Source organism: Solea senegalensis, linkage group LG1, assembly GCF_019176455.1.
Source record: "Solea senegalensis isolate Sse05_10M linkage group LG1, IFAPA_SoseM_1, whole genome shotgun sequence".
NCBI lineage: Eukaryota > Metazoa > Chordata > Actinopteri > Pleuronectiformes > Soleidae > Solea > Solea senegalensis.
The window spans coordinates 31,974,395-32,028,495 of NC_058021.1; the positions used below are offsets into that span (position 1 = coordinate 31,974,395).

General features: G+C 41.0%; 3 protein-coding genes and 1 long non-coding RNA gene across 10 annotated transcripts; all 4 read right to left on the bottom strand.

The window, feature by feature from the left end:
• Positions 1 to 3,060: 3,060 nt before the first annotated feature.
• adgrg2a (adhesion G protein-coupled receptor G2a) lies at positions 3,061 to 10,982 on the bottom strand. Of its 5 annotated transcripts, none has more exons than XM_044033864.1 (16): positions 10,874 to 10,982; positions 8,446 to 10,838; positions 8,135 to 8,253; positions 7,845 to 7,981; positions 7,573 to 7,759; positions 7,304 to 7,462; positions 6,807 to 6,929; positions 6,582 to 6,627; positions 6,378 to 6,481; positions 6,163 to 6,287; positions 5,796 to 6,064; positions 5,574 to 5,673; positions 5,060 to 5,346; positions 4,859 to 4,960; positions 4,535 to 4,645; positions 3,061 to 3,282 (listed from the first exon to the last, which is right to left on the bottom strand). In XM_044033864.1, the coding sequence occupies exons 2-16, from the start codon at positions 10,748 to 10,750 to the stop codon at positions 3,182 to 3,184; spliced, it is 4,275 nt and encodes a 1,424-aa protein (XP_043889799.1). In that variant the 5' UTR covers positions 10,751 to 10,838; positions 10,874 to 10,982; the 3' UTR covers positions 3,061 to 3,181. The 5 variants fall into 5 exon arrangements, with proteins under 5 accessions (XP_043889799.1, XP_043889532.1, XP_043889712.1 ...); XM_044033597.1 differs by lacking the exon at positions 10,874 to 10,982 and having other exon boundaries at positions 8,446 to 10,647; positions 10,708 to 10,856; XM_044033777.1 differs by lacking the exon at positions 10,874 to 10,982 and having other exon boundaries at positions 8,446 to 10,248; positions 10,348 to 10,856.
• Positions 10,983 to 12,362: 1,380 nt separating this feature from the next.
• On the bottom strand, positions 12,363 to 14,817 carry LOC122767238. The gene is made up of 4 exons (XR_006360195.1): positions 14,756 to 14,817; positions 12,798 to 12,906; positions 12,647 to 12,708; positions 12,363 to 12,548 (listed from the first exon to the last, which is right to left on the bottom strand). It is a non-coding gene; the product is annotated as an uncharacterized LOC122767238 (long non-coding RNA).
• Positions 14,818 to 15,017: 200 nt separating this feature from the next.
• LOC122778739 lies at positions 15,018 to 23,652 on the bottom strand. The gene is made up of 6 exons (XM_044040868.1): positions 23,260 to 23,652; positions 21,842 to 21,933; positions 20,524 to 20,849; positions 19,422 to 19,683; positions 15,126 to 15,206; positions 15,018 to 15,037 (listed from the first exon to the last, which is right to left on the bottom strand). Exons 1-6 carry the CDS (start codon positions 23,277 to 23,279, stop codon positions 15,018 to 15,020), a joined length of 801 nt encoding a protein of 266 aa, XP_043896803.1. The 5' UTR covers positions 23,280 to 23,652.
• A 2,231-nt stretch (positions 23,653 to 25,883) lies between these two features.
• Positions 25,884 to 49,935, bottom strand: ptchd1 (patched domain containing 1). Of its 3 annotated transcripts, XM_044021309.1 has the most exons (7): positions 49,625 to 49,935; positions 49,009 to 49,093; positions 47,029 to 47,126; positions 39,471 to 40,056; positions 32,945 to 33,668; positions 27,931 to 28,673; positions 25,884 to 27,480 (listed from the first exon to the last, which is right to left on the bottom strand). In XM_044021309.1, the coding sequence occupies exons 4-7, from the start codon at positions 39,882 to 39,884 to the stop codon at positions 26,380 to 26,382; spliced, it is 2,982 nt and encodes a 993-aa protein (XP_043877244.1). In that variant the 5' UTR covers positions 39,885 to 40,056; positions 47,029 to 47,126; positions 49,009 to 49,093; positions 49,625 to 49,935; the 3' UTR covers positions 25,884 to 26,379. The 3 variants fall into 3 exon arrangements, with proteins under 3 accessions (XP_043877244.1, XP_043877161.1, XP_043877329.1); XM_044021226.1 differs by having other exon boundaries at positions 49,009 to 49,935; XM_044021394.1 differs by lacking the exons at positions 47,029 to 47,126; positions 49,009 to 49,093; positions 49,625 to 49,935 and adding an exon at positions 42,139 to 42,682.
• Positions 49,936 to 54,101: the final 4,166 nt, after the last annotated feature.

Consider the following 54,101-nt stretch of genomic DNA (forward strand, 5'->3'; position numbering starts at 1 on the left):
TGTTAAAAAACTGAATAAATAAATAAATAAAAATAAAACGCCACTCTGTGTGACAGCTGCACTAAAAGTTAACCTTCAGATCCCATTAAAAGCTCCAGGCAAATTCAAGAGAAAAAAGCCTTCTTTCTCTTTTGACGGATGTACAATTAGTTAAGAGTAAAAAGAAAATCTGCAAAGAAATGAGTCTGACATGTTTATTCTGCATCCATGCTGCCTCTCACAAGTCTGACAGGTTCATGGCAGAGACAAATAAAGCTGTGTTATGCATAATAAATGAATAATCTGCAAGTAAATTAGCTGTTAGGGATTAGACAGGTCAGTAGTTTTTGAGGTTCTCTATTTGCATCTTTTTAAACTGTTGTTTCAAAGACACAAACTATATTAAGATTGCAGCTTCTCATTGGACAAAAATCATGATGTAAATGTTCCTGCTCCCTTTCGTGTGGGATTACACTGACATCTAGTGGCAGGTGGGTGACATTGCTGAGGTGTTTGAGCCTGAGAGTTCTCCTTGAGGCAATAACATGGAAGAAATCAAACATGATAATAAGATGTTTTAGATTCCCGCCGACACTTACTTAATCCCACCACAGGCAAAGACAGTGTAGACATAAAATGTGGACTTTTTTTATCAGATGGAGGAGGAGGGAAAAAAAAAAAAAAGGAAATTGGCATAAAATGTGGGCCAAAAAAATATTTAAAAAAAAAAACATCTATGATGAGCCAATACTTGCTGCCCTGATTTCTTAAAACTCTGGCATCTGCCAAAGAGCAAAAACATGTTGCAACGACTTATATTTGAATAAAATTTTGTAAAAATCCAGAGTGACTCATCAGGGATTTGGGAAAGTATAGGTACACATTTAGTACAATACACAGAAGGAAATTAAGAGCATTTTAATCATGTTTTATTGATCAGATTTCCACAAAAAGGAAAAATTAATATTTTTCCCGAAGCATGATCATTTATTTTTATATATTTCATATTTTTTTATGTATTTATTTAATAAACTTAAATAGAAATCTATTTCTATCAACAAAACCTGAGGGAAATTTGGGTCGAGTCTAAGCCAATTTCTCACCTCTGGATTCAGGAACTGTCTCTGTCTCTCTCGTGGTTCGATTACAGGGGGGACAAAGATCGTCCATCACAGACTTTGATTTAGTGTCCAATGAGGTTCCTGAAACAATAGGAAAATATATCAATGTGTGAATTCACTCGTTCCATACCGACTTACAAACGCGTTGTCAACATCTCCACAATTAGATCTTGTTAAAATGTCCTGCGAGTAAGTTATTTTGCCCATTTTTCCATAATAACTTTCAATATCTGGCGGTTATTTCCATTTTTAGAAACTTATGTACAGGCGTTTTTCCAACTCTCTCCTCTCTGGTGACAAAGACTCTCCAGCTTCCTGGTTCAGGGCCAGCGAAATTTCGTTGGACTTTTTCCAATAACACAAACCATCGCGTAACTACGGTAACGTGCAAAGTGTGCTTGTGCATACGTTTCACCTGTGATATACGCATGGTGTGAGACATAGTAAAAGTACATCCAAAATCAAGTCAAAGTGCTGCCTTCTGATAATTAATATAAATAAGAGGCCTTTGGTTATAAGTTTGATTATTGTAATGTAAAAAAACGTGCTCCGATGAGTTTGTTCAAATGTGTAGACTAGCCATTTTTGCTCTTCTGGGTGGGCGGAGCTAATGGAAGTACTTTAGAAATGTGTTTGGAATCATGAGAGCAACAAGTGTACCAAGTTTGGTTAAAATCGGAACAACTAGGTGCGACTTAGACATGACAGAAAAAAAAATATATATAAAATTTAGCATTTAACGCAATTTCTCTCCCATTTTCTCTCGCATCAAAAATTCCTCAAGAAACTTTGGAGAAACTCATGTATAGCTTACCTGAAAATACAGGCGCTGAATGCTTTCTCACCAAGTAACCTGAAAAAGAGAGATGACAAAAAGCAAACTGTTTTGTAGGAGATGCACTTTGCTCGCACCCGTACATCAGAAACTTTGTGGGTTCGTCCAGTCGACTTTCATTCTTACCTTCCGTTGTTCAATGGTTCAACAGCTTAGAAGTCCTTAGAAGACCTTTAATCGTCGAACACGCTGCTCAACTTCAGCATCTGTCTGTGATTGACGCAGCGTTGGGCGTTGCAACGAAACGCTCCGTTGAATGTTGTGATGCGAGGACTGTAATTGGTGGTTGTTCCCTGTTGAGCAGGTTTGACTGAAGATCTTAAAAAAAAAAGGTGTCACGGAGAAGAGAAACTCTCTGACTCAAATGAGACTCAAGTGGACGACTGATGAAATGAACGTTTTATTATCATTATCCTCCTCCTTCATGGCACACACACGTTCTTCCACAAGGACATTTGTCCTCAATAATAAAAAAAGTATTTTCCTTCTGCCTAAAAAAATATATTTCATAAAAATCTAACAAAAAAAAAACACTGTACAGTAGCAAAAATAAAACAGTATCTGATCATAAATGAGGAATAAACTGTCATATACTCATCTAAAAAGACAAAGTTTTCCTTCAATACACGGAGTTAAAGGCAGAGATTCCTCATCAAAGTGCTTAAATATCTCTAAATCTAGAGGATAAATTCTGCAAATGTAATAATGTCTGTACATGATGGCGTATATATATATACATACATATATATATATATATATATATATATATATACACAAAAAAAGCATATTCTCTTCACAAGGAAGAAACACCAACTGTTGAAAGACAGTTAAATTGTCCCACAGACAAGAACGAATGCAATGTTGAAAGCCTTGCTCTTGGAGGTCAATTAAAAAAAAGCAACGGATATTCATTAACGTGTCGACGTAAATAGCTCACACGCTAAATGTTCACGGGAATGAAATGACTCAGAAATACGAGGCGAGTCCTCCCTCGTCATTGTCTGTGTCAAGTAAAAATTTGAGCAACTTCAGTCTTCAGTCATTTCTCGGACAATCCCGCGTCCTTCGCCGATCAGCAAGGAATTCTTTGAAGCCTGCAAAGATTCACTCTTGTAATTAAAGATGTTATTTTTTTTTTTCCTCCTGGTGTCGTTGGGGTTAGAGACCTCTCGTCTCTGTGTCCTCTCGGCTCAGTGAGCGGTTGGATAATTATGGTCATTACGAGCGAAACATCTTGACACGGCCGTCACTCCTCGCTCTCCTCTGACAGAGTCCGTCTGTGGAGCTCGTTATGGACGACGTCGCTATTGGAGCCCACGGAGATGCCGCTGTCTGCAAACACTGAGCCTGAAGAACACAGAGATACTTATATACCTACATCTTTTCCCACCTTTAATGTAAAAAAAAAAAAACTAATCATACAATAAGATGGTTTCTTCATGTGCACACCCTTAAATCAATACCTTTTGATTTGATTAGAGCATTCAGTCTTCCTGGCACATCTTGATATGGTAATATTTGCCAAGTCCTGCTTGTAAAAGTGTTCCAAATCTGTCAGATTGTGAGATCATCTCTACCCCCCATATTTAGTTCTGGGCTCTGGTTGGACCACAGCTTTTGGATCATTTGTTGACTTGGACATATGCTTGGCGTCATTGTCGTGTTGAAAAGATGTAATTCCTCTTAATCTCCAGCTTTGTAACAGACGCCTGAAGGTTTCGGGCCAAATGTTCATACTTTTCATACTGTAATTCCCTCCACTTTGACTAAAGCCCCAGTTCCATCCATCCATCCATCCATCCATCTTCTACCACTTTATCCTCCACAGGAGGGTCGCGCCAATCTCAGCTGACATAGGGCGATAGGCGGGGACAGACACCCCGGACAGTTCGCCAGTCAATCGCAGGGCCACATATAGAAAACAAACCACTCAACCATTCACTCTCACCTACGGTCAATTTAGAGGGAACAATTTACCCAATCCCCATATTGCATGTTTTTGGACTGTTTTTGTTGCTTCTTGCTGCCAAGTTGTCTTCTTGCTTCAAAGGCAAGAGTGCTACCAATACACCAATAGTGTGGGCCTACACCAGACATATCTTCTGGAATCGGGGCCAAAAAGCTCAACCTTGGTCTCACCAGACCATATTCACATTTGCCCACATGCTTTTGCAAATTTTAGCTTTGTAAGAAAAAGCTTCTCGGTCTCTTTGTAGCTTCCCTTACCAGTTTTCATCTTGTCTTTCCATTCATTCAAGCAATGTCCCATTGTTATATCCATAGAACACTGCTGTTCAACCATGAGGGATCTCTCTGCAAACCAAGGCTTTTGACTGAGTTACTGTCAAGGCCAGCTGAAATTGATTTGGGCTTGATCAGAGTCTCTTTAATTGACGGCAGGTGTGAACCCAAGAAGACTGAATGTTGAAATTAAACCAAAAAGGAGCTTCAGCAAAGTATGAATTTAAGGGTGTGCAGCCAGCTTATTGTAGGTTTCTTACAGATACGGATTTGTTTGTTTATCAATGTGAATTGTACAGGTCATAGGTCACATTAAAGGTGTGTGTATAATGTACATATAAGAATGCAGCAAACGTACCACTGGAGTTGGTGGTGACGGAGGAGCTTCGAGAGGTGGAGAAAGCAGCTGAGGTGATCCCCGTGTTCAGAGACGTGTTCCTGTTGTTTTGCGTGGCCGTTCGACTCCAGTCTGCACAAAAACATTTATGAAGACGTGTTTTGTACAAAACAGACACAATCCCCCACCTTTTCATGATGGTTTTTAGTTTGTTTATTCACCACTTTATTCACGTTATACCTTGCTTGAAGATTTCAGCTTCTTATATCAGTTTATTTGCGCTTATTTTTGTTGATTGTATAAAACATATGCCGAATTAGTCAAATAGTGAGGAAAAGGTCTCACCTGAGTTTTCAGCCAATCGCAGTCTCCCACAGCAGAGGTAAGTCCTCCACTGCCTGCGCACCGTCTCCTTCATCGCACAGTGGAAGACAAAGATCAGGAAACCTGCACGGGACAAATACAAATGGTCAGAAACACACGTCATGTGGTACGAACATGAGTCACTTTTCAGATTCAAACGCAGCAGACTCATTCGCGTGTGACCTTGAAAAGAGTTGAAAATGGTGAAGAGGTAAACGAAGGCGATGTAGGCGGGTCCCCAGGCGAAGAGGGCGAAGCCCCACGTGAGGCCGAGCAGAACCACGAGGCCGGTGACGCTGCGCACGTCGGCCAGCAGACCCCGGTTCGCCGGCTGGTTGTGAGGGTTCTGCCTCTTGACTCGGTGCAACTGGACCATGACGACGACGAAGACCACGAAGCACACGACAAAGATCAGGAGGAAGTACGCCACCACGCCCACATAGAAGGCGATGTCGTTGCGCAGCCAGCAGCTACAGGAGCAGAAAGGGGACAATGTTCATATATCCAAAGACACTTTTCCTCGCACAGATTTGAAAACGTGCCAGGAGCCGTTTCGGCCCCTGCCATTCGTGGCTCGGGCCCAAATTAAAAAATTTAAATGCATTATAGTCGAGTTTCGAATGTCCAATGATAAATCATGTATATGAACATAAATCTGTATTAATATAATAGTAAATAAGATTGAAATGTCACTTACAAGTCATCTGAGGTGCCATCTGTGTATCGTCCATATGTGACCACACCGTAGTTGTCTTTATTAACGGCTATTATGATGATCACAATGAGGAGAGGAATACCTAGAAACACCAGCAGATACATCACACTATATATACATATATATATATATATGTACACACACAAACTAGCCGTATTGATTTAACACTAACTACATGACGAACAAATGGTTTTTAGCACCTACCCCAGCCCATCAGCGAGAACTTGAGCATGTATCTGCTCATGTAAGGTGTGAAGACTTGGACGATGGTCAGGTACATGTGCACCGCCTCCAGTCCCGTCCAGGTGAACGTCGTCAGCAGGAAGTAGTGCAGAAAGAAGGCGGTGCTTATGCACAGCCCGACTGCCGGGTACAGCGCCAGCCAGCCGTCCAGTAGGAAGACGAGGTTGAGGAGTAAGTGGGACATGCAGAGCTGGACCAGGATCTTGGACGGAATGTCTCGGAGCAATTTACTGGACAAGGACAGTAAATTGTTCTTACTTTCTCAATTTAAAGCACTATAACATTTTTTTCTGTGATGAAGTAATAAAAAGAGATATTTGTTTCTTACTCAAATAGAAGGTACGTCAGCAAAGTGAAGGCGAGAAAAATGGCGGAGATTCCACAACCGATGTAGGTGATGAAAGTGAGGATTTGTGCATGCTCGCGGCTAAGGATTCCTTCTCTGGGTAAATCCTGTGACACAAATTTACAAACAGTCAACACATTTTTATACAACTGTGGAAAGACATTTCAGTTAATTCAATAAACAATGTTGTAACTGACCAGCAATATTGCAAATGAAGTCAGGTGGTTGCAGCTGCAGACGGTTTCCTCCTCTGTGGCGCTGATAACAAAACACCCGGCGGCGCTCCAGCCTCCTTTGTCACCTGAACAATAAAATATTGGCCCCCGAAATTCTCAAAACGGGGATATTCATACGCAAGGCAAAACTCTGCGTTTACACAACTTCACGTGTCACGGACTCACCGTTCAGAGAGAAGTCCCAAAACACGCAGGAGGCCGAGTAGTTTTCCTGAAAAAAAAAAGTAGGTTTATTTTCAAATGGAACGGAAGAAAACTTTATATGAAGAAAAGTGTTTAAAATTTATTAAGACCAGTAAGGCTACTAAATGTCTTACTTTTTTTCCCTTTTCTGCACAAATTAATCAATTTAAAGAATAATTCAAAGTTAATTTTTAAGTGCAAACTCACCGGTACTGGGTCGATGTTCCGGATGGTAAACTGTACGTCCTCAGACAAGTTGCTTATCGACAAATTGTAGACACTGGAGCCCAGAACTGGACCGACAAGGGTCGTGTTCTCCAGCGATTCATCCTGCATGAAAAAAAAGGAAAGTTTAAAAAGAAAGGTTGAATCTCATCAGAGAAAACTTGAGGGGACACTTATTTGCCACCACACAATTCATACATACGACAATGCAAATAATTATATCAAACTGACAGCTGCTGAGACAAAAGACCTTCTTAAATCCAAAAAGTGCATTGATGGAACGGAATCATTTTTTTTGTTTTATCCTTGTTCATTTATTTCAGTAATTACTTCGATCATCAAGATTTCCATCAAAAAAGACGTGTGTAAAACGTTCTTGCAAATGTCAAAGGATCTGAATTTTCTCAAATTCTTAAGCCAACAGAGTTGATTGAGTCAAGTGCAGATCCTTAGTCTGAAATTCAACAGAAATTCCATACCTGGAAAAGGGTATTTTTGGTGTAGAAAGTGAACTGGACCCTGCTGGCCTTTTTTTGCTGCTCAGGACTAAGACCTGAGGTAAGGGTGGACGGCAAGAACACGGACCCCAGAGCAGGAGAATCTGACCTCTTTACCCGGCTCCTGCTGTGATCATGGAGCTGTAAAAACCAAAATGTTAGCAATTGGTTACTGTAATAGTTCGTTAGGTAAGGTAAGGTATCTAAATTTGAGTCTTCAGGTGTAAGATCTTGTCATATTTCTCTACTACCTGGACATTATCGGTGTCGAAGATGTCGACAGATGTTGCTGGAAAATTGGTATTGTCCACTGTCATGACGGCCAGAACCAGTGACTCTGTAGAGAGGACCACTCTGTCTCCAGATGCTCTGACTCCAGAGGCTTTGGCTCCAGACACAACCAGCTTCACACCCACAATATCCACTATTTCAATCAATCTGTCAACAGGAAACAGTAAAACCACTCCAGTTATGTGAATATACTGTGTTAAATGGATGTAGTAGGTGGCCCTGTGAACTTTACCTGTTAGCAAAGGAAGAAAGAACTGCTGGGTCTCCTTCCAATAGGTTGCTGATAATGTTGAGGACTTTTTGTCCCACTGACTGAGAGATAGTGGGGCCATCTATTAGCTTCTCCAAATCCCAAACCAAATCCGCCACCTGGAACATCCATTTAATTTCAGACCTTACCTCCAAAAATGCCATGTTTACAATTCAAAAGAACAGACAATTTCACTAAACTTTTCTGGTTTCCCAATTAACCTTAATGGGGTTTATTTCTGTATGAGATGAAGGAAATTGGTGGAGCTTTACCCGAGTGGATGTCAGCTGTGACACGTCCTGTGTTTGGTCCAGCAGCTCATCTGCTAGCGTTTCTAGTTCCTCTTGGGATAAAGTTGTCCCTGCAACTGTTGTAACAGAAGTCCCTGTGCCTTGGATGAGAGTGAGGAAATTGTAAACAAACCAAAAATAAAGCACTATCACCACAATGTCCCATTCAAATGAGTATTTCTGTACATTCTTCATTAATTGCTCAACCCTCAAACCATACAAAATTACTGATCAAACTAAAAGAAGCTTCAGTCAGATAAGATATAGTAAATACTGAAATAACATTTACATACCGATCACTGTTGTTGCTGTGGTTTTCGTAGTGATGGTAGATGTTGTGGATGCCTCAGGAGACCTGGTTGCAGTTGTCCTGGTGGTGGTAGCAGTTGTGCCAGTTGTTGTAGATGTTGCGGACACCTCAGCAGTAGTGGTGTTCATATCAGGTCCTACCATTGTAGTAGTGGTAATAGTGGTGGTTGCGGTTGTAGCAGAAGCATTAGCGGCTGTAGATGTAAAATTAACTCTCGGGTCGGTAGTCGTAAGTGTGGAGTTGGTGGATAATCTGCTTGTGGTTGTACTCTGGTTGAAGCTGACTCCAGATGTTACATTGCCACTGGCAGCTGTGGAGGCACTGGTGTCATTGTTGGTGGATGTTGTGGCACTGTGGGTCCCACTAGGAGTAGTGTGATTTGTGGTTTGGTTGTTTAGCGGGGCTGTTGTTGGTTTTGTGGTGTTGTTGCCAAAAGAAGTCATGTATGTTGTTGCATTATTTACAGTTACATTGGCCCAAGAGACAGTAGTAGTAGTAGACACAGTTGTGTTTTTGTAAAGAGCTGTTGTGTTCTGTTGTGTTGTCCTGGTGGATGCAGCAGTTACTGTAATTGTCGTATTCTCAACCATTGTGTGGTTGCTAGAAACTGTAGTTACATTGTTCACTGTTGTGTAATTGGGAGAGACTGATGTGTAGTTGTTTGTAGCTGTTGTGTAATTATTTGTGACTGTTGTGTTCCTGTTGGTGGCTGCAGTTACATTGTTCGCTGTTATGTAATTGGCTGAAGTGGCCGTGTAATTATTTGTGGCTGTTGTGTAATTACTGGTGACTGTGGGTATATTATATCCTGTTGAGTTACTGTAAGAGGGTGTTGTGTAATTGTTGGCAGCTGTAGTCACATTGTTGTTTGTTATGTAATTGGTAGATGTTGTGGTGTAATTTGTAGTGGCTGTAGTTACATTGTAATCTGTCATGTAAGTGGGAGGGGCTGTTGTGGAATTGTTTGTGGTTGTTGTGGAATTGTTGGTGACTGCAGTTGTGTTGTTCTCTGTTGTGAAATTATTGGCAGTTGTAGTCACGTTGTTGTTTGTTATGTAATTGGCAGAAGTGGCTGTGTAATTGTTGGTGACTATGGGTGTATTATATTCTGTGTAATTTTGACTGGCTGTAGTTACATTGTTTTTTGTTATGTAAGTGGGAGAGGCTGTTGTGTAATTTCTGGAGGCTGCAGTTGTGTTGTTCTCTGTTGTGTAATTGGGATAAGCTGTTGTGTAACTATTGGTGTCAGCAGTTGTGTGGTTCACTGTTGTGTAGTTGGGGGAGGCTGTTGTGTAATTGTTGGTGGCTGCAGTTGTGTTGTTCTCTGTTGTGTAATTGGGATAAGCTGTTGTGTAACTATTGGTGTCAGCAGTTGTGTGGTTCACTGTTGTGTAATTGGGAGAGGCTGTTGGGTTAATGTTGGTGGCTGCAGTTGTGTTGTTTCCACTTGTGTAATTGGGGGAGGCTGTTGTGTAATTGTTGGTGGCTGCAGTTGTGTTGTTCCCTGTTGTGAAATTGGGAGACGCTGTTGTGTAATTGTGTGTGACTGTAGTGTAGTTGTTAGTGGCAGTTGTTGTGTTGCTCCCTGTTGTGAAATAGGGAGAGGCTGATGTGTAATTGCTGGTTGCTGCAGTTGTGTTGATTCCTGTTGTGTAATTGGGAGAGGCTGTTGTATAATTGTTGATCATTGCAGTTGTGTTGTTCCCCGTTGTGTAATTGGGAGATGCTGTTGTGTAATTGCTGGTTGCTGCAGTTGTGTTGTTCCCTGTTGTGTAATTGGGAGAGGCTGTTGTGTAATTGTTGGTTGCTGCAGATGTGTTGACTCCTGTTGTGTAATTGGGAGAGTCTGTTGTGTAATTGCTTATTACTGCAGTTGTGTTGCTCCCTGTTGTGTAATTGTTTGTGGCTGTAGTGTAATTGTTGGTGGCTGCAGTGGTGTTGTTTTCTGTTGTGTAATTGGGAAAGGCTGTTGTTGAATTATTTGTGGCAATTGTGTTATTATTAGTAATTGTGGGTGCATTATATCCAGTGGTGTGATTGTTAGAAGCTGTAATTGCATTTTGTCTTGTTGTGTTCCTGTTGGAGGCTGTAGTGTAATTGTTCGTGGGTGCAGTTGTGTTATTATATGTTGTGTAATTGGGAGGGGCTGTTGTGTAATTGCTGGTGGCAGCAGTTGTGTTGTTCTCTGTTGTGTAATTGGGAAAGGCTGTTGTTGAATTGTTTGTGGCTGAATTAGTGTTGTTCCCTGTTTTGTAATTTGGAGAAGCTGTTGTATAATTGTTGGTCATTGCAGTTGTGTTGTTCCCTGTTGTGTAATTGGGAGATGCTGTTGTGTAATTGCTGGTTGCTGCAGTTGTGTTGATTCCTGTTGTGTAATTGCTGGTTGCTGCAGTTGTGTTGCTGTTGTGTAACTGGGAGAAGCTGTTGTGTAATTGCTTATTGCTGTAGTTGTGTTGCTCCCTGTTGTGTAATTGGGAGAGGCTGTTGTGTAATTGTTTGTGGCTGTTGTGTAATTGTTGGTGACTGCAGCTGTGGTGTTCCCTGTTGTGTCATTGTTAGAAGCTGTACTTACAATTTGTCTTGTTGTGTTCCTGTTAGAGGCTGTAGTGTAATTATTGCTTGCTGCAGTTGTGTTGTTCCCTGTTGTGTAATTGGGAGAGGCTGTTGTGGAATTGTTGTTGGCAGCAGTTGTGTTGTTCCCCTGTTGTGTTGGGGAGGCTGTTGTGGAATTGTTGGTGGCAGCAGTTGTGTTGTTCCCTGTTGTGTAATTGGGAGAGGCTGTTCTGGAATTGTTTGTTGCTGTTGTGTAATTATTAGTAATTGTGGGTGTATTATATCCTGTTGTGTTATTGTTAGAAGCTGTATTTGCAATTTGTCTTGTTGTGTTCCTGTTGGAGGCTGTAGAGTAATTGTTGGTGGCTGCAGTTGTGTTATTTAGTGTTGTGGAATTGGGAGAGGCTGTTGTGTAACGGTTTGTGGCTGTTGTGTTCCTGGTCGTGGCTTCAGTTAGATTGTTCTCTGTTGTGTTATTGGGTGAGGTCGTTGTGAAATTGTTGGCAGCTGTAGTAACATTGTTGTTTGTTATGTAATTGCCTGAAGTGGTCATGTGGTTGTTTGTGGCTGTTGTGTAATTGCTTGTAACTGTAGGTGTATTATATCCAGTTGTTCGATTAATAGAGGCTGTAATTGGAATCTGTCCTGTTGTGTTCCTGTTGGAGGCTGTCGTGTAATTGTTGGTCACTGCAGTTGTATTGTTCCCTGTCGTGTCATTTGGTGATGATGTAGTGAAATTGAGGGCAGCTGTAGTCACATTGTTGTTTGTTATGTAATTGGCAGATGTTGTGGTGTAATCTGGAGGGGCTATAGTTACATTGTTATTTGTTATGTAATTGGGAGATGCTGTTGTGTAACTGTTGGTGAATGTTGGCGTATTATATCCTGTTGTATGATTGTTAGAGGCATTAGAGGTTATTACAATTTGTCTTGTTGTGTTCCTGTTGGTGGCTGCGGTTACATTGTTGTCCGTCATGTAATTGGGAGAAACTGTTGTGACATTGTTTGCAGCTGTAGTCATATTGCTTGTTACATAATTGGTAGATGTTGTGGTGTAATTGTTGGTGACTGTGGGTGTATCAAATCCTGTTGTGTTATTGTTAGAAGCTGTAATTGTAATGGGTGTTGTTGTGTTACTGTTGGAAGCCGTAGTCACAATGTTGTTTGTTATGTAATTGGTAGATGCCGTGGTGTAATTGTTAGTGGCTGTAGTTACGTTGCTCCCTGTTATGTAATTGGCTGAAGTGGTTGTGTAATTGTTTGTAACTGTGGGTGCATTATACCCTATTGTGTTCCTGTTGGAGGCTGTTGTGAAATTGTTGGCAGCTGTTGTCACATTGTTGTTTGCTGTGTAGTTGGATATGTTGGCGGCTGTAGTGTAATTGTCGGTGGCTGTAGTTATATTGTTCTCTGTTATGTCACTGGGGAAGGCTATTGTGAAATCGTCGGCAGCCGTAGTCACATTGTTCTCTGTTGTGTAACTGATATTTGTGCTCACTGTTGTGCTGGCTGTTGTGACTGCACTGTTTCCACCTGAAGTGCAGACAAAAGACAGACAATGGTACAGCAGCTGAGGCAGCAGCCATGAATTCAAGAGAACAGACATGGGTGTGGGTGGTTTGAGTACTCACCACTGCACGATCCCACCGCAGTCTGTGGATCTGGCCTGCTTGAGTTGAGGTCTAAGATGGAGCTAGTTGATGTACAGTAAGATTTGATACAATAAGTATGCATGCACACCAAAGTATACAGTGAATATCGGGACAAAACCAAAATCCTCACCATTCAAACATGGAGCTTGTGTCATTCTGACAGATGTTATCCAGAGACGATGTGAAACTACACCTCACAAAGTTGTTGCCAGAATTCAGGTCCTCACACAGATTTCGACCTGTAACAAAACAAAACAACCTGCTATGAGCTAACACTGAACATGTGTTCTTGTGTTAATTTAACTTTTACTACACTAGGAAGTCACACTGTCTCAACAGTGTCAGAGCCTTCTGCACAGTAGCCAATTTATTGTTTTACTGTCTTTTATTGTTTGTACTTTTTTATTTGTCATGTCTGCATACAGCACTTGGACCAACTGTGTTGTCTCTAAAGAGCTTTATAATAAATAAAGTTGGATTGGATTGGACTGGAATTCACAGTAGGAAAATTACAGTCGTAACTTGTCAAATGAATGATGGCTGAATTCCATTTAGCCTTCTCAGTTTCACAGTGCATGCTGGTTTACTGTCACACTGTCATGACAAGAACTGAACAGAGCCATCCTTCATGTGTTCAGTTAAAGGAATACCGCACCAATTTGCATTTTGCTTTGTATTACTAGAATAGGGGTAGTATTTTTTAAAAGTTGTGCTTCCCAACCTCAGTTTCCCCCCCGAGTCGAGAAGTATTTTCATTCTTTTTTTTGTTACGTGCCCACTAGTGACACTTGGTCTGAGCCTTAGGTCCGAGGCTTGAAACTGCAACGCTAATTCCGCACTTTTTAGACCCACTCGTAGGGGGGCGGGACCTCATTCCCACAATTTAAACCGCGTCTTTGCTAACAGTTATGCTAACAGGACCAAGTGTCAAAGAAGCCAAACGTAAATGACAAATAACACGAGATAATGACAGAAAGTAGTTTTACGCAAAATAACAAAGTATCACAAACATGTTGATAATGACATTTAGAATCACATTTCAGCACCTAAGGAGGTGCATCTCATTTGGATCAGTGAGCCAATGAAAATGTAACATGTCGTTTGTATGTAAAGTCTGAAAGAGTCTACAACAATTAAGGACTTTACCTCGATGTATAATTAGAATTTTTATGTGAACACATAATATTTCATAGAATTGGTATTGGGGGAAAAAGTGTAATTCAGGAATCAGTATTAAAGTACAGATATTGATATGTATACAGAACTGAAAATTGGATGATTTCAGATTGCGCAAAAATGTACGGCGCGAGTCGAGGAAGGAGCTTGAGTGAAATTAAATGTTTGTCACATTCTGTGCTTTTGTGCTTTACAACCCTCTTGTTTGTTTTTTTTATAAAAGACCTTGACAGTGACAAATTAAATTCTAGTTAAAAGGGTGCCATCACGCACGCACACACACACACACACAGGCTTGTGCCTTCCTGCTGATGCTTTGCATATATGCACAGGTATGTTTGAATAAACGTCTGCGTCTGTTCATACTTAAATAACAGAGTCTTTGTGTTAAAGCCATATCCAGTTTTGTTGCATAATATATGCAATTTAAATGCTTTCAGTATAATAAATAAGAGTCTACAAAGCGCTTTAACAGACCGCCAAAAAAGCCAAACAAGACGACAGACAAAAAAACAAACAAAGGTAACAACAAAGAATGAAAAAAAACTATAATAATAACACTGGTAATAAAAGATTAGAATAAATAAAACTCTTAAAAAACAAAGGTTTAGAGCCGTAGGATATAACAACTAATATACGGGTCAAGAAAGGGGTCAAAAATAAATAAAAAGACATGGTGTTTTATTAAGTGATTTGTTGATTATTAACTGTTGTATTTTATTTTATAAATTGTGTTAAATCCTCTTGGAAACAAGTAATCTGTCTCCCTGGGTTTTACCCTGACAAATAAATGTGTCTAAATGTACTGCTATATGCAGTATGTGGCTGTCGCACTTGTACTTGTAATATACTTATATATATATACTATACTGTGTTCTGCACGGTGACTGACTCACTGTAACAAACACTCACCAACTCTCTTCACTGCTCCAATGATTCCTATCCTCACACTTCCAGTTTGCTGCAGTGCAGAAACTGCGTCCTGCTGCATTTCACACGCTGAGGCGGCGCGGCTGAGCTGCAGCAGCACACTGCAGGTCGTGTTCCTGGAAACATTAAGTTCACACACTCTGCTGTGAAGAGGTAAAAACTCTTACAGTGAAGAATAAAGCAAATAAATAAATGAATAAAAGAAACACGCCGACGTCGATGTTACCTTATGCTTGTTTTGACGCTACAGGAAATCTCGACGACCTGCAAAGAGGACGAGAGGAAGCGTTGCAGTTACGGGAGACATAAAAAGGTGGGATCAACGTTTCCCGTTTTCCTGAAACATACTGACCACAACGCTTTGGACTTTCTGACAGAAATCTTGCCTCTCGGATGATGTAGTTAAATTTTGGCAGCTCAATGCTTGTGACACCTGAGTGGAAAGACGGAAAGATTCAATTCAATTCAATTCATTCAGTGAAGTTTCTTTTGTCTTTCTTACGCCTCCACGTGACAAACCTGAGATTAAACTGCACAAACTGAGCTTTAACTGGAAGATATTTGCATTATTATTATTATCAGATAACAGCGTAGCCACTTCTCCACTGGCGCTGCAGTTGGAAATTCTGCACATGGTGCTTAGAAAATGTTTTAGTTTGCTGGCTGCAATACCAAACTGTTAAGAGTTCCACTCACTGCAAAGTTTCAAAATGAACACAAATGATTGGTAACTTTTGAGTTTTGCTACAAGGAAAAATATGGTGGTTTCATCAGAGCTGGTGTTGTTTTGAAGCATTCAAGTAAATTCAGTGATTGCCCTGCCCTATAATAACTTTAGCATATTTAATTCTTTAAGCCGACAGAGATTTAAAGTGGATCTCCGTGTCAGTCTAAAACATTTGCCGAGCTGAATTTCAACATATTTCTGCTGCTATTCTGCTGTGTTATTTCTGGGTATCAGCCAGGGATGGGAACTATGACGCATGTACGCAGCATCAAGGAAAAGCTCGAGTCCAACTGAAGGTTCACATGCAGTAAGAGCTCGGTTCAGTGGCGGTTACTGGTCTGTTCTGCTCTCTGTTTTATAGAAAATGCTCCGTGTTTTTGGACCTTACTCCGGTGTCATGTATATTTCTACGCTGTCAATCAAAAGGTTCCGCCTTTCATACAGTTTCTCCAGTCAACCCTGCCAGAGACGCTGAGCTTCCCTGGAAGTAATGATTGCGCCGGATTTCATCGCGGTGACAAAGAAACCTATTCTGGGCTGTCTCGTGTTCGATCAAAGCTTGAGCTTCTACCGAGTTTAATGCGCCGAATTTACGAGGAGAAAATCGTGTCCGACGATTCTGATTCGGAACAAACATTCATGTAGTTTATCGCCTTAGTTATGACATGTAAATACAGCGGTACATATTTAAGAGGAGCTTCCCTGTGCTGTCTTAAGTCGTGTTCACGCCAAGTGGAACGCTTCGTTACATGACAGTACGTATTTGTTTTGCAATAACCGACTGTTTCGGTATCCTTCCCTTGGCTTAAAATGGCACAGTCCAGTAACTCCCTTGCGACCGGTGTTTCTTCAACGCCCGTGGTCTATTGTCATTTGTTTGACACTTTGTTGTGGGATGTCCTCTATTGTTGTCTGTTGTGTTGCTGTCATCACACCGGTACAACGTCTAGCTACATATCTCACCGACGCAGCCATCAGTCTACTCAGTAAAGGTCTATGATTTATGTCATGTAACGGTACTGAATGTTTCTTTCCAAAGCCAAAGTCCTGACGTGCAAAATGAGACACAATTAACGCCGCTACTGCTCTAGATTGTGTGAGCGAGTCATTGCCATCTCTGTTGCCAGTGACACAGTAAACAACGGAAAACTTGTTAACTGCCACTATGTCATTTAATTATATTAAATTATACCAACAACACAAATGGGGACAGTCTGTGACAGCGAGGATGTGTCATCTATGTTTAGCAATTTCAATAGTTACCTGTTCAATTCAAAATTAATTCCAGGTGAATCATGGGGCTGGAATGTACCAGCATTTGAGGCAGGAATTGCAGACTGCTTTTACGAAATGTTTCCGTGCCAGAAAGACTCGTTTGTGACGGGTGGAACATTTAAAGTCATGTCAAAACAAAAGGGTGGTGAGAATTAATCAAACTTTTATTCTCACCTGGTTTTCCACTTCTGCTTCATGTACGTTCGCGCTGGTGTTGACGACGCGTATGAACATCCAAAAGAAAGCAGCTGGAGAAAGAAAGTGAACTTGACACCAATGTGAAAGATAAAAACCCATCATAATGGGACAAAGAAGTGACTATTTCTCACTGTTGTTGGAGCAGAGTTGGCTGACGTCACAGTTTATGAGGGAGGGATCTAAAGAAAAGACAACATATGAAAAGGGCAGATTCTTTTTTCACCAGCGACACAAATTCCAAATGATATTACTCAGATGCACTAAATGGCTTCTCTGTGAAGTACGGCTGGGGCGATGATACCATAACTATATATATATCGTGACAGACTTCCGCGATAGGGTTGATTTTGGGGTCACATGCATTACCCAGGACAGTTTTACAACACGTTTATGATAGAACGCCTGTAAGCAAGTCCTGGATGAGGCTTGTTGAAGAAACACAGGTACTGTACTGTATTTGGACTAAGTGTCCCCGATGTCAGACCTGTTGTTGTTTATCTAATATTTACGATCACGTGATCAGTTTCTTTCTACCCCATCAACTCCCTGTTGTTCTTGAGAGGAATGAAGCCTGACTAAATTACACTACCAACAAACTTATTTGACCGTCTTTGTCGCTCACACCCTTTTGGATTACACATGTTCAACGCGTGTAATCCAAGTGAGCGACAGTGTCGTGTGATAAAGAATCAAAAGGTTTGGTCTCATTAACATGTTCTCAGGTAGATAAGATACAAGATACACAGGAACAAGACAAATGCAAATGTTCACACATTAGCATACATGACAATGTTACCATTGTGTTGTTCACATTTTTGCCATCATTCTATTTTATGTTGGACAAAACAACCACAGGTCGCTTTCATGTAATGGTACCACAAAAAACTGCCTGAAATAATGGCTAGTTGTACTTTTCTTTTGTTATTTTGCATAATTTTCTGTCTCATGAGGACGACTGGTCCACGCAATGACAGAACTTCAGTTGTTGGTAACTCAAGGTGCTTTAAGTTCATGGAAGATAAAAGTCCTGTGAGAATCAGGAGGACTAAATACACCATTAATGTAAAGAGATGCTTACCAGGCGACGATGAGAACGATCGTCCAGATGGCGATGTGATTGCTGAAACAACACATTTAGTCAGTAAACAAAGTCTATCTTCAGAGGGGGTAAGCTCAAGAAAATTGTGTTTGTCAAAGAGTCAAGAAATCAATGTAATGGTCTGCATGCACGGGTGTGAGTCACCTGAGGTTGCAGCATTAGGATTTCCTCCAGCCGCAAAACGTCTCAATCGTCTATGTTCTACAGAGACATGAAAACATGCAACATTCAACATGCTCTACATACAGTACATGCAAAACTACTGTTAGAAAAGAAAAAGGTTGAATTTTAAGGTTTATTTATATATATTTAAGTACTAAAATGTGACATTGACTGGTTGGTCAGAGACGCGATGTCGTCATGAGCGCGAACAATGCAGAACTGTAGAAAAAATCCTGACTTAAAAATCCTGAAAACATGCGTTAATCTCCAACATTTAGCAAAGGAAATGTCTAAAATCTCAATATTTAATAGCGGAGTCTGGTGTATTCACTGCAACAGCACTGCCAAAAGCCGAAAGTGCCATAATTCTTTGTGTATGCACTCACTACAGTCTTGGAACAAAGAAAATGCTAATATGGAATATTGCGGCGCTGATCACCTCCGACAAACGTCGCTGCCAAACGTCAGATCTTAATACATAAACCACATGTTTGAATTCTAAATGACTAATTTATAGCCTCAAATGATGTTAAAACTTTGTTCCGGAACACAGAAAAATATTTATTTCAGATTTATATTTATATTATCTGCTGCTATGCTCCGCTGAAATGTATTCTGGGATACATGGCCATCCCAAGTACGCTTAAGTCACCTCCGATGCGTACTTGGTAAAAATGGGCGGAGCAAGAACACTTCCGGGTTTGAGAACCGTCCTCGCTGTTCGCTTACTTGAGAATTGGAACAGCACTTGGACTGAGGCTGATGACGTTTTAACAAGTACGGGAGTACGCAAGTACGCAAGTACGCACAAGTACACACAAGTATGGATATTGAGAAATGGCCTCAGTCACTGAGCCCCCAAGTAGTTTTACCATTGAAGGCACAAGATCTCACAGTCCACTACTATCTCATGCAGCAATTAAATTAGAAAAAAAAAATGAAAGCACAGACTGGAAGAACAGGATAAGTTACATGTTATAGAGTTTCCTTTCAGTAGAATGCAAACATGCTATTATGTTTTAGCTATAATTAGCCTTTTGCATTCATGAACTTAATAATGAAAGGATGTAAAGGTCTACCTTGCATTGTGTTTTAAATGCAGTTAAGGGCTATGCAGCTTGATTAAAGACAAAATCGCTGCATGGATGAGATCAAGATGGGGTTCATGCACGCACGGCTTTTCTCACCACACGAAAGGCTGGGATCTTTCTTCACGGCTTTGGAATTTGTCACATGCCAGTATTGAGCATTCCAGCCAATGACGGTTCCGTCCTCACAGGCGCCATGCTTGCTCGAATCTGCCCACATTCGGAAAAGGTACAGCTCCACGCTTCCGAGTTTGCCTCCCCGGGGTCTGTTTGTGGTACCACAGCCCAGCCAGAGGCGACCAGAGGGGGGTCGGAAGGCCTGAGCGATAACAGTTCTCTCTGCCACCACCGTCCCATTAACCTGGAACAGGAATGCACGTGGATCACAGATGTCAAATAAGAAGAGCAATCAAAGGTTTTTAAGGTAAGATATCCTTGAGGTTTTTGTGATTAAGCAAGCATTATTTGTACTTCCTGTAATGTAGAGACATACCACCTGTCTATTCTAAGCATGTGTACATATACATACTCAGTTCGAATGCACCATTAAACATATCATTTACAATAATGTGGAATTTTAAAGAACATTTTCAATAACTTGGATAAAATAAAAATTCTATCTCTTATTATAATTATATATATATATTTACTTTACTTTTGAGGCATTTGGTACATTGTACCATTACTTCTACATACTGTATATACTGTATTATTATTATTATTGGATGGATAGACAGACAGACAGACAGACAGATTTTATTAATCCGATTGGGAAATTGTTCAATTACTTAAGACATTTTGCATTCAAGAGGTGTTTGCGAGTACATACTTTCCTGATATTGTTACTTCAAGTACTTTAACCAGGTGCGAAGCTACGTCACTATGGAATCATAACCTTGGATCTGCAGTTGTTGCAACCTCACACACACAACACAAGTGCTAAAATGATCAAAAGAATGCACAATAGATTATCAGTGCCACATTTCCCTCACAGTGGCTTTGCTGTTTGTTGCGTGTGTAGGGCGTGGATTCCGGAGCTTTGTCTGGCTGAGTCAGAAATACCAGTTTGACCTACTTCATTGGCCCAAGTATCAAAGCGAGTCTAAAAGCACTAATCGCATTCCAAAAAGTTTAGATAACGTCATTTCAGTGCACCCACAATTGCTATTGCCATTGCTTTGTGTACTTTAAGCAATATTACCTCCAGACTGAAGGAATTGCGTGTTGCGTCCCTCCTGAGACAAACTCTGTGCCAGTCGTTTAGTGACAACTGTACAGGAAACCGATGTCGGACCTTTAGCAGCCACCCGTACAGCGCCCAGTCATCTCCCTCCAGACCCAGCTCAGGCTTGGGCGCGAAACCGGTGCTGTAAGAGAAGGCCACCCAGGCTCCAGGCTTCACCACGCGGATGTCCATGCACACGGTCATCTGTCTGAGCAATGGCTTGGCTGTCCTGTCTCGCAGGGTCCAGTGGTTGTCACAGCCATTTAACACTGCCTTGGTGTCCCCAAAAAAATAGCTAAGTGCTGGAATGACAGCAAGGAGCACAGAAGGGTGTTTAATGTTACTGCATGAATGCTCTTGAAGCTATGAAAAGTCCCAGAAAGCACAACAAATGGATCTTGAGTTCATAAGATACAGTATTTCAATCCACTAGATAGGAACAGAGTGACAGAGGGTGAGAGTGCAGAAGTGGAGCCAAGTGCAGAAAGAGATCGTGCAAGCGGACGGGGTAAGGTAAGTGCTAGGACAGAAGATGCTCTTGGAAGAGCTGGGTCTTCAAGAGCTTCTTGAAGATAGACAGGGATGCCCCGTGTTTTGGTAGCACTCGGTAGATCATTCAACCAGCGTGGAACGATGATTGAAAAGAGTCTGGATTGTCTTGTGCGGGGTGTTGGCGACAATCCTTTGATGAACGGAGTAGTCGAGAGCATTTAAGTATTTAAAGTATTTAAGCATTTTGTAGGCTAGCATCAGGGATTTGCTAAGGGTAGCCAGTGGAGCTCAGTGACCAATATCAGTTAGAAAGATCTTGTTTTGTTAAAAATGCAAGGTACAGATGAAATTACTAGCTTGTATTGTTTGTTTGAATTGATTTAATTGGTGCAGGAAAAACCCCACTACTCTTGGGCCTGTACCGCATGTTTCCTCATTGAGTTATCTTGGTGTCTTGTGTGTGAAACAATTACACTTTCATGAACTTTATGGCAGCTTTGTATGTCAATTTGTCTCTTTGGATCCAAAGAACATTTGAAATCTGGTAAGTGGTAAAAAAAAAAAAGGTGGTCACCCCATTTTGGCCACGTAAGAGTGACGTTTGTGCAGTGTCAAAACACTCCCGCTATCTCGCAAGGTTAACAAAATTATTAAATCCAGGTTAACATCAAAATTAAATAATTTCTTCCCCAGAAAACTGATCAATGTCAACCAGATAGATGCCACCAAAAACACGGCCTCCTTGGCAGAGGTGACAGAATGCCTCTTTTATAAAATAAAAATAACTTTTTATAGTAACCACCTGTGGGTGGAGCTGCTGCCAGCAGCAGGAGCCAGATGATGAGATGGAAACGGTGTGCCCATGTCCAACGTCCATCAAAGCCATACATCCTCCTGGAAACACAAGGTGATGCAAATTCAGATTGAATTCACTTTGACCGTTTGCTTTCATGTCAGTCTGTAGCAAATATTCAAATTTCACTCCATGTGTCTTTGCCAGCTTCCTCTTTCCACACTGTGTGTGACAGTCTTCCTCTTTTATGTCGTCTGCCATGGGACCACACATAACATCTCCTTTAAAGTTGGGAAACGAAAACGATCTAATTTTATCTCTGGCTTTTGTCTGGGACACAGGGATCGTCTCCAGGGCAGGGCCGGACACAAGAGCTTTGGTTACACCTAGCTTCACAAGTTACAGTTTATTGTTGTATTTTTTCGATTCACCTCATTTTACACCAATAAAGTGTAGATACAATGGAGTACAACACGATACACACAACACTCTGTCACGCAGATGCTGAAAAAAAAAACTTTTCAATTCAATTCAACACGGAACAGTACATGTTTTTGAACGTGAATAGAATGTGATGTAAGCATTCAATTGCCATGAATACTCTTCATTGTTTATCTTTTACTGATACATCTGAAACAGAAGTAAAGATGTGAGCTATGAAGACAAATGATGACATTTAAATATGCTACAATAGGCTCTGTGAGGCACTGCAGAAATGGATTATATATTTCATTGAATTTCACCCTAAAGGTATTTGTACATGTTATAAAAATGAGTCTTAAAATATGTGCAGTATGTCTCTTTTGGTTATCTACAATAATTTAAAGCAAATCATTTTCTGGAATTCACAGGGTTAATAATAATAATGTAATAATTCACAATACTGTACTTTTGTTTTACTTTTACTTTTTTTACAGTTAAATACAGAATCAGTTGGACACACAGAACTGTCTTTTTGGTTTTTTAACTTTTAACCGTAGACACATTGCAACACGACTGCTATCGACTGGTATCACTAACGTGTAGGAAAATTATTAGGAAATGATGTGGTTAATTTGTTTATTTTTATTTAAATACACAAGGCTTTACATATCTACCAAGTAAAACAGCATAAGCAGCTTTTAATTTACTTAGTTACTGGTTTACTTTACTTTGTTTACAGAGAGTTCTTAATTTTACTATTTTATCTGTCTAATTCATTATTCTGGTAATTTTTTATTGTTGAACAAGAACAATATCTATGCCTCATCAGAGTAAAGGAACACTGTCTGTCTAAACATTGTGGTGACACAGAAGCTTTGTGGCCATTTTCATTCTTCAGCATTTGTTCCCACAGTCTGACTTGATATTATATCAATGATATTATGTATTTTTTGAGTACTTGTGAGAGTTTGGGGGAAGAAAAGAAAAGTATTTCAATGACTTACCTGACGCTTTTCAAATGCATCTGTAGGGTTTAATCGTATGTGTGTATTAAGTGAGTCCTATGGAGGACTGATCATCTTCAGTCTGGACACACATTGCCCGTGTCTCACGATCATCCTGGTATTCTCATTCGCGGAGTTCCAAATTTGGCAATTTTCTTCTCTTCTCTTCTTCTCTCTGTTTTTTTGTCCCCCTTGCTGCTTCCTGGTGTCCTTTCCTTGCTTCCTTGTCCCTTTCCCCTCAGTTGCTCCACATTGTTCCCTGCTGAATCCACCTGTCCTCTTTCATAAAAGCATCGTCTGCGGCGTGTCGAGTTGCTTGTGGGGACTCGCAAATTGGGAGATGTGATTTCTGCCCGAGGTAAACAGTTAACTAAATAACAACACACCTCCACCGGGGAGTAAAAGGAAGGAGGAGTCAGGTGAATAGAGAATAAAAGTTTGGTAGTGCTGACGTATTTGAAAATTCTACATTTTTATATGTGTAGTATATAACCCCCCTCCTCTCAGTATGACAGGGGTGCAGCAGAAGACAGTTCCTGAACTATTAGACCTTTGTCTCGTGTGTGAATGTATGTTTAAACAGTTTTCAACAAAACCTACAGTTGACAAACTGGTTGAACGTCTCCTGTCCTTTCCTTTTGTGTCTTTTACACACACAGACACACAGAGTTGTGAACATGAAGAATGGCATCCACGGGGTGCACATTAATTGAAGCCAAACAAGATAGTAGAAGCGTCAGGGCGACACTTCTCTTCCCCAACACAGTGTCGTCCACTTGTCAGTAAGACCTGTGTTGGCATTACTGACCTTGTGGGGACCGGTACTCACAGCCACTTAACGGGGACACGATGCCAATCCTCATAACATACACCATTAAATATGTACAGAATGTATGGGTGTGTACTTGTGTGTACATATATATCTCTTCATAGGAACCAAATTATTCAGAAACCAAGGGAAGTGAGGACATTTTTGGCAAGTCCTCGCAACTTTTAGAGGACGTTTTAGGGTTAAGACTTTTCTTAGAAATAAAACTGAGCTGTACCCATTTATTGTTTTAGGTAAATTAGGTTTATTTGACTTGTAAGTTGTGTTTTTATCAAGTGTAGTTTTAGCAAGTTTTATCATATTTTATTGTACTGATTATTATTTATCATTTCTTTATCATTATTATTGTGTGCAATGTAGTTTAGCTTGTAGTTGTTCTGTATATGCATTTACATTTTAATGTGCTGTGTCATTTTAGCATGTAGTTCTGTGTTTTAGTGTAGTTTTAACGTGTTTGTTGTTATACTGTTCATTTAAAAGCCCAACTAGGGCCAAGAGTTGCAAATTAGCAATAGCCATAAACTCTACGTACAGCACATGAGTTGCATTATTTGGATTGGAACTATGTTAACTGTATTGTCCTTAGTTAGGTTTAGTTAAGGTGCTTAGGTTAAGGTTAGGCATTAAATTGTTATGGTTGAGGTTATGGAAAGCTGTGCAACTTATGTGTACTGTGTTTGGGGGGGCATGTTGTTGATATTTTGGGAGTTGCCCTTGTTAATGCCACAAGGGGGCAATAAAGGCTACAGTGAATTATGTTTTGTTTTTTTTCCACCGAGTCTCAAGTGTCAGCCTTTGTTCTTTTTTACTGAGGGATAACAAACAAAGTATCAGTTGGTTGTAACAGCTGCAGCATGTTACCACTCTGCCTCGGTGACGCAGCACTTTCTGATGATGTGTGTTAGTTACTGTGTATGAAGCCCCACTGACACATGCTCCTTGCCGTTTTCTTTCTTTTCTTCTTGTGCCACAAACGCCTGAAACTGGTCTGCACAGGCACAACCCCAAGATGACTAATTACCCTGACGAGAAACCCAATGTGGTTTGGAAAAATGGTTATAAGGTAAAACAAGAGTTGCTTCGATTGAGTTCACGACAGGTATGCGTGTCATGAGCCAGATTTGACCTGGATTTATTTTTCTCTCTCGTCAAATCTACCTGGATTTGACTTGGATTTATTTTTCTCTCAGGTCAAATCTAGTACAAATAGAGACTAAATGGCCACAAAGAAAGAATACAGTGACTAAGAATAAGAAAACCAAAAAAAAAAACAATTAGTTGTTTTGTTTTGTACTGTATATGGAAGCCGAATTGGGTGCTTTCACATATTTATATTTATCTGTATTCAGGGAGGATAAAGCATATTGTATATATGTATCTAGCATGTCAGTATTCAGTCAAATATTAATCAATTATTTGCTGTCATTACCTGTGTACAAAAGAGGATGAAATTAACTCAAATCTGGCGTGATGTTCTAGCAGGGAGTTGAACAATAGTCCTGGGTGGGACAAAAACCTTAGACAATTGTTAGTCAAGGCTCGAGACGAACTTAAAAACTAGATCAAATCTAAAAAAACTAAATAATTGACTCTTTGACTGTCAAAAAGGACCATATACCTTAAGGTTTTGTCCCTTGAGTTTTATGGTGAAATTCTGTAATAAGAGGTAAAATACATACTGATACATTTGCAGTGCAAATATAATTTTTTACGTTAAAAAAAACATAAGCAGCTGTTCTACCAACATCTAAAACACGTCATGACTAATCACAGCTAAAACAAAAGACCCTTCGTGTTCCCTTCGTTTAACTTTATTTTCCCAGAAATAAAGTAGAAATACTTGAGTTATACACATGATTGCCTCATGTCATCTTAGCTGTATTTGTGCGACTTGATATTGTGGATAGATAGCAGTAGCCAAACAATGTGATTGGGATATAAAGCATGTTTTAAAAACCTGAAAAGTGTGGCACTTTCTCTGTCATACGGTGACGTCCAGGTCTGATCGCGACTGATCCTCCACTGCTGATCGACAGACTCAGGAAGAAGAAAATAAAATCATCTACATGCCACACAGCAATAGCAACAAGCAACCATGGACACACTGTGCTAGAAACCCCATTACATCTCAATCATCACAATCCATACTTCTGACTACCCCATTTCCCTTTCTTCCTCTCTTCACAGGAACCTCAGTTCTTGTTTGCACCGTGTGCAGTGGCTGCTCGGTTCCCAGCCTGCAGTCTCCATGGCGACCAAAGGGCTGGAAACACCAAATTCAACCCATGCTTTCAGACAGTGGTGATCTGGTCGACCACCCTGGTGCTGTCGTTCATTTCAACACACTCCACCTCCTGTCTCTGCCCCTCTCCTCCAGGCCGGTGGCCCCGGCTTTTGGAGGGTGGCAGGAAGGTGAGGAGGGTGGGCAGGAATGCCAGCGTGTGCAGGGCTGAGCATCCGGCGGTGAGAGTGAGGCAGCGGAACAGTGTGTGTGTGAGGTTGGAGCGCACGGAGCCAACAGGCACCAGGGCAGCGCTATAGCAGATGAGCGTCTGTAGAGAGGGAACTCCGTGTCGCTCCAGTGCCACCCTCACCCACCGAGTCCTGCTCTCGCCCCGACCTGAGGCGAAGCCACAGAGGAGGGGGCCGCTGCAGTCTGCCGAGTATCCCAAAGCTGAGATCAGACACAGCACAGACATGCAATCCAGCTCCACGCCCCATAAAGTCATGAAGCCCAACACCCCGAACTGCACAGAGAGCAGGGTGAGGCCCAGCCACACGGAGACCAGCGGTTCCACCACGGCTAGCGAGGACAGACCCAGCAGGAAAAGCACCGCCAGCAGCGAGTGTCTCAGTGGGGAGCTAACCGCTGCGGCGTAGCGGTCTAGGTAGACGAACGAGGGGTTGAAGATTAGGAAGCGGACGCGCGACGTCAGCGACAGCCGCCGCAGCGTGTCCAGCAGCACCGACATCTCCTCGCGCTTGTTCTCCGTCGTCTTGGCCACGAGGAAGATCCGTGACGCGGCGACGTCGGGCTCCTCGCCCTGGCCGCGCTCAGCGAATATGATGTCGTCCGCAAAGTGGGCGAACTGCGGCTCGTGCAGGAAGAAGTGGCGGAGTGTGCGGGTGAAGTTCTCCCGCGGCTGGCTGGTGGACTGATTGCGGTCCGAAAGGTAGTTCAGGTAGGCCTCGAGCCAGCTGATTCTTTGGAAGCCTTTGGTGTATTCCAGCAGGTCCCGCTGCACTGAGGCATTCCAGTAGGGGGCACTTTCATAGATATAAAATCCAATGACAGGGGAGTACGAGCTGAAATACCGCTGCTGGGCACGAGTGTATAATACTGTTTTTGTATCCATGGCAACCAGCGCACTAGGGTCAGAACCCTGCGATACCTGTTGAACAGAACACAACATTTATTAGGGTTGTGATGGATCATTCACCAGTATAAATACTTACATGATAAGAAAATGTGGGTGTGGCTTATCTCAAAGATACAGTAAGGTCATAGGCCGTATAAAAAAGTAGAAATAGTGTTCCGGTTGAGGTTTGAAGCCTTGAGATTCACAATTTGACCATCTGGGCAACGGGCAAATATCTATTGGACGGTACTAGCTGTCAATCACACTCATATTTGCTTTTATTTTATCGTCTATTTCCCTCTAAATGGGAACATTATTTACAAAATTGACATCATGTTCCATTGAAGAGGACCTGAAACTAGCAATTGAGTCCATTAACCCCTTGGCAAAATGTTTACTGGTGTAATAAATCAGGTGATAATTGGAGGCCACAGCTAAAACGTTAAGAGGGTTTTAGGATTCATACGAGTGTGTGTGTCTCACCTGCAAAAATCCCATCAATCCAAACGAGATATAAACCAGATACAGCAGAACCACGAACGGTTTGACATAAGTGTTTGTGATCCAGTCCCCATAGCAACGCCTCACACACCCCAGCAAAAGGTGAGAGTCCTGAGGATGAGGGTCCGTGCTGGCCGAGGAGTGTGTGTGAGGGTGCGGGTGTTCGTGCGTGGAGTTGGCCACGTGGCTGTGCCCGTGCGAGTTGGGGTTGTTCACAGTATGCGGGTGAGGGTGAGGGTGAGGGTGCGTGTGCACATGCGTGTGCGTCAGGTTAGGATTTGACGAGTGAGTGTGGCCGTGAGTGACCCCGTGCGGCGGGTTGGTGGTTTGAGTCTCGTCCTGGTAGCGGGTGTACATTAAACACCTGTACCAGGCCGGTTTGGAGTCCAGCCTCTCCGGTTTGGGGACTCTCCTGCAGAAGCAGCCGTGTCTGTATCCGGTCTCTAAGTAGCCCGTAAACACGAGACAGGAACTGTAGAAGGACAACGTGTAAACATAGCTGATGGTGACGGCTAAGGCGGCGGTGCGGCAGAACAGTCTGACGGCCTCCATATTGGTAAGCGGCGAGGCGGCTAAGCCCAGGGTCATTAAGTGGAGCATGGTGGAGCCAGAGAAGCGCAGCATGACATCCTCAAAGACGCTCGCCACGCGCTCCTTCACGTGCTGGTCCTCGCGGGTCCGCCGCCACGACGACAGCATCTCGAAGGAGCCGAACAGTCCGTGACCTGATGAGAGAAGCAAGTAGAAATGAAGGACTTAAATTATGAAGCAGACAAAATTAGGCGAGGATGACCGTTTTATGTCTTTGCTTTTTACGTTCCTTTTCAGAGCGACTACCTTTTGATGCGTCTCTGCATAGTAATGTGCTTTAAAGCCCTACCGATCAATACTTTTTTATTAAGAGCTGGTCAAACTAAAGTTATGGTGATGGTTGCACACAGACCTCCATTTAACACAGCTCTGCAAATGTGAGGGCGGCGAGGACTCCCGATGTTATCTTAAGCTTAAGACAAGCACTTTGAACAGAATATCCATGTTCCCTCGGGAAAACAGCATAGTTGTAATAAAAACCAGAGAGAACTGTCGACTAATGAATGTGCAGTTGTTGTATGTTGTGCGGATGCAGCAGCAAAACGCCAAAACAATCAAAGGTACACGACTAAGCAGATAAAGTCAGCGAAAATCTAGTCAATAAACTTAAGTATTAAATATTAATATAATATAAAGCGATATTGTGTACATTTCGAGTGTTCCACTAACCCAAAGTGGCCCAAAAATAATTGAATGCATCTTTAAATAACTCAATACCTCATTGCAACTGGTCAGATAACCTGTTTAATCCCAGGTTTTAAAGGTTTTGTGACCAAATAAAGGCTTCACATTCTTAAATTGTTATAATTCCTGGCTATGCTAATGCCTGCTAGCCATTATCCATGAATTATCCACAATTTGTGTCCATATTTTAAGCAAACCCCATTTGGTACAGCTTTAATTCATCGCTTTTAGCATGCTAAGTTAGCCGTTAGCCACGGATGTTCTTAGCAAACCTATCTTAAAGATAAAGACGCTCAATAGTTTTTTATTCATTACTTCACTCTTTGCATAGCTGTTAGCCATTCGCCATGAATGTTTTTAGAAAGCCATACTTTTTACCACTTCATTTTAACTTTATTTGATCTGTGACTTTAAATCATGAGTTTGAACGAGCGTTAAACGTTCCCTCCGACGACACATGGACACAAAAACTCCAGGCACTGTTTTGGTGGGGACTAAACAGTAAAGGAGTAAGAATATCTCCAGAAATATATGTGTCCCTTTAAGGCCATAATACCGTAGACCTTCCCTATTTACAGCCTTTTTCTCCAAGTGCTTTTATTGCACTGAGCTTAGCCTGGATTTATTCAGTAAGGCGGCACCGGGAAGTGTAATAACTCTGCTTTTGAACAGCCTTTTTGCATCATGTCATATCTTAGTCCCATTTGAACTGGAGGTTAGCGACCACTGCAGCAGCAGGAGGAGCAGCAGCAGAATGAAAATACAACTTGGTGGTTGCCATGGCGCCCGTGAGTCACTGGTGACACGAGTAACCCCACACACACACACTCTCACCACTGACCTCACCATGGCAAAACACTTAACACCTTAGCAGAGGCGTAACATACCAACACTTCGGGCGAGGGAGCAGCCGAGAAAGTCTGGAGATCCGTCACGTCACGTGTGCGAGTGCTTTTGTATTTTTGTTACATTACTTGAGGAGACCAAAACCTGGTCCTAATGAGGCAGATCTCAGTGGTTTTGGTTACGGTTAGGCTTAGAGAGATGAATTATTACATATCAATACATTAAGTTGGATTTTTCCATGTATTAAGATTCAGACTAGACAGTAAAAATAGTGTGAGGGGTGTCAGTTTTATGTAATATTGCTGCTAAAATGCTTGAACGTCTTATTTTGTAAAAAAAAAAGGACATATTCACACTTAAGAAGCTGAAAACTTGCTTTACTTATTGAAAAAAAACACTCATTAATAATGAATTAATCAAACGAGCCCTTGTCAAAAGTTTGCTTTTCCACATCTCTCAGGCCTGATTCTGAAAGAGAAAAAACACTTTTCGATATTTCTTCTCACTTTTACTATCTCCTCCTCCTGATTCAATCTTCCCCTGCAGTCCAGGCAGCTATATTCTTTTTTTTTTTCTCCTCACACTTCATCCCACCGTTTTCTATCAGCCCACTGGCACTGTGAAATTCCTCCTCCGTCTCCGTCTGCCCGTCTTTCCCTTCCAACGAGAGTTTAACTTAATTTTCTGTGTAAAGAATCCCTTCTCTCAGCTTGGAGTGATATTTCACCGGACCCCTCTTTCCCATCTCCTCTGTTCTCTTTGTTGTTATTTTAAGACTAACTGCAGCCCTTTCCTCCTCCACGTTACGGCGTAATTATGGGATGGACAGCTACTGTACATACAGCACATGCTACAGTCAGTGTATATGATGCACTGAAGATAAACGACTAAACTGCCCGTATTTCTTCACACATGCACATAAACCACTTTACAAAAGGTCAAACAAAGGATGGCTGTGGAATTATTGATTTTCTGCTCAAGGTTATTACAGTTAACTAAAAACGAACTCAACTGAAATAAAAAGCAAAAGCAATAGTTTACTTACAAAACGAACTAAAACTGTAGCGAAAATGTGTTTTTAAATGTGTCTTTGTGAATTTATTTCATACATGACTAAATCTATTTATTTTTTGTTGTATACTATATACCATGTTGTATACTATAACCATGGCAATTTACCAAGGGTGCACCTGCGTGAGCACTAAAGGTTACAATGGCATCTTTTGTTATGTATAATATTAGAATAATAGAATATACGTATATTTTATGACCGTTTTGAATCTTGCAAACACTAACACTAATAAAAAAAATAGCAAACCTTCTCTAAAAAACGAATTAAAACAAACAAAGTCAAAGCTAAATAAAAACTAAAACTAATGAAAAATCCCAAACTATTATAACCTTGTTGTAGGTTGTGTGTCTTTAAAGGACAAATCCAGAGATTTGATTATTAATTGATTACTCAATTAATCATCAACTACATCAATTGAAGCTTTTTTTCACGATTAAAACAAGAGTTGTGATTGTTTTCAGCTTCCCTTCGTTTCTTTGTTCCATTAAACAAAGAAATCATTAAAAGTGAACGATTTTGGTTTGTGGACAGAAACGAGACATTTGAGAACGTCATCATTTCCAGGGTTTGACAAACACTGATCAACACAGATTGATCGATTATGAAAAGAATCGTCGCGGCTCTACTCTCCTGCACCCGTGTCCACAGAGAGTGAGAGTGTTTGGCGCTGCATTCTGCAATCAGCTGTTACGGACTTTAAAGACGGCTTCACAGGAACAAAAGTAGTGGCATCATAGACCGTCGTGTAAAGAACTGTCGTGTAAACTTTGTTCTGGACACTTTGGTTTGTCTGTAGGAACTTTCTCTCCACCAACACCAAAATATGGACTCGTAATTCCCCCGAAAATGGACCTAGAATGCAACTCCCTTAACTTTGTCCTTTTGAACTGTGATGGTGTTTCACGAGTCGACCTCCATCGCTGTGAGACTTGTAACAGTGTTGTGAGGTGAAGAGTTCACGCCAGTCGGGTCAAACGCTACAAACACGCACTCGCAACGACACAAATGAGATGTGACGAGGGAAATGAAGCGCAAGACTTGACTTAGTTCTGGATGGTTTCTTGTCTCCCGGTCGCACCACAGAACTTTTTTCCTTGTACGAATGTTTTATTTAACGTGACATGGCTCCTTCTCGTCTTCTTTCTCTGACGGACTGCTCTGGTGTCGGGAGTCTGATTCTGGGAAAACCTCTCTAAAACCTCTTTCTGACGCCTGACTTTGAGTTGCTGCCAAAAGTTAAGCAAACGAAAAAGAAATTAAAGTGTTCACCTGAGCCTTGCAATCCTACTATCGGAGATCGAAGCCGAAATCAATTTTTTGACCCAAGAGTGAATGCCAATTACACCACGGATCAAAAAAACAGTTTAAACACAGTTGCTTTTGACCTGTAAGAATGGGGTATAATTCATCTTTGATAAGTTCACCCATACTCTTTGTAAAACAGCCAGTCACGACTAGACTGAGGGCTTTTAATGTTGGAAAACTTGATTCATGGCATTCATAAATCAACTTGCATTTCCAGAACCTTTAGGTTCGACCGTTTTTGTCACAGTCAGAAACTGTTGTTAGTGCCACTATCCTCCTCAGTCAGTCAAGTTCATGCTCCACCACCTGTCAGTCATTCTGATGATCTGCCATCTACACAACCCATCACAGATACTCAACGAGCTGAGAAACAGCACAGGCAGAACTGTGATTCTCACTCACTGTGGCTCCCGCCCATCCTGCTTCTCAATTCTTTGACACTTTTCCGTGTGATTCCTGCAGTGTTCAACAACCGCGCCGTCACTTTTCAAACCTTACCGAGCATGACAAAAGGGATGCCCAGGTATGTGGAGTTGTACGTGGCCCCGGTCAGGTTGAGTATGCCGGCAGCGGTGAGGCCCGACAGCGTGATTGACAGCAGAGCCAGCAGTCCCAACCAGGGTTTGGACCTCACGCAGTCCCTCATGGAGCAGCAGAGGACGGCCAACACGCCACACACCCCGAGGCTGGCCAACAGGGGGCGGCGCGCCAGCACCGACGAAAACTGGAAGTCCGTCCTCAGAGACGAGGAAGTGGCAGGGTAAAGGCCCAGCTTTGGATGCAGCGCTGCAAAGTGCTGTAGCTCCGTGCAGAAGGCCTTCTCCCACTGACCGGCCACGCGGTCCATCAGGTCACCGCGGGCTTGGAGGTAGTAAGTGAGCTGCAATGCCCGCGCCGAACGTACGCCTTCACTCCTCGCTCCGATCCCCAAACCCCGCGCAGCACCGCCCCCACCACTGGGACCCCACCCCTGCACACCGCCCAGCTGGTGCCCGATGTACGCCTGCCGCCCGTCGGCCAGCTGCGTGATCGGGTAGCGCAGGACGGGGACGGAGCGGTTGGCGGCGCGAGCTGACTGGATCTCCTCCATGGCGCGGATGATGTCATCGATGATGCAGACGTTCTTGTCGTCGGGGAGGCAGAGGTACGAGAAGGAGTAGTTGAAGCTGTTGAAGCCCGTGGCCGGGACGGTGACCTGCATCTGGTAGATGAGCCGGTGGAGCTGGGCGGAGAAAACACACAGAGACAGAAGGGTGTGAGCTTTCACAGTGCTCCATCATTTTGGCCACATCCATACAACTACTGTACATTTTCATTAATATATAATCTCAGATCCTGACAATGGCTTCCCCTGAGACAAAATCTGACTCATGGTCTTCAAAGCACTGAATGGACGGGGTGTCCAAATGTGTTTTTAACGAAGGCCAGATGTGATAATGTGAAGATTTCCAGATTTCCTTCAGTTCAAGTATTAGGGCCACATTGAGAAAGAAAATTGCACAGACCTCGAGAATAAAGTCTTAATTTATGAGATTAAAGTAGTAAATTTACATAATTAAAGGTGCAAATGTACGACTTTATTTTGGTAAATTACCAACGTTAATCTTGTAAATTAAGACTTTATTCTAATAAAGTCATAATATTTATGAGAAGTCTTCATTTCCGAGAAGTCTTCATTTTTCAAGAATAAAATCGTAAATTTATGAGAATAAAGTTGTAAATTTATGAGAATAAAGTTGTAAATTTATGAGAATAAAGTCTTAATTTACATGAAAAAAGTCATACATTTATGAGAATAAAGTTTTAATTTAGGAGAATAAAGTAGTAAATTTACAAAATTAAAGGTGCAAATTTACTACTTTATTTACGTTAATTTTGTAAATTAAGACTTTATTCTAATAAAGTCATAAAATTTATGAGAAGTCTTCATTTCCAAGAATAAAGTTGTAAATTTATGAGAATAAAGTTGTAAATTTATGAGAATAAAGTTGTAAATTTACGAGACTAAAGTCTTAATTTACAAGAAAAAAGTCATAAATTCATGAGAATAAAGTTTTAATTTAGGAGAATAAAGTTTTAAAATACGAGAATAAAGTTTTAAAATACGAGAATAAATTTGTAAATTTAGGAGAATAAAGTTTTAAATTACGAAAATAAAGTCATAAATTTACGAAAATAATTTGCAAACACTTACTTTGAAATGGTGTGCGATGTTATCCTGAATATTTGTAATTGTGACATCATGATGGATTATCAAGATATAATTTTCATTTCTGATCACTAAACATTTTTCACTTGACCGGGCTCCTCCTGGCCAGACTAGAAGTTCACTGGCCACCCAGGGCATTTTGAGTTTGAGGCCCCTTATCTAGAATGAATGACTCAGGTAAACAACCCGTGGGACAGCTCTCGATATTTTTTTTTTTCTTAATTTGGATGGAATGAAGAACCAATTGAGAGAGGGAACAAAGTGAAAGATCCAAAATACTAACCTGAGCTCCATGGAGTTGGATCCAATGGAGTGAAATAAAAACAGCACCACAGGGCAAAACTGTGTTAATGAGTTAATGACCTTTTTTTATTGGGTTCAACCAGGTTCAAAAGTGAGACATGACTTTCAGCAAATTACAAACAAGAAAAACCAGTGGTGACGACGTTAAACTAAAGCTGAAAGAGTGAGCACTCAAAGCTCACGGATACGTTGAGTCTTAGAAGAACCAAACAGTTTGTAATGTAAGACTTTCTCTAAACAGCTGTAAAACACTGTTAATAAAGACGACCGGCTCACCTGGAGCAGAGTCGTCTGGACGTGCAGTCGCCTTTGTTTGTGTAAACTGTGACAATATTTTCTTTTTTTTTTAAAAAGCACATTCTCTTTGAGGAGAAAAGCAAAGTGTGGGCAGCTCTTTTCAGTCACTTTGCAGATGTTTGTGCGAATAAGAGACAGAGACGGCGACAGAGAGAGGACGCACACGTGTGTGGGAACGTGTTTGTCGAACGACAGCAAAAACAAAAGTGGTCTCTCTGAATCTTCCTCCGTCCTCCACAAGGACAAATGTGCCAGGCATCTACCACAGGCCTGGTTACTAAGCAACAGGCCTGATGCCAGGCTCTACCGCAGCAAACATGGTGTGTGTGTGTGTGTGTGTGTGTACACATGTCTCAGGTAGGCTGTGAGGACCAATTTCCATTTAAAAACTCTCTTTGTGAGGACATTTTGGATGCTCCGCACACATTTAATTGTCTGTTCTGAGGGTTAAGACTTAGGTTCAAGTTAGAGTTTGGATAAGGTTTAGTCCTCAGGGGAGACCAAAACCATGGTCCCTCTTTTTGGAACTGGTACAATTTTCACCTAAGATTTGAAATGTGGTTTGGTGGTTAAGGGTAAGGGTAAGGCTTTATTTAGGCTGTCCCAATGCTGTTGGTCCAAAAAACTTACAAACCTATCTTTGTGGGGACATTTTGTCACAACACAAGACCTGATTTTAGGGTTAGGGTTAGAAGTGTGTTGAGGTTAAGATATAAAAACAAATGCCTGGTATTCCTTATGTTGTGGGGACAAAAATCAAGTCCCCATAATGTAAAATGACTACATTTTAATTAGGTGAAGACATGTTTTAAAGTTAGGTTAAGGTTAGGGTCAAGGTTAGGATTAGGTCAGTAGCAATTATGGTTAATTATGGTTCACTATGGTTAGAGTAAGTCTGCAGGAAATGAGCGGGAGTCAACGCAATGTCCTCTGAAGCCATGGAAACCAGTGAGTGTGACTTTTTGTAATTTTTGTGCCAAATGATCGTCTGTGCCTCAAAGAATCTTCACTGGATTCCTGATCTGAGAGAATTTAAAGCCCCAGCCTGTAATTTTTCGCACTATCCCGTTGTTGATTTTTAAAGCAGGGCTGTTATTAGCTGTGCTAAATAAATAATGTGTTACTTACAGATCACTGCACTCCCTGTCAAGGAGAAATCCAGAGGTGGGTGACAACAGAAAAACAGATTTTAACCAAATAATTTGTGCATTTACCCATAAAATCTTTTCCTAAAACACACCCATTTCCTCGGCTTTTAACCCAAAAATTTTTTTATTTGTTTCTCATTTTATACGTGTTTTTTTCTTTTTAATGGATATTAACTGCTGCTTTAAATTTCGCCTCGTAAATAACATTAGATTGGAATGTGTTTACTTGCTTTTACCTTTGCCGAAATAGACAGCTTTGTAAACCGTTGCGTCCACTGCTGCGTTAATCTGTAAATCTGAGTTACCTTTGGTAAACAAACGTCACACAATGATGACGTTGAACTCAGCGGGGTTCTCCCTTTAATTGCAGACTTTGCTCAAATATGTAATTAACTGTCATGATATAAGTAAACGTGTCAGGTCGTGGCAGATTATATGCAGTTCTCTCGTTGTCCTTTGTTCTCGTTCCATCTATTTGTGTCCCTGGCACTGACGGATGCACTCGGCTCATCTAGACACTTTGTTGTGGGCATTATTTGGAGTCAGCCACCATCACAGTGGCAACATGTGACGTAGTGGAGACGTGTGCGCTAACCGCACGTTCCACAAGCTCCGATCACGGCTTCATAACTTCATGAGATCATTTGACTAATTGCTCCATGGGTGTGGAGCTAATGTTCATAAATCAGTTTTCAGGAATACCACTGTGACGACAAGGCGACCTCTGCGCTACAGCTCTGACTTCTGCTCTGTAATTAAAACTCCCTGCTTCAAGTCTGTGTGTTTAAGTTGTTTGTTAGACTTTGTTGACAGATTAATGAAGACCAATCAATGAGTGGGAATGAGGAATGAGGAAGAATTAGATTTGTGTCGAGATTTCCAAAGCAGCACTTTTTAAGAAGCAAAACATGAACCACACAATCAAAAATACACAAATTGCAAATAAAATATCAAGTGAATCATTCAAAAATATTGTATTTTGTTTCTTTGAAAATATGCTTTTTTGTTTGCAATGATCGGAATTTTGTTTGTTGTAGTCGCGATGTTTCACTTGCGATTCTGACCATGGGCGGGGTTTAGGAAGCTGCATGCTGATTGGCTACCAAGTTTTGGAGAGACAGCGTCTTAATTGTAAATATCTAACATTTGTCAGATTATAAACATTAGATATTCAGAATTATCGACGGGGGAAAACTTGGGGGAACGAGTTCCAGAAGGACAGCGACTCCAAGCCTGTGACGACTTCCGGTCTAAAGAACGCAAAGAACAAGGTAGGGAGCACAAACGCAAAAGAGGCGGAGCAAATAAAATTACGATCATTGCAAACAAAAAGGTGTATTTTCAAACATTTTTTATTTGCAATTTGAGTATTTTTGGATCTCGTGGTTCATTTTTGTTTTACTCAAATCAAGTGTTGTTTGAAAATATTGACACAAATCTAGTCCCATGCGTGCGCATATGACCTCTAGGTGCTGACCTTAACCGTTTTGTGAGTGTGTTTCTGAATGTGGTTTGACTTTTATTTTTTTACTCTACTTGCAGCTGCATTTTTGTGATGACTTTAGGCAAATTTAAAGCTTCAGTGTGGAACTTCTTTCCCTGAACAGGCAGAGCTGTCAATCAAAGACACTGAAGATATGTTTTTCTGACATTTTATCCACACGGAAACAGAAATTTCTGTTTTTCTTTGTCGATTTTAAAGTTTTCTTTATCCACATGAAAGACCCCACAAAATGAGTCTAAAGGCTGAGGAACATACTGTATACCAGCCTGTGTGAGCCGCTGTAACACTGCTTTTTATATAGCGTTTATTTTCATAAATGATAAACCTGTTGATTGTCTTTTAGATTAATCAAGTTTGGGTAAGAAAATTAGAGGTGGAGAGCTGATGTCATTTTTTTTCCGAAAGCAGAATTATGTTTGTGCGCACCAAAACACAAGGGTGGCATTTTGCGATTTTAACACTCTGGGACCCAATATTTCCAAAAATACGGTTCAGGTTTGAACGGTAACTGAACTTGTGACACTCCCGACGGGGGGGGGAGGCTTTGTGAGAGGCTGAATCACGAGTCAGGATTATGAGGATGAGGAGAAAAGGTTTTTGTGGACAATTCTTGGCACTTTCAACCAAGGAGGAGCGAGGGCAGTGACCTCCTAAGTGAGCCTGCAGAGGTTTCACCGCCGTCTCTCACTTGTCCCTGTATGTCCATTAGTCGTGACGTAAAACACACACCACACTGTGTGTACTTGCACAATGTCACCACAGACATGAAAACACAACACTTGCTATACTTAGAAACACAGACAGAGAGAGAGAGCGAGAGAGAGAGAGAGAGAGAGAGAGAGAGGTGTGTGGAATCAGCAAAATGTAACAGACACTTGTTTACATTTGAAAGTTGGACACTACAGTTTCAACAGAGGCTAAACTGGCACATTCTCCGGCACTGAGTGTGTGTGTGTGTACGCTGGCAACAGCCCAAGTCCTTCAGTCATGAATGATATGCAAATGCAATGTGAGTTCTTTGAATGAAAACTCAGGCCTCAGTAAAAACAATCCAGAGAGGCATTGAAACTGTCAAAGTCAGCCATTCGTTCATTAAGTGGAAACCGCTTAACTCACAGGGAAACAGGAAGTGCTGGTCTACTGTTGCCTCTTTTGGTCAATTTGTATCATTCGATAAATCGGATTTTGCAAGGACTTCAAGCACCGAAGTCTCACATTGAACACAGTTGTACTTAACGATGGAGGCAGCAGTGGATTAACAACTCCTGTGTGTTGTTATTTCAAATTTGCTGATTTTTTGAAGACAAAGCCAAACATGTTCTTAAGATTTTGTAGTCTTAAGCGGGTGTAGATGTGTTTTCCTTTGTGTTTCCACTTGTTTTATAAGGATAAGGTTGACTATGTGTCAGTACCTCATACAATCACTCTTCAAAACACTGAACTAAAACTTGGGTCTGGAGCCAATCAGCTGCTGTTGACAGGTTTTGTGATTCAAATGTTCTGTCCAGGTTGCAAGTAATTTAATTGGCTGTTTATTGGCTGGTTGAGTGTGTGAGCATTTACCTTTAGTATGTCGTCAAGGTGAACCGGGTCCAGCACGCTCCCCTTTTGGGTGGTGACGATCACGCGCCCGTACCGACCTGGCGTCTGCAGGTCGGAGTAGAGCGCATGCTTGGAGCGGTTCACTGGGAACAGGCTGTCCACCAGGTTTCCCTCTATCTTGGCCAGGCTGTGCTTGGGTGCAAGCAGGCTCTCCACGTCCTCCTCCACGCGGTACCTGCTGAAGCTAGCGCCGAGCAGGATGGACAGGAGCACGGGCGCCGAGGAGAAGAACACCGGGTGGCTCGCCACGAAGCGGCCCAGCGCGTGGAAGGAGGTCCTCAGGCCCGCGTGCAACACCTGGCGCAGCATCCTAGAGCGCGGCCGCGGCTCCAGCCTCTCCCACCGACCAGAATGTCCCAGAGCACTGCCGAGCATCAGGGGCTGCCGGACACATCTGTGGGCTGCGTCGCACTCGGTCTGGGGCAGGAGGGGTGACGACGGGTGGAGGCAGGACTTGTACCCGGCGCAGGAGGTCTGACACCAGGGAGAATCCAGCCCTACTGCGGTCACAGGAGCTCCCTTATATCCACAGGGTTTCTCTTATTCACTGAAAAGGACAGAAAGCCATTTAGACCCAGTGAATGTGGATACGGCTGTTACGCCAAGCATTAAAATGTGTCACAGATAGAGACTGAGTGACTCAAGCCTCATGAGATCAAATCTGCCCCTGTCCTGTTTTTAAATAAACACTGACATCATGTCTACTGGCGAGGACAAAATTACATTTTTAATGAGTGTGACTGTACAGATGTGTCCACTGTCACTGTGTTTGTGGGGGTCAGTGTGTGTATGTGTGTGTGCATGCACACGAGAGGCAGAATGAAGAGACGGTAAAAGCTTAAGTGACTCTACTCGCATTGCTGTAACATGAAAAACGTCCTGCTAGGTCCGCTAGGGTCTATGTGATGTCATTTTCGTTATCTGGACAAAATGGAGCACCCGTACAGTTTGAATGCCTGCAGTCCAAGAGTCGAAAAAGAATCATACGATAACCATGAAAAGAAAGCAGTTCTCGCTAGTACCTGAGCGCTCAAAGAATACAAAGAAGTACAACTGAGCGCTTAAAGAATACAAGGACATACAAAAATTAGGACAAACTCTTCTTGTCAAGAAATTACCACAACTGGAGTAGACTGCAAGATCGAGTCCACATTCCCTGACACAGACCCTTGTTTTTGTACAAATGGAACCATGGATATCGAGCACAGTTAAGTATGACGCGACGCTTCAGGCCCTAATTTTCCAACTGGGTTCCTGGGAACTTTCCTTAAATGTCTATGCAACTTTGTCCTGATGAGAAATAAATAAATTACCTCACAAAAATTGGTAGGAATACCCATCAAAGATTCCATAGGTTGGGTTTTTCCTGACTCTGAGTAGCCATTCCTTCATTCATCCCAATTGGAATGGAGTGTGAGATCAGCTCATTCATGGAATAGTTTAATTTTGAATGGAACCATGGCAGCGTAAGTTCATGTTGAAATAAAACATGGCTCTCCATGGATAAGGAACCTGGAAAGTACTGCCGCCTTCCAATTACGTCAGAGGTCAGAACTCGCAACTCCGCGCTGACCACGTTCAAGTTGAGAAGTCGGCCGTCTGTAGGGCTAGTCATTGTTAGAAATGCCAATTGCTACATGTACGACTGACTTATTCATTTATCCATCTTCTACCGCTTTTACTGCGGACTGCGGGGGGCGCTGGTGCCAATCCCAGCTGACATGGGGTGAAACGCGGAGTCACACCATGGACAGGTCGCCAGTCCATCACAGGGCCACATAGAGACAGACAACCATTCATGACTGACTTAATGCGAAACAAATCAAATTGGAATCGGACGTCAAGGTTGCTCCAATTTCAGGGGGGCGTTCTAGTTTAAGGAACGCATTCCAGAAGGATTCAGGTCTGTACTTGACGTTTTAATCACTCAGGGGCAGATCTCTGACTTTTCGAGATGGAAATCAGACTTGAGGGGGTGTTCTAGTTTAAGGAACTCACTACAACTAGAAAGCACCATATGACCCGAGCCTTGCAGTTCGGGATTCTGACCACATTCGTCCTCAAACCCCTTGTACAGTAAATTTTGGTTTTGTGTCTGGATCCAAGGACGCATTCCAGTCATTTGACAACCGACTTTATGTGAAATAAATAAAATTGAAATCGCATGTCAGGGTATGTGAGGTTGCTCCGACTTGCCGAGGGAATTCCAACTTCCGACTACAACTGCAGCACCATAGGACCCAGTCTTTTGTGGTCCTCCAACCCCAGCTACAAGGCGGTTTTTGTGAATCAGAACGCGGGGACACATTCCAGACGGTTTCAGATCTGTACTTGACGCTTATACCCGTCTGTGATCACTCGGGGGCAGGTCTTTTAGATGATCTGGCATTTCCTCCGCTCTGCAGTCACAAAAAATCACACTCACTGCCTACTTTACATTTTATAGCCACTGCCCTGCTGCGTCCAGTGCCTTGTGCAAAGAAAAGGTGCGCAACAGGAAAAACGCATGCATGCAGAGGCAAAAGTGGCTTCGGCGAGAAAGAGAGAGCAAAGAAAAACCCACATCAACACTTGTTAAGTTTCTCGTTCACACCGACTCATGTTGTGCTCGGAAGCTGCGCGTACATACCTACAGAGGGGAGAGAGGGGAGGGGGCGGCGACCCCCGCGATGACGGAGATCATCTCAGACTCAGACGCATGCAGACCCCGAGACACGTCCAGCTCCACCCTGCATCTACATCACCATCAGCAGCACACACGCAGGGGGGAGTGTGGAGTGTGGAGTGGACACACCGGGGGAGAAGCCGGTTCAGTCAAATCAGCCTATTCTGTGTTTTTTTCTCTGCGGCAGAAGGTTCTCCTCTCCTCCTCCTCCCTGCTCTCTCCTCCATTCTCTCTCCTCCTCATCTTGCCGGTGATGTGGCGGAGCCTCTGCTTTTCATCCAGCACCGGCTGCACTCTCCCTCTCTCTCTCTCTCTCCCCCTCTCTCTTTCTCTCTCTCTCCTCGTTGGCAAGGCACGTCACTAATTGCCGGCTTCTAAACCGGGGTCTCTCTCTCTCTCTCTCTCTCTCTTTATCGCTCTCTTTTCTCTCTCTCAGACCCTTTTTTGCCCCGCCTCTTGATTTTTGCAATGCAGAGAAACAAACAAGAGTGGCAGCATTTGTTTGTGTGTGTGTGTGTCAGAGTGTTCTTGTATGTGTATCTTTGTGAGGACCAAAAAACATAGGGTGTGATGATATTTCGGGAAAAACAGGTTAAAGGGCCACCTGGGGGGGTCACTATTTTCCAGAGATAAATGTTATTATTTGATCGTGAGACAGTAGATGTGAGACACACGTCAACAGAGGACATTGGGATTGAATATCCTGAATAAAATTGACAAAAAGTCAACGGCAAAAATCACTTTACGAGTAAAAAAGATCTTATTCAAATAAATTAAAATGGTAAATATAATTATTTACTGTATATAATAAACAAAACTGGTCAAATTTGGTTGAATTAAACAAACAAACACAGATGATTGAAGGTTAAGGGTAGAAGCACTTCTACTTTACTTAAGTACAAGTAAAAGTACTGGTCTAAAAATTATATATAGCTTGTTTAAAATCAGAGTACAAGTTACTTCACAAATCTGTTCTCATCATTCATTCACCTGTCCCCATCATTCACCTGTTCTCATCATTCATTCACCTGTCTGTCATCATTCATTCACGTGTCTGTACCCATCATTCACCTGCTCTCATCATTCATTCACCTGTCTGTCATCATTCATTCACATGTCCGTACTCATCATTCACCTGCTCTCATCAATCATTCACCTGTCTGTCATCATCATTCATCTGTCCTTGTGTCCGCCAAAGGTTCCACATTTTCTTTTAAATGTATTGAAATGTATTTCCTAACAATGTAAATGTAAATAAAAGTCACCTAAAGATGTTACTGATGTTAATGATGTGTGTTTATTTAAATATTTAGTTTTAATAATTTTTAAAACTCCACTTGGGGACAACATGAATGAATGGGTGAAGAAATTATTATTCTGGGACGTAATAATGCATTGCCGGTACTCAAAGTATATATATATAGATATACATACATATATCTATATATATATATATATTATGTACTTTTATCAGCTAGAACACTTCCAACACTCTAGTAATGTGTAATTTGTTTTACAAATCTGTATTTTCACCCAAAGAAACAGCTGTACACATTTAATAAAACTCTAATACAAAAACAAAGCAGAATTATATCAAAAATTTGATTGTGTTACAGTTTGTGTTAATAATAAATAAATCTGTCGTCATGTGATTCTGTGACATGTTCGCAGCCTTGTGATGATATTTCTTGCTCACTTATCTTCTGGCAACGTTAAGCGTTCTTGTTATAGATTAATGAAACATCTCTCAGGTTCCATGTTGTGTTGCCTGTTGCTATGGAAACCAGACAGATGATTTCTCTCTCTCTCTCTCTCTTTAAACAGCTCGTGGTTCCCATGACAATGGTGATGCCACCCATCCCCCAAAACACACACACACACATATATATATACACACATACACACCTGCTGATTCCCAATCTGCTAATGGACTGGAGGTGTCAGGTACAGTTGCATTAAAAGCAAAAGTGCCACAAAAGAGAGCGAGAGAGCGAACAGAGACTTCACTCTTGCTTCCGTCGCTCTTACTGACCGTCTCTATGTTTAGAGACGCAAAAAACAAACAGACAAAACAGCCTTTAATGGTCCACACGGAGCCACTAATGGCTGCGTCCACTCCCCAGAAATAGCAAAATCAAGGCCGTCTGAAAAAAAACATGCACAAAATAACTTTTTCTCTCAGTTTTGCATAACAATATGTGAACAGATGTGTGTAAAAAAACAAACTAGTTTTAAGGATTTTAGTGGCATTGTTTTGTAAAAAATCAGTTTTCTAGTTTTCTAAAGTCCATTTCATGAGTAATTTGCTCACACGTTCATAAATATCACTTTTCGTCCGCTTTAGTAAACACATACATCCTTATTACATGATGTAATATCATTTAGTTAATTAAAAAAAAGAAGAAGTGATTGAATTATCCAGTTCAGCAGAAGATCAATTCCACTTTGTGCTTCTGAGATGACGTGACATGAGGTCATGTAAAGTCCATGAACCGAATGAACCATGAAGTGTTTTCACCTGAGAATTTCAGCCTCCATTTTTACTCTCGTCTCGTGCTTCTTTGGCAGAAAGATTGTGAGTTTCAAACAAAATCATATCAGATCAATTGAAAATGCAACACAATTAGATTTTGATGAATTACTTATTTGACTAATTAACCAGTGGATGTAAATAAACTAATCAAAAACAAAATGTCCGTCTGGACTTTCTTTTGCGTAATAGAAAGTCATGTATTTAAGTGATTTTGTCAATTTTTCCAGAATAACTTCTGATATCTGGCAGTTATTTACAACCTACTGCATGTTGAAATGCTATTTTAACAATTTAATAATAAAAAAAAAGAAAATACACTAACAACAGATTTTGTGTGTTAAACTTGAACAGTGTAAAACATATAATGATTAAATATTAAACATATGTTATTAAAACAAGTTTTCACATTTATCAGGTTATTAAATGTGGTTATTTTCTGGTTTCTTTGCTCCACGTGACAAAGAAACCATTAAAAAATAATCGCTAGTTGCAGCCCCTATTTTTGTGATTTCACGCACCTTAATAAACGCAATACATCTACATGTAATACCCACATGAACAGTAGGGGCAAAGCAGAGGCAGTAGAACCGCTATGACAACATTACTGATTTAACCCTTAGATGCACACGCCTTTAAAAAAGTTACATTAACACACCTCGAGCACCAAAATGTGTTCCACAAAAATAGTTTTGTATTTTTTGTTATCGTTTTAAACCAACATCAGTCCTCATCATACACATGCAAAATGCATCAACAATTGTGATTGGCATGGGTTTCAATGAGGACATTTTTGACCATAGGCGTGTTAGTGTGAGTATGTTAGTTAACCTTGTTTACTATAGACAAAAAATAAAAGGCACCAGGTACTATTGCTAATGGAAAAGCAGAAAAAAACGTGCCGTACCGAGGTGAGTCGAGTTGTGCTGGGACCATGTCGTGGAAAATCGGCATTAGCATCCAGTAAATAAAAACCGAAATAAATCAAAAGAGATACTTGAATGGCAGCTGATTCTGTTGGGTTATTGACTCGACACAAACACACCCCGTGACCAATGTTTCATATAAAAATGAATACAAACGGAAAAGGAAAACGACACGTGCGCTCATTCATGCTCTAATCCACTATTCAATTAAGTCCTCAATTAGCCTTTAATCCCCCTCCCATTACCACCGCGGTGAGCGACGAGTGGCGGAGGAACAAATGAGTAAGTCAGAGTCTCCCCGGGGAAGAACGAGGCGGAAGGAAGAGTGGTGCGGAAAATGAAAGTCTGCGGAGACGCAGAGGGATCGGGGCTCAGGCTCCGATAAGGAAAGGACTAATTAGTGTCACTGAATGATTTAGAGAAATCCAAAGTGTGTGTGTGTGTGCGTGTGTGACAGAGAGAGCGAGGTAGAGAAAATCAATGGAGTCCATTTTTTCGCTGAGCTATTTTCAGCAGGGAATGGGGAAAAAAAATCTCAGGGGGCCTGAAAATTTTAATTAGAGATTATAAATTAATTATTTAAAATTTGAGGCCCTTGACCAAAAATTTATCAAAATGTCAGGATTTTTAAAGACAAAATGAGAAGATAATCAACAATAATCTACGTTTGAGTTGTAATCCTTGTGTTAAAGTATGGTTTTGATGGAGTCAGTTGTTTTAAATCTAAATTACAAGCAAATGTTTAAATGTATATACACATATATACATATATGTTAAATGGTAAGTATTGGTAAGTAAATATATCAGAATATGTCAGAATTGTTCAGTCCTACTACAAAAACACATTTTAACACCAACTTTTTCATCAAATTTAGTGACTTATTTAAAAACTGTTAAAGAATAATTTCCAATGGATGTTTGGTAAATTAATAATAAACATAAATCTTAACTAAAACGGGTTAGTTTTAGTTATGAATTCATTCATTCATATTTTAAATCGGAGACCCAAAAAAATTCCCACGCAACCCATCTGTGGGTCCTGCCCCAGTGTTAGAAAACCACTGCATGCACGAGATGGACAGATGGTGAAAACATTCTCTTGTGATTTTGCTGTAGACATGTTGTCATGTATGTGTGTCATTTACACTCATGTTTGTCCACAACGTGTTTAATGGATTATTAAAGCAAAATCTGTGATTGTCAGAATTTCTGGGAGTGTGTGTGTGTGTGTACCAGACCTGGCCACTCCTCCTTCCTTTACCCCCCGCCCATCCCCCACTCCATCTGTTTTGATGGAGCCCATCCATTAATAAAGACTGTCCCTTCATTTCTTTTTCTCTCCTTCTGTATTATTTATCTGCACATCTCTGTATAGTTATAGTGAACAGATGTGGTTACCAAGAGTGGGATTACAGCCACTTGTCCTCCTTCTCCTCCTTCTTCTTCTTTTACTTCCTCTTCTTCTTCTTTGATTGAAATCCAAGGAAAAACTTGATCTGTGTTAAGAAATAAAAAAATGTCACGCTTGTGAAAACATTAATTTAATCCAAATTTACTCAGTTTTAGGGATGATTCACAGCGTTACTGACGTATACCGTCATGTTTTTGCGCGTGAGTTTATGCGACGTGACTTTATGCTTGAGTTTACACGTGAGTTTATGCGACGCTTGAGTTTACGTAATGCGTGAGTTAACGCTATGCACGAGATTACGTGACGCTCGAGTTTACGTAATGCGTGAGTTAACGCTATGCTCAAGATTACTCGGTGCTTGAGTTTACGTAATGCGTGAGTTAACGCTACGCACAAGATTACGTGACGCTTGAGTTTACGTAATGCCTGAGTTACACTACGCACGAGATTACGTGACGCATGAGTTTACGTAATGTGTGAGTTAACGCTACGCACGAGATTAGGTGACGCTTGAGTTTACATAATGCGTGAGTTAACGGTATGCACATGATTAAGTGACGCTTGAGTCTACATAATGCGCGAGTTAACGCTATGCAGGAAATTACGTGACGCTTGAGTTTACACAACGTGCGAGTTAACGCTATGCAGGAGATTACGTGAGGCTTGAGTTTACGTAATGCGTGAGTTAACACTATGCAGGATGCGTGGCGCTTGAGTTTTACGTAATGCGTGAGTTAACGCTATGCAGAGATTAAGTGACGCGTGAGTTACGTGCGTGAGTTTTGCGTATAGTGCGAGATTAAGTGGCGAAGATTGCATGTTTGCGCGTGAGTTAACACTATGCGGAAGTGCGTAAGTTTGCGTAATGTCGTGAGTTAACGCTATGCAGGAAAGATTGCATGGCGGCTTGAGTTTACGTAATGCGTGAGTTAACGCTATGCATGAGATTACGTGACACACAAGATTGAGTTCTACGTATCGTGAGTTAACACTATGCAGGAGATTGTGGCGGCGAGTTTCGTAACGCGTGAGTTAGCTATGCATGAGATTAGGTGGCGAGTTTCGTAACATGAGTTAACACTATGCGGAGATTACGTGGCGTTGAGTTTCTTGAGTTAATATTGGAAACGTGCAGATTAAGTGACGCGGGTTCGTAGCGTGAGTTAACGCTATGCTGCGAGATTAAGTGACGCAGTTTTCGTGTCGCGTGAGTTAATGGCTTTATGCGAGATTAAGTGCGATTGAGTTTCGTGTCGTGATTTAACGCTATGCATGATGAATTAACACTATGCAGGAGATTACGTGGCGCTTGAGTTTACGTAATGCGTGAGTTAACACTATGCATGAGATTACGTACCACTTGAGTTTACGTAATGCGTGAGTTCACGCTATGCACAAGATTGCATGACGCTTGAGTTTACATAATGCGTGAGTTAACGCTATGCATGAGATTACGTGACACTTGAGTTTACGTAATGCGTGAGTTTACGTCAGAATTCATGCTTGAGTTTACATTTGAGTTTACAGGTGAGTTTACACTTGAGTCTAGGCGACGCGTGAGTTTCTATGTATTTTATCGTCAATATTAGTAAAAACTGACACCTGTCACAGTAGTTTTAGTTTAGGCTGAATCTTGGATGCACATATACATTTATTTTAATTTAGATATAAATCAAATATGACTTGACATTCTTACATTGCCTCAAAGCTGCTGTTAGGAAAATGTGACACTGATAATCAGTCATGTTACTATTTTAATTAATCAGTAATTATATTACGCTGCGGCAACTTCAATCATCTCAGCAGCTCCGACGTTTTTGGTTTATGACGTATTTATGACGCATGCAACAGGAATGTTTTAGACGCTTCTTGTGGACGCCCTCTTAAAGGTCCAATGTGTAAAAACTAATGGCATATGGTGGATAAGTGGTGGAAGGTAAAGGTGTAGTCGACATGCCATCATGTACCTGTGAAAAGACACTTAAGCCACCATCGCTCCCGACAGCCGCGGCCTTCGTGTACCAGAAATGGTTGATTTGTCCATTTGGGCTTCTGTAGAGACATTGCGGCACAAGTCCCTTTAAACCTATACAGTATACATGAAAGACTTTTTATATTAAATGGATTAAACCTAAATATTCTACAGTGGTCCTTTAATTAAGAAGCTAATGTGAAAAATGATGATAAACTGAAACTAAAACACAGATTTATACACTTTACGCGCTAAATTTATATACTTAAATCATTTATTTTTCGTAGTTTTTGTTGAGTTTTAAACAACAAACACTGTCTCCGTGTAAAACCTTTAACTGACTTTCGTTTTTACATTTCACTGTAAGGAAAGGTGATTTTCCTTTCAAGCTAATTAAATACTAGTGACTGTAATTAAACATTAAAAGCAGATTCCTTAAACGCTGGACAACGGCCAAAACAGCTTCATAACAACCACTCAGTGATGATCAAAAGATGAATTATGACATTTTGACAGCTACAGATATCAGTAAACGCATATAATCACAACATATTTTTATCAAAAACCGATATAAATCAAATGAATGACTCTAAATGTGACTCGTGTCTTACCAGAAACGTTTCCGTAACGCGGATGAAGCAACACGAAGGCAGGGGAACTCCGTGGCCTGATGCTCGTGTCAATTATGGTGAGTAAACGACACAAAAATCCCTGGTCAACACAGAGCTGCTGTGTCTGTGGGTTAGTTTACATGTCACGACATGTTTGAAACAAGATTAAACTGGAATATTAACCAAAATACATCAGTACTCAATACTCATACTCAGTCCTAAAGTTAGTTGATAGTTCAACAAGTGATTATTTCCTTTGTGGTTTTTGATGCCGTTTATACATTTTTAAATAAAATAAACACTTTCTTTTAGTTCAGCTTTTTAAATGCGAATATGTTCTGGGGGGGTTTTTTCTGACATTTTCTAGACCCCATGGTTCTCAGACTTTGGTACGTGTACCAACAGTGGTACTGTACGTGAGGAAAATAAGAAATACTGCAGTACCAGGGTATGTGTAATAATAATAATAAAGATTTTCTCAAGTGGTACACCACTGTTCTTGACCAAATGACTAATAATCAATGAATTTGAGAAGATAATTAACAGATTAATCAACTTTAAAAGATCGAGAAGGTTCTCCTGAATGTTCTCTCGTTTCTCGTCGACAAATTGAAAGAGACTCGCTTCGCTCTCAGTTTCCGCTCTCAACTCAAACGTCAAAAAGTCTCTGTCAGAGACTAAACTCTCCTCGGCGTCGCCGTCTAAACTCCTTCCGCTTCCAAATGCACCAATCCGTCTTTATTTTCCCCGTGTAACCACTTTCCCGGTGGTCGGCAGCGTCCATAATCTCTAAATGTCATCTGGACATTTTGCTCATGAGGCCAGACAGGAAGCTATTAATGAAGGGAGGAGGAGGGGGGAAGAAGAGGGGAGGTCACTGGGAGGAGCACGAGCGGACGAAAGAACGTAAAGTCGTCTTTGTGGCCTCTTAGGTAAGTCGCAGATTTGATTACAGTTGCAGACCAGAAATGGAGATGGATGCAGAAGCTGCACACGACACGTTCAGCCTGTGTTTGTTTCTCATACATTAGGAGAAGAGAAACCTGAGAGAAGCCCAGTGACATCAGCAGATGATGACGTGTGTCCAGAAGACACCGATTTGCCGAAAAGGTCAGAGTGTGATATCTGAGGAGAGTCATTTTCCCCCCAGAGAGAGAGAGAGAGAGAGCTAAATTTAATCTGTGTGATCACTGGGGCCCATCTGTAATCTGCACAGCACCTCAACCACTCAACCAGGGCCTGAAGGGATGTTCCCCTGACCTCTACTGGAGGGAAGGTGAACTGCAGCACTGCGCAGACTCAAATCACATTGGCAACTTCGCCTTATTCTTCTTTTAAAAAACTGTTTTCTTTTACTTAGTCACAATTTTGAACCTTTCTTTTGATAGTTTTAATAATTTAAGATAATTTCTCAATCTTGTGTAGTGTTTTCAACTGTTTTTGTTGCGTGGTTATATTATTTGACGGCGTAAAACGCTTTGACACCTTGTTGAACGCAGGATATAGAAACACAACACAAATGAACTCCTCCTAAATATAATAAATCTCTAAAATGTCAGGATCTGATTCAGTAAATAATAATAATCATTCAAGAAAGCAAGAAATAATTGACTTTAGGGAGATTACGTAGGATATAATTTAAGAGATGTGTCAATCTCTTAATGTGTCAAGATGAATTAAAGCAGAGTAAAAAAAACAAGTTTAAAAGAATATACAAAATACACATTTTAAACGAATTAAAGGATGAATAACAGCAGTTTAATCAGTGGTAATGGTAAATATTCTTGTGTTTTTACCCAGAACAAATAAGAACTGTATAAAAAAAACGGTAAATATGTAAATATTTGGGAGAAAATAGTTCAAAATCTTTGAAGTTTTCCTAATTTTTAGGGTTTAATTTTAGCTGCTTAATTCCTTAAATGTAATATTTACAGATTGGTGCAGACACGTCGACCTGCAGGTGACAAATTGGCCGTTAACTCTCCGTTGCTGTCTTTTTTTTTTTACATCGGCCACTAAAGCAGATTTATGAGGTAAGGACACAAAGTCTGTCTCTGGCTGTAACTCTGATTTAATTTCACGGCGGCTGTAGCAGAGACAGAATCTCATGTTAGTGTTTGATGAGTGAGGCTGAGTGCACTGACGCTCATAAACAACAACAAAGACTATATGTATATACATATATATATATGTATATACATATATATACATGCACATACATATACATATATACAATTTTCGTCATTAGAAATTCAAAGGATATCTTGATAAGCCATCATGATGTCGCAGTTACAGGAGGACATTGCACACCATTTCAAAGTAAAAGCGTTTGTGTGACGCAAAACAAATCTGTAAAAATAACAAAAAAAACAGACAGAAATAAAACAGAATGAAAACATTAAATCAAAATATATGTAGACAACTGTAATTAAAACATGAGACAGGCTTATATATATATACACATATATACATATGTATATGTATATATATATATGTATATATATATATATATGTACACATACATGTATAATTAAATGTTGAATTGAATCATTTCAAAACAAGTGTGGGGCCGCATGTGGCCCCCGGGGCGCGAGTTTGAGACCCATGATTTACGCGATGAAATTAAACATTTAGCAGAAATATTACAATGTTTTATGTCTGTGCAAATGAATCTAAACTTAATGCAACACAATGTAACAGCAAAATCAATTGATTTCTTTTCACAATGTAATATTTTTATGGATTCCTGACTGTTTTTGTTGCCGTTTTCGTTGCCTAATATTGCTTATACATATTCACACACATGTTTTTGTTGGCGTTTTACATTTAGTCCATTGAATTACTAAAATATTTATTTACTTTCAATTAAAGAAATCAACATTTGTTTTCTTTAAATCATATGTAGTGTTGCACATTTTTATTTCTTTTGAGTGAAATAAGGTTTTTTTTTAGAGGTCAAAATGGCCGTCTGGGTCCTGTTGCATGGTGTAGTTTCCACTTTAAAAGAAGATCTCTGCTAGTTATCATCACCCTCACACACACACAAACACACATAGCATAATAGAGTGAGAGAGTGGTCTGTAATTGGTGAGTATTGATGAGATTCGCCACTGGTGTTGCCACAGATACGAGTCATTAACTTTAACCTCCTGCCTCCTCTCTCACACACACACACAAACTACAAAGACGACACACAACGAGCGCAGTGTCGCGCCCGAGAGTCTCTTGTGTAAACGTAGAACACGTTGCCATGGGAACAGCTGACATAACTGAATGAGATATGACTGTGTGAGTGTGTGTGTGTGTGATAGCAGGTCTAGAGGTAAATCAATGAAAGGACTAGCTTTCAGTTCCAGTTCCCTGTCAGATTTCACTCCTCCATCTATCTGCTCTACACACAGAGAGAGACACACACACACACACACTGTCCACCTCACCTCATCAATCACAGCAAAGTTACAAGGTGGAGAGCAGCAACGAAGTGTCTTAAGAAGTTTTATTAGGACCCAGAGTGAGAAAGACGCAGCGTCAACAAACACCGGTGATAGAAGAATCCCGATGACAGGAAACAAACACGAGAGAACATAACATGAATGCATAACATTAACAAAGAAGACACACAAAAGTGTAGTGGGTGGAGTTTATGTGAACTCTGATGTTATAGAAGCCAATTTTATACATTAACCAAGATTAACGCTGAAATTCTTGTTGCTCAATTTAATCATAAAATCAAAACGTACATAAAAACTCATTGTCATTCACAAAATTAGACTTTCGGTCGGTATAGTACTGGATTACCACCACGTGGGATTATTTAATCTCTGTATTCTGTGTTTTTTTTAGTCAGAATATGACTTGTGGCAAGTTTTCACCTTCTATCTAAATGTTAAGTCACATTTCATTTAATTAAAAATATATAACTAGGGTCAGTCGGTGTTTAATTTCTGCCATTTTGTGCAATATTTAATATCCAAACATCATCTGCCATGTTAAAAAAAAATCTGCTATCTGCTCTACTATTTTCTTATCCTTAGAAAACCCTTATGGGTGGATAGTGGTTATTTTATTGACCAGTAGATTTAGGGACAATTTACTGTGTTTTAAATGTCCCTAAAGTTACACGCAGCAAAGGACCACAGTTGTCCACAAAGAGCCAGACGTGAGGCCTTTGCTTGATTTAAGACTTTGATTTCCTTCAGAAAGCAGAATTGGAATAAAATGGACGTGGGGAGGAATACAGCAACTAAGATTTAAATACGTAAAACCCATGACTTATTTTTAAGCTGGCATGGGAAACACGTGGTTATTTAACACGAGGCAGTGGAAAAAACTTCCATTAATATGGAAGTATGTATGTTAATATTTGGCATCATGTAATGTATTAAGAAGGCAGATGGGATACTAAATGCATTTTTATGTCTTATATAGCTGTCTTAAAAGCCATTTTTATTAATGTCATTAATTCAGACCACGTCTT

Bases quoted from the DNA above. Each gene is read 5' to 3' on its own strand.
- ptchd1 (XM_044021309.1), bottom strand. From the start codon at position 39,884: ATGCTCGGCAGTGCTCTGGGACATTCTGGTCGGTGGGAGAGGCTGGAG. The intron at 33,669-39,470 runs GTAAATGCTCAC...TTCTCCGCCCAG, and splicing joins ACCTTGACGACATACTAAAG to CTCCACCGGCTCATCTACCA. The intron at 27,481-27,930 runs GTGAGACACACA...TCTGTTCAACAG, and splicing joins GATTGATGGGATTTTTGCAG to GTATCGCAGGGTTCTGACCC.
- LOC122778739 (XM_044040868.1), bottom strand. From the start codon at position 23,279: ATGCATTTGAAAAGCGTCAG. The intron at 19,684-20,523 runs GTAATATTGCTT...TTCCTGTTCCAG, and splicing joins GCAATTCCTTCAGTCTGGAG to GTTAATGGGACGGTGGTGGC. The intron at 15,207-19,421 runs GTGAGAAAAGCC...CTTTCCACTCAG, and splicing joins AGATCCCAGCCTTTCGTGTG to GTGTCACAAGCATTGAGCTG.
- adgrg2a (XM_044033864.1), bottom strand. From the start codon at position 10,750: ATGACCAACAATTATACAACAGCTTCTCCAAATTACAAAACAGGGAAC. The intron at 6,482-6,581 runs GTGAGTCCGTGA...TTTATTGTTCAG, and splicing joins TTGGGACTTCTCTCTGAACG to GTGACAAAGGAGGCTGGAGC. The intron at 6,288-6,377 runs GTCAGTTACAAC...TTTGTGTCACAG, and splicing joins CTTCATTTGCAATATTGCTG to GATTTACCCAGAGAAGGAAT.